The sequence below is a fragment of the Equus przewalskii genome, chromosome 4 (genome assembly GCF_037783145.1).
Source record: "Equus przewalskii isolate Varuska chromosome 4, EquPr2, whole genome shotgun sequence".
In the NCBI taxonomy this organism is placed as follows: Eukaryota; Metazoa; Chordata; class Mammalia; order Perissodactyla; family Equidae; genus Equus; species Equus przewalskii.
This window is the reverse complement of record NC_091834.1, coordinates 97,603,574-97,675,662: the sequence shown is the minus strand read 5'-3', so window position 1 is coordinate 97,675,662 and position 72,089 is coordinate 97,603,574. Positions and strand designations below refer to the sequence as shown.

Below are 72,089 nucleotides of genomic sequence, written 5' to 3'. Positions count from 1 at the left end.
ACAGCGTAGTCATCCTGTACAACTGCCACTTTGTGCCCTTTGACCAACACCCCCCAATTCCCCCACCTTCCTGCCCCCGGTAACCACCGTTCCACCCTCTGCTTCTGTGAATTTGACTCTTTTAGATTCCATGTATAAGTGAGAACATGAGTATTTTTCTTTCCGTCTGGCTTACTTGTCTTAGCATAATGTCCTCCAAGTTCATCCATGTTGTCACAAACGGCAGTATTATACATATTTACATATTTATTTCTTTTTCTATTTGTGTATATATATATTTCAGCCTTAAAAAAAGATTTTCTTAATGCAAAAAGGACTGTACACATAAGCCTCACAAGAATTACCGTTCTTATATATGAGAAATAAATCAATCTAAAATATTGCCTGGATGTTTCCTCCCTTCCGGAAAAGTTTGCCATTCCTTAGCCTCACATTTGTGGATGCAAATGTGAAAATATGAGAGTGAAAGGACTTGGAACCATTGAATCGTTCTTCTCAAAACATAAAAAATCAGAGTGACATATCAGATGACATCCTCACTACTGCCAGACAGTACTGAATATACTCCACATCCATCCAGAGGTAGTTTTTTAGTCTATTGGTCATACTTCACGCAAACTAAAGTCATCTTTGCTATCTAACACACTTTCCCATCTGAATAAGTTTTAATTATCTGCAACTTTAAAATCAGAAATTTTTCATAGTGTTTAACTTGAATGCTTTGTATGCTTTCCCTGTCCTAAGGGAACCAAGGAAAATACCTTCCTAATTCACTCATGTATTTTAATTTCCTATATGCAAATTCTTTCTGCCAACCCCCTTCCCCCCACAAATAGACATACAAAATCATTTACTTTCTCTGAATTTAAGTAGGTTTTTTCCCCACGTTTGGGCTTTCCTATAAGCCTATAATCATAATTTCTATTTTTCTTTGTCACTTCTCAAGATAGTAATTGATGCTGAAAGTGGCACCAGAATGCGTTAATTTTACCAGCTGGAAATTAGATTGCCTCATTTAAAGTAATTCAAGAAAGAAGAAACTGCATGGTAAAGTGGAAAAGTACTGAGCTTGGAGGAAGATCCTAGCATTTGAGAGTTACCTGTAGGACTTAGAGTAAATTTCTTTGCCTCTCTGGAACTATGTCTGCTTCAGTAAAATGTGGGAGCATTGAAAAGTGTTGTAGAAACTCCAAGAACTCTGTAGTGTCCATGTAGCACCTAAGGTATGCCTAAACGTATCCAACATGCTATGAAAATAAAAAGAAAACATAATGATGGTATTTTTTCAGTCTTCTTAGATCTTGTTTTTTGTGGTAAAAGATACACAACATGAAAGCTACCCCCTTAAATTTTGAAGTATACAGTATTGTTTTATGTGCACAGTGCTGTGCAGCAGACCTCTAGAATGTTTTCATCTTGCATGCCTGAAACTCTCTACCCACTGAAGAGCAACTCCCCATTCCCCCTCCCTCAACCAGTGGCAACCACCATTCTCCTTTCTGCTTCCATGGGTTCGACTACTTTATGTACCTCATATAAGTGGGATGATGCACTATTTGTCTTTCTGTGACTGGCTTATTTCATTTAGCCAAGGCGTCCATGTTTTTGTACCATATGACAGGATTCCCATGTTTTTTAAGGCTAAATAATATTCTGTTGTATGTATATACTACATTTTGTTTACTCATTCATATGTTGATGAATATCTAGGTTGTTTCCACCTCTTGGCTATTGTGAATAATGCTGCAATGAACATGGGAATACAAATATCTCTTGAAGTTCTAATTTCAATTCTTTTGGATAAATTCTCAAAGTGAGATTGCTTGATCAAATGGTAGTTCTGTTTTTAATCATTTTAGTAACCTCAATATTGTTTTCAATAGTGGCTGGGCCGTTTTAGACAACCACCAACAGTGCACATGGGCTCTAATTTCTCCACATCCTCCCCAGTACTTATTTTCTGCTGTTTTTTTTTTTGTAATGACCATCCTAACAAGTGTGAGGTGATATCTCATTCTGTTTTTGATTTGTATTTCCCTGATGATTAGTGACGTTGAACATTTTTGCATCTACCTGTTGGCCATTAGTATGTTTTCTTTGGAAAAATGTTTATTCAGATCCTTTGAACATTGTTTAATCAGCTTATTTATTTATTTTTGCTATTGAGTTGTAGCAGTTACTTATGAATTTTGGATATTAGCCCTTTATCAGATATATGCCTTGCAAATATTTTCTCCCATTCCATCGATCACCTTTTCACTCTGTCAATTATTTCCTTGCTAAGCAGAAGCTTTTTAATTTCATCTAGTCTCTCTTGTCTATTTTTGCTTTTGTTGCCTGTACTTTTGGTGACATATCCAAGAAATCATCACCAAGACCAATGTTATGAAGTTTTCCCTCTGTTTTTTCAGAGATTTTATAGTTTCAGGTCTTATGTTTAAGTATTTAATCTATTTTGAGTTGATTTTTGTGTACAGTGTAAGAAAAGGGTCTAATTTTATTCTTTTGCATGTTGATATCCAGTTTCCCCAACAATATTTGTTAAAGAGACTATCCTTTCCCTATTATTTGGTCTTGACATACTTGTCAAAGGTCGTTGACGATATACGTGTGGGTTTATTTCTGGACTCTCTATTCTGTTCCATTGGTCTATATGTCTGGCTGGATGCCAGTACCACATTGTTTTGATTATTGTAAGTTTGTAATATGTTTTGAAGTCAGAAATCAGTGTTCTTAGATCTTAATTGGTAACATGTTTACACACGTTCAAAATGATAGATCAACACTATTTAAATAATTAATGATTAAAATGAGAGGAAAAGAAAAATGCCGCAGAGACCAATAGATGTTAATTATATTACTTGGAAAAATATTATAGAAAACATGGATCCAACAGTATGTAGAGAGCTGTGCAAATAAAAACCACTGGAGTTTGGGAGTTGAAACCGTTACAGATGTTCAGAGGTGCGTGCAAGAACTGCGGAGATAAGAGACAAAGGCAGGCATGTCAAGAGAGGCATGGCCCCCATTCATTGCTCACTTTGGAACTCCCTATTTGTCATTAACACAGTCCATTGAATACTTGTCATCTCTAAATGGTCACTTCACCAATTCCATGAGTTGAAACCTCACTCTTCCTCGTGAGCACAGCTTCAACTGCAACACTCAAATTGAGACAGTTTCTCTTACATTCCAAATCACTCACAAAGAAGCGATGCTGAATCCCTCATTGCTCACTATTTGCTTCTTGTGTTCCCTTTTCCTTCAAAATCTAAACTCTTCTAAAGTTCATGCCGCCTAGCTACATCCCTTGACAAGTCTCATAGTTTTTGTCATTGTGTTAGTCTGCCATAACAAAATATCACAGACTGGGTGGTTTAAACAACAGACATTTATTTTTCTGGAGACTGGAAGGCCAAGATCAAGGTGTTGGCAGGGTTGATTCTCCTGAGGCTGCTCTCCTTGACTTGCAGATGGAAGCTTCTCACTGCGTCCTCACATGGCCTTTTCTCTGTGAGCACCATCCCTGGTATCTCTTCCTTTTCTCATAAGGACACCAGTCATGAATTAGGGCCCCACCCTATGACCTCATTGAAACTTAATTACCTCAGTAAAGGCCCTATCTCCAATTGCAGTCACACTGGGGACTAGGGTTTCAATGTATGAATTTTGGGGGAACATAATTCAGTACATAACCATCATGTGCTGTATTTTAGTCAGTTTCTGTCATTTAAAGATGATTTTCTCTCCATGTTTCTTGTCTTTCTCTCCTCCCCAATTCTTGTAACCATTCTTGGTGTTTTATATTTGCACTCACATGACCCATCCACCCTCGCTTCTCTCAGATCCTTGCCCATCTCACCTCCAATAATGTTTTCCTCCACCCCATCTGTTCCCAGTATATGTCACAATCACAGTAAGTCCATACCCTCTGAAACCTCAATTTAAGCATCCAGTTCTTTGATCAATACTTCCTAGATTTCAAATTCTTTGTTCTCACTCTCAGATCTCTAAAGCCATTCTCCCTGCCTCTCACCACAATCTCACCTTCCTCTTAACACAGGTTAGACACTATGCTTCAACAGCCCATCACCGTATTCTTACCCTTGGCAAACACTCTCAAATTTTGTTTCTATTTCTTTCCCTTCTTGTTACTTATTTGTTTAAAAATGGGTTATTTATAATTATCTCTTTCTCCAGACTTCTAAATAAAAACCAGAAAATTTATTGAGAAATAAAATAACTGTATTTCCTTTTTCCACTTCAAATTCATAAGTATCAAGGTCAATTAGATATTCCATCACCTATATATCATACTTCATGTTAGTAAGATATCCCTCACATTTGTAATAATTGGCTATACACTAAGTCATAAGGCAAATTATTTGCCCCAAGGTAATTAAACTAGAAATAATAACGAAAACACAAAGTAGATAAAACTTCTATTTCAAAATTTCTAAACATATTTCTAAATAACTCATTAAACCATGAAATTAATATAAATTTAATTTAAAAGTACAGCTAAATAATATTTTTAAATACTCTACCTTATATTTCATAGAGTACGACGAAGCTGGTGTTTAAGGAGAACTCTATAGAAGGACTTACTACATGATTCCACTTATATGAGGTATATAAAATAGTCATACTCATAGAAGCAGAGAATACAATAGCAGTTTCCAGGGGCTGGGGATGGAGGAAATAGGGAGCTGTGGTTCACTGTGTCTGAAGCTTCATTTGTGCTGGATGAATAAGCTCTAAAGATGTGCTGTATACATGGTGTCTATAGTTAACACAGCATTGTGCACTTCAAAATTCGTTAAGAGGGTAGATCTCTGGTTAAGTGTCCCTACGGCAAAAAAGGAGCAGGGGACACAAGGAAACTCAGGAGGCACTGGATGTATCTTTCGCTTTGATTGTGGTGATGGTCTCACGGTGTCTGCATATGCCCACACCTATCAAAGTGTACACATTAAATACTTGCAGTTCTTTGTATACCAATTCTACCTCAACAAAGCTGCTTTGTTAAAAAAGAGAACTTTATAGTTTAAACGCTTGTATTTTTAGATAAACAGGGCTTAAAATTAATTAGCTAAACTTCTCATTTTAGACATTTTTACAATTTAGGGAAAACCAATAAAAAATGATATAATGATTAAATAATAAATATAAGCTCAGAAATTAAAGAAATAAAACATAAAGATTCAATTGAGAAATAAGGTCAAACTTAGTTCTTTTAAACAGTTAATAAAATAGCAAACAGCTTACACGTTTCATTAAGAAAATATCAGAAATACATAAAATCTCTAGTTAAAAAGTAGACAAAACTACAGATACGGCAGAAGTTAAGGAGACAAGACAGAAATTTTGCTTTTGCTGTAGTGGTGTATGCCTCCTATGGTCCATTTATTCTCCTGATTTCAGCTATAAATTCTAGAGAAAATCCGAAATGAACTACCTGAAAACTCTGAAAAGGAAAGGAAAGTAGTCAGGCTGTTCAAGGGAGTCAAAACTTGGAGAAGCAAATTGCCTGGGGATGAATTTTCTAGGGTGTTACCCTTAAGTGGCTTTCCCCCCAGGGCAGGGGAGAGCTGTGGGAAGTGCTGCTCAGTCAGCTAGGACACCAATAGGACCCCACCACCATTCTCATCAGTGGAATCAGGGAAAGCCTCCTAGTGCCAGACAGAGAAGAGGAAATAGCTAGGGAGATAGAGCCAGAGAAGAACATCACCTAGTTTTATACATAAACTTGCACAAGGATCAGCCTAACTCTTGAAATACACATGTATGAGACAGACCCAAACAAGAAAAGTAAAAGCTTACCTGAGGTTTGAATACTACCCACAGAATGAGAGGCAGAACTCACTGTAAAACCTGTGTTTGATTGACTGCTAAAGCAATATCATCCAGAACAATATAAGTAAACCCAGAGCCTATACAACAAAACATTAAAAACATCCAATATAAAATCTGAAATTACTCAACATGCAAGTAATCAGGAAAATGTAGACCATTCTCAAGGAAAAAGACAATCTACACATGGCAATCCCATAATGATCAAAATGTTAGAATTATCAGGCAAAAACTTTTATAAAGCTACTGTAAATGTGCACCATAAAAAGAAGGGAAATGAAAAGTTGAAAATAGAAAATATAAAAGAGAACCAAATGGAAATTTTAGAACATAAAAAATCTGAAATTGAAAGCTTACTGTATGTACCCATTAACAAAGTGAACATGTCAGGAAAGATAAGCAGTAAACATGAAGATAAAACAAGAAAAAGTATTCACTTGGAAGAAGTGAAAGGAAATATATTAAGAAAATAAATGGACAAAGTCTGAGGGAGCTGTAGGACAATATCACTGGTCTCATATCCATGTAATTGGAGTTCCAGAAAAAGAAGGGAAGAGATTAGTATCCCCCAAAATGTGAAGAAATAATGGATGAAAACTTCCACAATTTGGTGAAAACCTTTTATTCACAGATTCAAAAAAATTAGGGAATCCTAATCAGGATAAAATCAAAATGCCTAAAGACATCATAATCAAACAGCTGAAATTAAAATTTTTTAAATATTGAAAGTGGCAAGTAAATAACACATTACACATGGGGATTACAGGAAGGGGCAATATGAATTATTGTGGATTGCGCATCAGAAATCATGGAGGCCAGAAGACAGTGGAATAACATTTTTAAAATGGTGAAAGAAAAAAAGGAAACGAAAAGGAAAACATTCTCAACCTAGAATTCTATATTCAGCAAAAATATTCCTTAGAAATAAAGGCAAAGTAAAGACATTTTCCAGTGAAAGAAAACCAAGAGAATTTGTCACCAACAGTTAAATATAAAAGACTATTTTTCCCTCTTCATGATATGTATGGCTTTAAAAAAAAACATTATCTGGTAGGTAATGTTTGTCGCACGCTCTGCTTCGGTGGCCCAGCATTTCGCCGGTTCGGATCCTGGGCACAGACCTACCACCTCTCATCAAGCCAACTGAGGTGGCATCCCACATAGCACAACTAGAAGGACCCACAACTAAAATATGTTCTATCAAACATTCAAGGAAAAGTTTTACACAAACTTTTGCAGAAAATTTTTAAAAAGAGGGAGGAACATAAACTTAATATCAAAACCTGTCAACTATTATAAAAACTTCAGAATATTATGTATAAGGTCAATGGTGTAATGAATAATATGGATACCCTATAAAACATGACTCTGATAATATATCTGAAAAAGAGGTTAAAATGAGGGGAATATAGGATTTGAATTGTAGAAAATCAGAAATGAGAGTCTTGAACATTCTCATGAGAATGTTCCCAACATAAGAGAGGTGTTGAAAAGAAACTGAGTAGCAAAAAGCATGACAAATGTCCATTAAAGTGGGAAGTTATTAGATATTTTTCCAGTTATCTGTAGTTCTGTAAAATTTATTCCATGTTAGGTGTCATATTGTTTCTAATCTATAGTTTGGAATTAGTCCATTATTCTATATTATTTCAAAAAAGATACTACTGTAGGGGCCGGCCCAGTGGTGCAGTGGTTAAGTTAACATGTTCTACTTCAGTGGCCCAGGGTTTGCAGGTTTGGATCCTGGATGCGGACATACACACTGCTCATCAAGCCATGCTGTGACAGCATCCCACATACAAAGTAGAAGAAGATTAGCACAGATGTTAGCTTGGCAACGATCTTCCTCAAGCAAAAAGAGGAAGATAGGCAATGCATGTTAGCTCAGGGTGAATCTTCCTCACCAAAAAATTAATTAATTAATTAAAAGATATTACCGTAAATATATATTTATTCTCTTTTATTTACAGTAGTCCCCCTTTATCCACAGGGAATATGGTCCAACACCCCCTGGATGCCTGAAACCTCAAATTGTACCAAACCTCATATACTCTATCTTTTTCCTATACATACATAGCTATGATAAAGTTTGTTATAAATTAGGCACGGTAAGAGATTAACAACAATAACTAATAGTAAAATAGAACAATTGTAAAAATATACTGTAATAAAAGTCACCACAGATCTTAGCAACCTCAGCATGTGATTTTTTTCTTTCCTTATTAAGTCCAGAACTTTCACCTTTTCACTTAAAGGAGCACTTTAGTTTCTCTTTGGCATATCCGAATCACCAGCATCACTACTCTTGTACTTTGGGGCTATTATCAAGTAAAATAAGGACTACTCGAACACAAGCACTGCAATACTGCAACAGTTGATCTGACAGTCGAGAGGGTTACTAAGTAACTAAGAAGTGGGTAGCATATACAGTGTGGATCTGCTGGACAAAGGATGACTCAGTCCTGTGTAGGTCAGAGTGGTACCGCGCAAGATTTCATCATGCTACTCAGAACGGTGGGCAATTTAAAGCTTATGAATTGTTTATTTCTGGAATTTTCCATTTAATATTTTCCAACAGTGGTTGACCGCAGATAACTGAAAGCTCAGAAAGCGAAACCATGGATAAGGGGGAACTACTGTATTTATACCATTGATTCAGTCAGTCAAAAGCATTTTTGGAGCATTTACTATGTGCCTGGCTCTCTCTGAGGCATTGAGATACATAGGGAATAAAATAGACAATAATCTCTGCCCTCTAGGAGCTTATATTCCATGAGAAACTAGTCATTGGAGCATAGTCCGTTATTCAGAAATCACACTGTTTCAATAATAGTGCCAAACAGGAAATAGAAATCAACGATAGTCAAATTTAAGCATATGACATGTCAGTAATTGTCAATAGGATGTTGACAGAAATATGGATAATTATTGTAGCCCATAACCAAAGAGATTGAGTGTGCAAAATTCTGCTGTCAGTAAGTGCCTAGTTAGGGGAAAAAAATTAACCTCCACAAGTCAGGATAAGAGCTGTGGTATTTACTGAACTACAGCCCGAATGTAACAGTTATTTAAGGACAATCTTGCAGTGCTGGATGCAGCAATCCCTATATTTGTCAAGTGGCAGTATAAAATGGGTTCATTGCACCCGGGAAATGCTTCATAATAAAAGATGCCATACAAATATAAGTCGTTTGCTGGGATGGTAATTTATATTCATGAAGAGGATGCATCCAGCAATGATCATTTAATTAACAAATATAGAGGATTCTAAAGAGAAATGATCCTTCCCTTATGCCAAATGTGTCATCCAATATCAGTGTCACTGCTGAGGTATCAGGGATGTCAGATAAATCTTCAGATGCCTCGTACTCTATGCAGTGGAAGTAATTTCACTGGGGAATAAAACTGCCATTTGGCTCAATTACCTTCATACAGTCTAATTCTAGAAGGCAGGCAGGATTTTTTCAACACTCTTTTAAGCATCGAGGGGTTTCATCACCAGAATGATTTCCCTGGACGTGGAATATGTTTCAATTCAGCATTAAATACAATTTAAAACCAAACAATCTTTGGGAAAGATTTTAGCAGGCAATTTCTACCTTCCTGTTAGTGCGTTTTTTTAAAGCACACACAGCAGTGAGGAAATGTAGTCATTGCACTGTGTCCCCATTCAGGTTTTAAAAACAACCTGTGGAGGAGGGCTGATATTTTATCAATGGATTGTGGGATGAATAATTCACATAAGCTCAACACAGGTTTATAGTGAGCAGAAGACAACATTCAAAACCCTGTAGTACTTGTTTGTGTTTACTGTTCATTTCTCCATGAATTTTGGGTGTTCCTTGTAACTTTTATACATTAAGCTTTCCATTTATAGAAAGCACCTTATAATAAGAGGGAAATTTAAGCTCATATTCAAATTTGTTTTTCTGCTTATGGGTAAATGATACCTTGTCTAAAAAAATAGAGCAATGTTATTTCAGTATATGCACAATGCAATGTAAGTTCCATTTTTAAAAGAACATTAAGTAATATTTTGGACAAAATAGTTGAATTTTGATGGGCTGAAGAAAGTATTCTTCTATAGGGTACCCAAAAAAATATGATTACTTAATCAAAATTATTAATTTTATTTTTAAATAGTTTTGACCTAAATATTAAAACTAAATTTAGGGGCCGGCCCAGTGGCGCAGTGGTTAAGTCTGCACGTTCCACTTCTCAGCAGCCCAGGGTTCACCAGTTCAGATCCCTCATGCGGACATGGCACTGCTTAGCAAAAGCCACACTGTGGTAGGCGTCCCACGTGTAAAGTAGAGGAAGATGGGCACGGGTGTTAGCTCAGGGCCAGTCTTCCTCAGCAAAAAAGAGGAGGATTGGCAGCAGTTAGCTCAGGGCTAATCTTCCTAAAAAAAAAAAGCAAAAAACCTAAATTTAGAAGTTCTTTCTCAATACAACTGTTTTTGCATCTCTTACTACTTTGCTGAATTAAATAATATATTACATATATGTATACACACACACATATATATATAAAATATTTAGGGAGTGAAAAAGGAAAATGTATGAATGAAGTTTAGCTGTGTCTGGGTGTTTCTGATTTTTAATTTCTCACTGAGTACTTCATGATACTGTGTTAAAAATGTCTTTCATAGAACACATAAGTTTGGTCACCTTTAAGAACATATATTTCATTTTCCATGATATGCTCAATTTCAAATTGTGTTCAACCTCCATTTCTATTATTAGCAATGGAATTTGTTCTTTTGACCTGTTTAAAATAATAACTATCCTTTGCATTGAATAATTACTTAATTACTAGAAATTTCTTAAATATTAGGTGATGATATAGTTTCACCTATTTCTAGGGAGAAATAAATCTTAATTTTGTACTGACCATCCTCCTGTGTCTTTTCTCATTATGCTTTGTCTTCCTGAGTATTTTGCAACAGTAAGTCCAGAGCAATATTCTCATTCCCTCTGTAATCCAAAAGAATAGGGAAGTGAGGAAAGAAAAGCACAATTACCTAGAAGACAACTCATTCCAGCTATTTAATTTAGGAAAATAAAAAATTGTCTAGAGGCCAGCCTGGTAGCATAGTAGTTAAGTTCATGCATGGCACTTCAGTGGACCAGGGTTCATGGGTTCAGATTCTGGGCATGGACATACACACTGCTCATCAAGCCATGCTGTGGCCGGATCCCACATACAAAATGGAGGAAGATTGGCACAGAGCTCAGCAACAATCTTCTTCAAGCAAAAAGAGAAGATTAGCAACAGATGTTAGGTCAGGGCCAATCTTCCTCACCAAAAAAAAAAAAATAAAGTCTACCTTTCTTCAATCTGATCTCAAATGGAAAACTAAATAAAAGACAAGAGTCACTTTGATGAGCTGACAAAGAAAAGACATCATAGGCAAGTAAAGTTTTAAATGTTTTCACCTAAGTTTTTTTTATCAAATAAATTCAAATTCAATGATCATTTTATTTTTGCTTCTTTTATATACAAGGTTGACAATGTGTTACTGCAAAGATTCTTATTTTTGCAAAGTTTATTCAAGTATAGAATAACCAATAATGGACCACATGTAGACGTTGCATTGTTTCTGGGAACCCTTATAAATTATTAACGGCAACTCATAATTTATACATAAGAACTTTTATTATTCATAAATTATAAGAACTTACCACCCTCTCCTAATTGTACTTATTGAAATGATAGTCACTTTTCAACTCTCAGTTGAAAGAAATTTTTTCACAAAGATTTTGCATATCACCTGCGTATCATATCATCCTAATCCTTCATCATGCCTCTTTCCTTTAACTTCATCGCTTCTTTATTACTTTCTCATTTCCCTGGATTTCTCAATGCTCCTGGAAAAGCATACCCTCCATAGAGTCTTCACAAGCCGTGAGAATTAGGTCTGTATCCATTGGTTTAGTTAATTGTTCTGAGATCACTGGAAAGGAGAATGAAACTTCTCTTATAGCCTGGATTAGGTCCCTAAATTAAGCTCCCAAGATGTGAGGGAGACTCAGGTACTATCTCCCTAGGCACTGACATTTCAAAAGGTGTGGAATCCAGACCTTGGAGATATCTCTAGATCATAAAAGTCAGAGATACCCAGCGTTTCTCTGGCCCTTGGAAAGACATATGTACATTTAAACAACTTTGGGGTGAGAATTCAGGATCCCTTCCATCTCTTCTCAAACGAACAATTTTCTTCTCTCCTTTCAGGAGGGAGGGGAATAGCTGTCTCAGAGTCCATTGGTAATTCACTGTCCTCTGTTCCTCACCCACGGAGTGTCCAGTCAACCATGTTTGAAGAATTTCCATTGGCCTTCATTGCATGGTCCAGGAGTAAGGTGTTGAGCAGGAGGCGGGGGCACTTGTTATTTACCATCTCTGAGCCACACCACCTCTTGTACAAATTCAGGATAAAATTAGTAAAAGCAAATATTAAATATATTAAAACAACTTTTGAACATTTTCTGGTAATTTCCACCTGTCTTCTGATTTGGTCATTACATGTGGACATGTCCTTGTTTCCTTAACACTTTATTCCTTCATATGCAGTGAGTTGGACATATAAGAAAGCAAGTGTTTGTCCTGGGCAAAAAAGCAGTTCGTAAGTATTCAGTGAATAAGGATAACCAGGAAACGAGCCATTGTTATCCCAGTTTGGATGTGGCAGGAGAGCTCCAAAAAGTGTTGAGACTAGATCTTGAATTTTATAAACGAGTATAATGTTGTATGACCTTAGATAACGTAATGTTATACTGCACGTAATGTAATCTGTATAATGTAAGGTATATTGTAATGTAATGAACATTAGGTTGCAATGCTGTATGTAACGTAATGTTTTGGGTAACATAATGTAATGTGTGCAGTGTAATGTATGTAATATAAATATAATGTATGCAATGCAATGTAATGTTGTATGTAATGCAATGCAATATAACGTTGTGTGCAATGAAATGCAACATTGCATGACCCTGTTCTTCCCGGTAAACTTGTGGCTAGAAGAGCCCTGAGGAGGCACTTCCAAAGAGAGCCCACTCCATTCCAAGAGTGGACCTGGCATTATCCAAAGTCTGGTGCTGCAGAAAATATCCTCAGTATTCTCCTAAAATCACTTCTCTGTTCTTATCATTAAAGTAAGCTTTCACCATAAACATTCTATATAGAAAAATGCAAATCTTTAGTTGGGAAAACAGCTGTTCCTTATATTAGTTATTTATTCCTAAGTCAGGAATTTAAATTTTTTAAATGCACTTAAAATTTTATTCAGTCTTTTAATGTATTATTAATTTTTGTCTTGTATAGTGCATTAATGGTTGAAAGTGTTTTGTTGTATTCTTTTCTGTTTTATCTTTCTTTGGTATCACTGCCATCAAACAAGAAGGGGCCAAGAGTGTCCCCGGCAGGGAGATCAGCCTGCGTGAAGGCTCTGAGGAGGAGCAGCACAGCTGGGGCCGTGGTGAGAAAGGGGAAGAGGAAAGCAGATGCCAGGAAGAGGTAGCCAGAGCCGCATCCCACAGAGCTGGCAGGTCATGTTAAGCCTTCTATAGGAGGAACAAGGAGGATGTCACTTAGTACTTTTCAAAAACTTTTTATTTGGAAATGACTTCAGGCAAAGAAAAGTCGAAGAATGGTACTGTAGGGGAGGAAGACATTTCCTCTACGTGCTGTAGGTTCTTCTGGCCGGAGAACGAATTAAATTCACATGAGACAGAATAACAGGAGAAAATTGAACAAAGCTTTATAACATGTATACATGGGAAAGGCCCTGGCAACCTAAGCAACTCGCCAAAATGGCTGAAGCCACCACCTTAAATATCATCTTCAGCTAAAGGTAAAGGAGGATGTTGGGGTTGAGGGGGAGTTGATTATGGGAGATTACCAGACAAGTACAGTAAACAAATGCAGATTTAACTCCTTGCCTTTGGCATTGATTAAGAGTCTCTAGAGATAAGGTCATCTGCCCCAATTCTTCCTGGTACAGAGAGGAAGACACCTTTACAGATGGAGATTTCCTTTACAACGTAAATCTCTCTTAACAAAGGGTAAGTAAATTCTACTTTTCAGTTGCTTTCCTGTCTACAGTTTATTAAAAGTAACCAGCCCCAAATAATCCTCATGCCAAAGAGACATATCTTGGGGCGGCCACTTGCAGGCCCCCACAGTACCCTTTACTCAGATTTCACCAATTATTAACATTTAGTCACATTTGTCATTTTCCCCCTGAACCATGTGAGTGTAAGTTGCATATTTAATTCCCAATTTCCTAAGTACCTCTGACCATTTCCTAAGAACAAAAGGATTATCTTGCACAACCAGAGTACAGGCTCAAATTCTGGGACTAGTAAGTGTTACAATATCACCGCCCATGTTCCAATTTAGCCAGTTAACTCATTGTGGGCTAAATTCATTTTTTCTCACTGCTGTAACAAGTTACCAAATTAGTGGCTTAAACCAATACAAATTTATTTCTTACAGTTCTGTAGATCGTAAATCAGGTATGAATCCCACTAAACCACAGTCAGGGCATTGGCAGACTGAGCTCTCTTCTGGAGGCTCGAGGACGGAATTCCTACCTCACTCATTTAGGTTGTTGGCAGAATTCAGTTCCTTGATCCCTGTTTCCTTGCTGGCTGTAGGATGACAGCCATTCCCAGATTCTGGAGACCACATCTATTGGCTTGTGGCCCTCTTCCTTCATCCTCAAGGCCAGCAATGGTGGGTCGAGAATTGTCATCTCTATCTAACCACAGGAAGGTCGTCCGCTTTTAAAGACTCAGTTGATGGGGTTGAGCCTACTCAGGTAATCTAGGATAATCTCCCGCCATCAAGATCTGTAACCTTAATCACATCTGAAAAATCTCTTAGCCACGTAAGTAATATATTTCTAGCTTTTGGGATTAGGATGTAGACATCATTAGGGGGCGGGGCATCATTCTGTCTGCAACACAAAGCAATAGTTCTGCCACATGGCACGCTAACGTCTTGCGTGTCTCCACATAGTCCATGTAGGAAAGGCTTGACCACAGTCTGACCTGTCTCCTGGCAGACATACTAGATTCCTCCTGCATGGAGGGGAGATACGCGGCTTTGGGGGGAGCTGCCGTGAAGCTGTCTCTCATCCCTTTCCCTAGTTTCAACACAAGACTTTCTACTCCCCACCCTCCTTACAAGACAGCACAGGCCTCTGAGTCTATAGAACTACTTACTTCTAGCTTACAGTTAGCTCCTCAGGGACCCACCGCTTATGCCACCTGGCCCCTCCAGTTGGTGTCATCGTGTGAGATGAGGGACATAGGGAGCTGACACCATAATGACCTTGTTTATGCTGTGTAAATAATGAACTGCTTGAATCCATTTGTGCTTGCTGTCTCCTTACTTACCCAGTCCTTGAAAACATGGCAAGTCAACTCGACAGATGCAGGAGGGATCCTTTTGATGCTGGCCGCCACTGTGCTGTTGCTTAGAGCCTGCTGGACCACTTGGCATCCGAGAATGTCCTAAGTAGCCTTGTTTTTTCCTCTCTAGGATCCAAGCATCATGCATTGTACTTATTTATCACATCTTTTTAATCTCATTTAGTCTGAAATAATTCCTTCATCTTTCATTTTTTCCACAACATTGACATTTTTAGAGGACACTTCTTCAATTTGAGTTTATCTAATCTTTCCTCATGATTAGAGTCAGGTTATGCATTTAGGGCTGGAGTACTGAATAACTGATACTGTGTTCCTCCCATTGCATCACATGAGGATACATGTGATGTCAACATAACCGTTGTTAGGGATGTTCACTTTGATCACGAGGTTAAAGTAGTACCCACTGGGTTTCTCCACCACAATGTTACTACTTTTCCTTTTGTAATAAATACACCTCTATATAGCAATATCTTGATTCTGTGCAAAAAGACTGATCCTCATCAAAATTCCACCCACCAGTTTTAGCACCTGTTGAAAATTCTTACCTGAATTATAACTATGATGATTGCAAAACTGCAATTTTCTAACTTCATCATTCAATATATATCCATTATTTGGCATTCGACTAAAAGGAAGAGCTTTTCCTTCCTAATTAGTTATATAGTTGGTTCCTCACTTATATTTAGTTACAGTAAAAATCATGAGATGCTTATTTAATGCTATTTAATCAGCTTAGAGAGTTGCATTACTGTTTCTTTCTGCTTTGTGGTTGGGTTGTGTGGGGGAAATTTTCAACAGCTGTAGTGGTTTTGATTTTCATTTTCTCTTTTCTTCTCACGGTAACTTTGTATGGAAGTGATCTGCTTTTTCTTGTTCCAGTTCCTTTTCTGGACAGAACACCTTGTTCAGACGTGCCCTCTTCTACTAGAGAGAAGTGCAGCTTCCTTCTTAGATAACATGGTTAGTGGTAGGGCGAGCGGCTTTGTCTTGTGGTTCTCTATATTTCTGTGGTATGCTTGATTTCCTCCTTAAATTTCTCTCTCCACTACGTGTTTATAAAGCATGCCTCCCGCTTTCTGTTTACCTTCTCCTCTCGAAGCACTGCTTTTCTGAAGCGGTGATTCATGTCCACATACTTTGAGGCCCTTCCGTGTTGCCAGAGCTGTGCCTAGTAGTGGAACACTTAGTGTTGGGCCTTTTCTGCGGTGATTTTGACTGTGCTCAGTCTGTGTCCTCAGCTCCCCAGTCTTCTATTTGCAGTTGTTCAACTCATCCTCCTGTGCTGTCCATGCACTCAGGCTGGCAGTGGCATCAGTGGCTCCAATGCCGGTTCTGTTGTTTATGCAGTGGACTTTTTGTGTGCTCCTTGTTAACTTAAATGGTTCTTAGGATAATAGGCAAAGAAATTTGCATATAGACAGCCAATTAACCTAAGAACAACCAGAAATTCACATAAGAACTTTAAATAGAGAGTAGACATGATTCGATTCGCATTTTGAAAAGATCCTTACTTCTCTGAAGTTAATACATTATAACAGTCAAGAATGGATACAAGAGACGGTTTCAGAGATGGTTATAGTATTCCATATAAAAGATTGTTGTGTTTTGATCAGAGGTTCTGGAAGTGAAGATGGAGAGAAATTGACAGAATCAAGAAATGTTTAGAAGTTTTAATTGAAAAGACAGTGATTGATTAGACGTGAGACACCCAGGTTCCTCACATGAGCCCCAAGCATGCTCCTAACTCAAAGCTTTGACATGTATTCTCCCACTGCACGGAATGCATATTATTGTGTGTGGCAAACAGAAGAACGCCCCCCCGAAAGATGTCTACATTCTAATCCCCTAAACCAGTGAATATCTAATGGGGAAAATGGTACTTTATAAGTTGTGAATAAATTTACAAAATGGATGAACTCTTGAATGGTAATGCCATTTTCTAATATAAATAACATTGGATGAAGAGAAGATCTGGGGGAAAATAAGTTTACTCTTGGATTTGATGAATCTGAGATGCTTATGAGACACTGTTTTGAACTAAAAAGGTCAATTTGTCCTGGATATGTAAATATGTGGTCTTAATCATATAGGTGGTAACTGAAATCGTGGAAGTAGATGGGCTTTTGCAGAAAGAAAGGGTAGTCCCTTACTGGGCATCATCATATGGGTTGCCTCCCTTGTACCTCAACATCTCCCAGTAAGACTCATTTTTTCTCCTCACTTCCAAATATGGCTTTCCCTTTGTCATCTTTGTCTTAGTTAATGGCACTGCTACCAGTCATCAGAATAGAAACTTTGGCTCTTCCCTCTCCCCTACTTTAGTATTGAATTATTGAGATGGGGCAACATCAGGATAAGAGTCCTTATAAAAGAGAGCCGGTAGAGTCAGAGTCAATTAACTAGACACATTCTGTTGATTCTGTTTCATATGTATCTCAGAATTCCATCCATCATCCTCCATTCACACTGCTCCTGCTGTAGTTCATATGTCTTCTTGACTTGGCTTATTATACTAACCTTCTAACCAAGCTCCTAGCTCCAACCCTCTTCTCCAATTTATCTTCCTCTCAATCATAAAGCTAAAGTTTAAGTCTGTCATTTCCTGACAAGAAAAGAACTTCTTAATATGCTATACAAGATCTGTCACAATCAATTTCTAACCTCCCTTGCCATACTTATTTTAAATGTCATATTTGTCCCCTCACTAGACATCACCCCAAAAATGCTGCTTCAGTCCCTCCATCATGAACATGGCACACTTTGTTCTGTGCTTTTGCAAATGTTGTGGGTACTTCTCCATCTCCCCGGGCTCAACTCATCCTTTGAAATCCACCTCAAACTTTAAGTCCTTCATGAAACCTTCTTTCTACGTTTTTATCCAATATTTGTTCCTCCTTCCTCTCTAATCCCAGAGTACGGTGCATATTTATATAATAGAACTTCTCTCACTGTTCTGAAATAGTTTATTTCCATGCCTACTTCTCGCTTTTTATTATATTTGTCTTTGTTCTCTCATGTACCTGGCATAGTGCCTGGCTTATATTAGGTTCACAATAAAAATGTGATGAATGAATAAAGTCAGGCTCACTAAATTATAGCTTTGGAAATAATAGCACAAGGGAGCTCTAAATATGTTTCCTAAAGAGCTTCTGATGCCAACTTGTATATGTTAATTTTTATTAGCTCTCTTTTTATTATCAAGAGGTACTGTGCAATCCTGGTTAAAAATACTTTGCAATAATCAGAGAGTAGGAAATGGGAGCTAAATATTTCAGAGTAAGGCAGTTACAGATGAAGGCAATGCCCAGTTTGTGGCCATGGTCTCAAGAAACGGAAATGGAGGAGAAACCAAAGATGGGTAAGGTTGAGATCATGTTTTGGACGCTCACTGTGCCCATCACACATCCTCTCCTTTTACCATGTGCTCCAGCCACTAATACTGCCCCCATTCTCAAGATAGGTAATTGGACAGCACTGTCTCAACTGCACTGAACTCTCACTTATTCCTGAGTCTGGAACCCTGCTGCTTATGAAGCCTGGTGAATGGCTCTAGGACTGGGCAAGTCTAATCCATGGGAGTGGCTGAGGGTGACTGATTCTGTGTTCTGTCCCTCAAGTGGAAACCTTGAAGCCCATTATACACAGCTCCTTAGAAAATCCCAGGATAGTCTAGCCTCAGTTTCCCACAGCGGTGACACACACAAAACATACTCTGTGTTGGCTTTCTCTACTTCTCTAGCTTGCTCTTCCCAGTCACCCACTCCAGTTCCCTGAAAACACTTCCCCCAAGGTAAATTACGCGCCTTCAAGCCCTTGTCTTAGTTTATGCTTTCTGACAGAAACCCTAAGAAAACTCACATCAAATTGGCCCTAGAAAGCAGACCCTTGAGGTGGAATTCTGGACCTGGTCAGATGGTAGTAACTGCGTGGTGACAACCCCTGGCACATGGTAGCCAGTACTAAGTACTAAGATTCTTACAGGTGGTGAATTGGGATGAGGTCTGAGTGGAAAGTGAATGCAGTAGCTGTGACAGTGAGCAATATGGGGCAAAGGTAATTTTAAGAGTGTAGAGTTGGCTGCTTTTGTTGACTTTTGTTGACTTCAGAAGCATTGAAAAAAATGATAGGCTCAAAGTTAGTCTACTTACAACTCAAGGCATGCTGTGAAAGTCAGAAAACTTCAGTGGTGGTGTAAAAAGAAACCTTTATCTTGTGGAGTCATGAGACAGACTATACTGAAAATCAGGCCCAGGACATAATTGTAGGGGTAACAGAGCTACAAAGAAGACTGTGTGCAGAAACTCAACAGCTGAGAGGGCAGTAGTAGGTCCCTGAGATGAGGCCTTTGGGTAGATGAACTTAAGATTCGTGAACCCCCTAGGGTTCTCTGAATTCTTCAGGCCAAAAGAATTAACTGTCTCCCGATTGCTAGGAGAGGAAGTGTCCCTTGTCTGGATGCTGAAAATACCTCAGCTGAGGCAGATGTCCCGCTGCATAATATTTGTCCTTCTCTAGAGCTCCCTAGGTGGGACCCCATTGCCTCCAGACCAATAATTGGGGCTGGATCCTAGCAAAGCCTGCACAAGGAGATATAGTGCTTACTCTAAGAGAAAAGAGCCGACATCCCCCCAAATTATAAGACATGGCTAAATAGGTACTAGCAGCTAACAGAGGAACAGGGCGGCAGTGGCTCTTGAGGATATCAGACCAGGAAGGACTGAAATCTGGATAGGCAATAATGTATTGACATGGGAAATTCTCATGATTCAGAGTTCAATGTCATGGCAAGGACGCTTAGTGCCACCCCAAATATGTCTCTGAGATGGCTCCTTGAAGTTAGGATGTAACATCAGCTACAACAAATGTTGTAGAATTGCCTTAGCAGAGTACCAAGGAATAACTCGGGGATTTGGGAATGTTCAAATGGATTTATTATGCAAGGTTGGAGAACCTGCCATCTGACCACTTTTCGAGGGAGGGCCCAGAGAACAAGTCCTTCACTAACACAGTAAAGAATGCACAGGCATAGATGGCCTGTCCATTTTAATGGTTTGATTATGGCTGTCCTAAAACTGAGATCTTTAGTACCAGGGAGTAATAGGATTTTGGAATGCCAGAGACTAGCTGGAAGTCCTTAACCAACAAAGATAAGAATGTAATTACTGTGATGGGCAGCAAGACTTAAGCAGCAACCAGGGTACCTTGATCCACAAAGATCAAGGGTAACAGGCCATGGTGTTCCTGGGGATTAAAAAGATGAGAAGCCAATTGTTTGCCTTGTATAATAAGAAACTGAGAGTTGTTCAGCAGAATGTTAACGGCAGCTACCACACTGAAAAGTTGTGATCTCTCGTTCTGTTTCTAAGTCTAAGCAAGTTCCCAGACCCAGAGCCCATTAATCCATGAGGAGGCAATGTTCCTTTAAGCAAAGACCCTGTAATGTTCCTAGAGGTATGTAAAGTATGTAACATCAATATTGCCTCCAATCCTTCCCCCATAGGTGCCTTTGGCAATCCCCCAGTGTAACCTGAGGAAGAGGAATATTCAAACATTTTGAGAGTTATTGGACACAACATCTGATCTGACACAACACCTGGGAATCGCAAAGGCCATCATGCTGCCCATTAAAGTAGGGACATACGGAGGCCAGAGGGGAAATGAAACCCTGGCCCAAGAAGGTGTAACAGTGGGTCAATGAGTCTGCAGATCTATTCTGTGGTCCATTCCCCAGTCTCCCAGTGTATAAATGGAATGGATATACTTAGGATGTGGCCAAGCCCAGGGCTGTAAAGTAGGAGCCATTAAGGAAAAAGGAGCCACTGGCAGGGCCTGACATGCACCCTCTCTTCTTCTGTCTTCGTCTGCTGCAGTGTGTTGTTTTAGTTGAAGTAAAGAATATCCTGCTTCACACAGATATGTAATTGGAAAAGTCAGAAGTATTTTTATAGCCTTTTCAGGTAATTCTGGTGGTTTCAGGTAATTCTTTGATACTACACCAAAATTCCACAAGTCGTAGCTTTTTAAATGTTAGTTGCAATGTGGAATCTGAATTTTATTAATTCAGAATTAATGAACTTTTCATACTTAGTTACTTAAAAATCCATTTGTCTATCCTGCACTTTGAATGGATCTTTTCACCCATGCTTGATTTTATAACATCTTCCAAATACTGACACGCTCCGTTATACAATATTAAAAGATCACATTCATTACTATCAACACCAATCTCCTCAGAAAGGCCTTTAAGTATTGAGAAGCTGTCAAGCTCACAGTGCAGTTAAACGCTTTCCTGAATTCTAATTGTATCTTAAAACCTTGAATTTTGTCATTGGCAACAAATTCTGTCCATTGTTTTCCTTAAGGTGACAGGCTGACTTCATTCATTTTCAAAAATGGCTCCCAATACCCAAGTCTGAATAACCGTAGTTTATCTATCAGTTGTTCTTTTAAGTAAAAATGATACTCTATGGAAAAGTGACCAGAGTCACTTGTCTCACAGGTCCTTCTCCTGGAGATAATCTTCATGCTTTGAGGGGCAGAAGAAGTACTTTATACATCCCATTTTATCACACAGAATATTGAAAGAACTCAGCAAATATTAACACAAATAACGTCTTATGGAAAATAACTATGTTTTCAAACCATGGTGAAAGAGGGAAACTTTTACCAGATCAAAAATGAACACACTTACTTTCAGCAGGACATTCTTAAGTCCTTAAACTATTTCATCAAGACTTTTTTTTTTCCTCTGAGTGCCTGGCGGTGAAGAATACAATGGTGACAAATACAGGTTGGTGCCACCGCTTTGATTAGGGCTAAGGCAACAGCAGTGTTGCAGTCCACCGGTTTGTGCATCACTGGTGCAAATAGCAGAGTGAGAAAAGCAAATAACACCTTACATTATTATGAAAATAGTATGCACGTGGGGAACCCGTAAAAGGGCCCCAGAGACCCCCAGTGTTCTACAAACCACACTTGAAGAACGGCTGTCTTAGGGCTGATGAAGCCTGGGGCACTGGGTAGAAGTAGCTAAAGTGTGATCTTTATCAAGTACCACACAGAAGAATGATCAAAAATTGCAGCAACACTTTTTAAGAATCCCAAGTGTGCAAGTAAAGGAGATTCATTTCCCAGGAATTCTTTTCACTCATGATGCAAACAGCCACATGTCCTAGTGGACAGAGGGCAAAGCACCTTTGAGAGGAAGTCAGTCACAGCTCTTCAAGGGATCTTCAACTCAGATGATCAGAGGGCCTGGGAAATTCACATAGACGTTTTCCCATCCTCTTTGGGGCAAGGAACAATTGTGTACATAGACTTTCAGGAGCAGCTGAATTGTCACAAAGTTTTCAAAGGTTGATATGCAGAATAAGATCTAACCTGAGGCTAGTAATGGCTCTTTCTTCTCCCAACAGGCTTGTAATTTCCTTAGCAACGAAATGCGTCATTTAACTTTCTAAAATGCCCTCACATTCTCTAGCACGGTGCCGGCCTTGTAATAAGCCTTAGATAAATGCCCAATTCACTGATTTATCGTAATAAGAAGCCAAGTTAATATGTGCATGGGTTGATGGAGAAGAGCATAACTGAGCAAATATGCCCCAGGCAGAGATATTTCATGCGAACTTCCGCATAACGAAGATATGCACTTATGATAAAATTCTCTTAATTCCATGTCCTCCCATGTTATTTTTATTTGCAGATTGAATGTTATTCCCTTTTTAAATCTATTTTCATAGGCACTGTACACAGTTTGTCCTGTTTGGTAAACAGCACTCTAGCTGCTTGCTCTCAGCTCAGCCTCACTCCAAGCCTTTCAACCAACTCATGTCCCAAAGCGCGCAGACAGGAGGGGGCTCGTGGCGTCTCTCAGGCAATGGCGGGGGTTCTGAAGTCATTGAAGGGCTGCGGAGAAGAAACAGTTGAAAGAGTCTAGTGCTTCTTGTGTAATACAGCAAGGACTTGAGATCTGTTTCCCAAGCACTGAGTGCTTCAAGAGTGCCTTCCTCAAAGCACCATTTTGCTACCATGAGATTTAAGACACATTTCAAACTTGAGAATACACTCAGCAGTTTAATCTACAGGAGTATATGCTGACATTGAACACACCACTCAAAATCTGGTGCCAAATGAACATCAGACAGTTCCTCATCTAAGCCTCTTGCCTCTGCAGACCACCGGGATAGACTTCTATGACCCAAAGAAACTAAATAACTTATTAAAGTTAATCTTCTGTACAAACCCTCTACAAGGTCAGCTATTCATTGCATGTATATGTGTACCTATGTGTGTATATAGGCACACATATATGTAATATGCATATATATACATATACACGCATATATACATATGTTATATATATATTAAAGTATTCTCTGATATTTCCTTGTTTCTTTTATTTTCAGGAAATAAAAAGTCCCATTGCAGCCTTCATGGTTGCCAGAACAAGCTCTCTTTGAGGTGGTTTTAGGTGCAAATGGAAGCGCCCTCCATCTTCTGAAAGACTCTGCTCACAGGTGAGTGAAAGCTCTTTAACAGAAGCAAATATTTTATTCACAAAAACATATGTCTTAAAATACAGAGTTCAGAGTGATTTTTTTTTTAACTCTGATACAAAAGTGTAAATGACTGCTGTAAATGAATTCCCTGCTTGGAGGGAGGGCAGAATTGCAAAGGACTGAGATCTTGAGGGCCCCGGGTGCCATAACACAGTGGAGGAGGATGGAATATCCCCAAGGGGACAAGGGAACTCTACAGAAAGGAAAGATCAGAGCTGCTGAACACCAACTGCATGGATTTCACAATTTTGTTCGCCCATTTAGAAAACGTAACTTCTCTGAAATAGACAATACTGTACAATACAGCCTTATTTAAATAATTTTCCTGAAATGTGTTTGCTTTCTACTAATTGCCTATTACACAGAACTGTCCTGATACGGTGGTTATATAGTTGTTTCCTTATTCACTGTTCTCAGAAAAAAATGTTTTAGGGATTTTTTTAAAATTTCCATATACAGACTAAATATTTAGATTTTGGTCACTTCTTTACAACAAGTTGTGTTAATGAACTGAAAAATCCTAACTCCCTGGTCGTACCACCAGAAAATTCATCCATTTGTTGGTTTGAATTGAGAAACCAGGGCTTCTTCCCTCCCTCTCAGCCACCTTCTCAACAAATCTCAGTCCCTGTCTTTGTAAGTAACTGCTGCTAAGGGCCAGAAGGCTCTAAGGACAAAACGCAGAGCAAGAAAGTAAGGACATAAAACTCCTGGGAGGCCTCTGGTCTTTCTGCTTCAACAGACGTCTCAGCTCGCACACGTCAGATGCACCCAAAGAACTTGGTTATAAAATCTTGACCCGACTCTGTCTCCAGATCTTATTGTTCTCTCTTTCCTCGTCTCTTGCCTCCTAACACTTCACCTCTCTCTTTGCTTCTCTCTCTTTCCACATCTCCGTCAGACCGTTACTGAACCCAAACACAGGTTCGTTTACTCATCACGCAAGAGGGCATATAAAGAAAAAAAACCCCTGAAACACCAGGCTTGTGGCAAGGAAAGAGGTTTACTATTATGGAAAGGCAGCCAGATGAGTAGATGGGAGTTGGAACTCAGATCCACCTTCTTGAAGGGAAAAAGGTAAGGGTTTTTATCCAGGGTCTTAGGTAGGGGAGGGGGAGCATGTGGCCTTGTTGGTTGGCACCTTCCCATCAGCCCGCTTTTGGCCTTGAAGACAGTCTTGACATCTGGACCTTGAATTTCTGGGAAAGACAGCTCACTCACTTACTAAGGAGGGAGAGAATGGCTGGTTAGTTTTGAACAATAGTTGACTATGTTGAATATGCATAGCTGCAGTTAGCAAAGCTGACCTCAAAGTTTTTGCCCTAAGGAAGATTTTTTAACCCCTCAGCTCTGTTTCAAGACCTCCCGTCTCTGTCTGTCTCACTGTGGCTTTCTTAGTCTGCATCTCTTCTTCAAACTCAGCTTATTCCGTAGAAAACTATTAAACATGGTGACTGGAATTGACTTCCTCTGTCTTAGTGATACCTCTGGAGTTTAGAGAACAACTCCAAAAGGGCACAAAAATAGAAAAACAGGCATGAGTGAGCCCAAATATGTTCTGGATATGTTCTTTACATTATTTTCATTTTTATTTCCATGGTATCAACTAAGAAATGGAATGCAGATATAATATATGAAGAAATGGACTGGAATATATATTTGCATTAAAATCAGAATTTAATGACCCACTAAAACATAAAACCAATCAAGAATTATCACAAAGTCTGCCTTTCCAGCTAGCCTCCAGGATGTCCCCTCTATTCTCTGTGTGGCTCCACATGGATCCCCCAACCTTGACTGCACAGATTGGGTTGGGACACCATGACATCTGTGACCTGCATTCACAATCCAGTGACTCACACCATCTGTGAGCAAATCACCCTTCTGTTACTGAACTGTGACATTTTTAAAAGGCTGATGATTTTGCAATTCCTTGTAGAATTACTCCATTTTGAAGAATAATCTTGGAGGTAGCATGCCCAACTGATTTAATTTCTATTATATTTTACATATTTTCACAATCTTTTTTCCCTTTAAGTTTCTCGTTTATTACTTTTGTATTTTTAGCTCTTGATTCTTCCTTATCCTTCCTTATCCTTTTCATCTAGAATAACAGTTTAAGGTTTCCATCTCATTGGTTTTTATCATTTTGCTGAAAATTTTTACTGCTTCTATACTAATGTTTTTAGAATTTGGCTTTAGCCTTTATTATGAATTTAACCTATTTTATCTGAAATTTTAGATCTTAGCTTTAATGTTTAACTTTCTTGTTAGATCTCAACTCTGCTATACTATGGGAATATAAAAGTTAATAAAATACTCTCATTTGTTTAACTTTTCTCTTAACATTTTGTTATATATATTTTTTTTAATTTCCGATAAGTAGTAGTAAGGGCAGAGTTTCCTTTGTAGAAATTTCACTGAATAGACAGGAAACATACTACAGATTAGGAGCTTATAAAAGGGGGACAGGAATCTGTAACAACAGTGTTGCTTCTTAACAAGAAATCCCTTGGCAATTTCCCATTGGGAAGACACTAGGCTCAAGTATTAGTAATAATCCCTTCGTTTTTTAAATAGCTTATAATGTAATGAATTAAAAAAAGCCTCAATGTGCTAGAATATTGACCCAAACGAAAATAAACTTCAGCTTTACTGGAATGCAGAAAAAGTAGTTTTGCAAACATTCAGTGGGCCAGTTCCTACAAATAGTAGTTTATACATAAGCACAGAATTCTGCTGAATTAATAAAACTGATCTTTCAAAACCATAACAATGACCTCAGAGTTACTCTCATTTCCATAGGAACACACACCCTAATAGAACATCCCCAATCCATGAACAGTATTGCCATGTATGCTGATTCATTGATACTCTTCCTTTTCATGCCCCCTGAAATAACTGGCTGGGCATAGAAAGAGATGCAAAGTGACCCACACATGAATTCAATCTAGTTCTTTGGCCTAATGCTTCAAACCAACTTGGTTTTTTCCTCTAAAGACAAAATGTATTAAAATGTTTCCTAATGACCTGAGAGAACTTCCGCTTGTATTCACAGTAACTAATTTATTTAAGACAGTACCAAAATCACTGAAAAGAATCATGTTTCCTAAATAATTAACTTTAAAGGAAATCGCAATTTATTATTTACCAAGAAATTGTCACATTACAAAGAGAGAGGATTTTATGATGCATGAATATTTCTGCACAACTGAGACAAATGCATATTCTTTCAGTTTTATAGAAGTGAGTTGCTGCAATGCTTTCTAATTTTATAAAATTTTATTTGAAAACCTGAAAAAAAAACACCTGGGGAAGATTCCCAACCCAAGAACTGATCAAAGAGTTCTTTGAACCTCGGGCTTTGATTGTTGGCTGGTCATTTCTTGTTATCCACAGTTGGCATGGTTCCAGCTACCTAGATGCATAGGGTCATCTAGCCCAAGTTTTAAAAGGGCAACTCATTCCTTCCTTCAGCCAAAATTGTAGACTCATTAATTTATGATACAATCTGTCTCAAATACATGCCACCGTTCTTCTTGACAAATGGCACACGGGGCCTTCTCAGGCCTAGGGGTCATTAGAACCACACGTTGACTTTGGACATGATTTTTCCTCAAATAACCCCAATTCTACTTTTTTTGTTTAAATATGTTTTTATTTTTATCAAAATTATATATGCCTGTGTTTTAAAGATAAATATTTCCATAATGTTGTCATATGAAATAGTAATTTCCCTGACCAATTCCCCTTTGCCCTATGCTCTCCTCTCCTACCCTTCTTTTAAGGCTGACATTTAAAAAAATTACTTGTATATCACTAAATAACGTGCTTACTAATTCTTGATTATTCAATTTTAGTTTTTTTTAAAAACATACCTATTACAGAAGATAAGGACGAAGCTCCATTTTCTCTCCTACCCTTCTGTACTTGCCTCTTCTTTATCTCCCTATCCTCCCAATATAGTTATATCATAATTTAAAATAGATCAATATTTATGTTTATAGCACTATGTAAACACTATTCTCAACCGAGCTATGCAGTAAACTATGACTGATTGAGTTTGTAACTCTTTGCTTTTCCTGAAGTTAATAATTGTATAATTGTTTAATTTTCTAGGTAATTATCGCTAATTCAACCCTAAACTTTCTGCAATCTTATGTCTCCCCTCGATAAATACCAAATGCATCAGGTAGTCTATTAATTTAATCTTCTTTAAGAACTATATCCTGTAATCATCTGAGCTATTTCCATATGGACTGGTTGCTTGCTGAGCCTTCATTCTTTCCTAGAGATTCCCTTTTTTCTCCTCTCCTAATTTTTTCTATCCTGTACCTTCCCCGTTCTTGGGTTACTTCCTTATTTTGGTAGAGGATGTTTTCCAGAATCTTCCAAGACAGGACGCATCGGAAGCAAATATTTGAGAACTTCCATCTCTAAGAGTATCTTTACTTGTTTTTATACTGAATTGGTAATTTGCCTGAGTATAGAATTATAAACAGAAAATTGTTTTCCTTAAGAATTTTGTTTTCTAGCTTCCAGCATGACAGAGAACTCATACGATTCCTGATCCTTTGTGGTTTGTTTTTTTCGAGGGAGATTAGCCCTGAGCTAACTGCTGCCAATCCTCCTCTTTTTGCTGAGGAAGTCTGGCCCTGAGCTAACATCCATGCCCATCTTCCTCTACTTTATATGTGGGATGCCTGCCACAGCATGGCTTTTGCCAAGCTGTGCCATGCCCGCACCCGGGATCCCAACTGGGGAATCCCGGGCCGATGAGAAGCAAAACCTATGAACCCAACCGCTGCACCACCGGGCTGGCCCTGTGATTTTTATTTTTAGTTTTTCTAGGATAGCACAGTGCAATAGAAATTTAATGTGTTTGTATGGTGACAGATGGAAACTGGACTTTTGGCAGTGAACACGATGTAGTGTAGAAAAAAGTCAAATAATAATGTGCACTTGAAATCTATATAATGTCTTAAACCAATATTCCTTCAATTAAAAGAAAAGAAACTTAATGTGATCCACAAATGTTAGCCACACATGTAATTTTAAATATTTAGTAGCTGCATTTAAAATATTTTTAAAAAGTTAAATTAATTTTAGTATTTTATTTAATTAAATATATCCAGAATGTATATTACTATTTAACAAGTAATAATATGCAACATTTTAATAATGTATTCCACAATCTTTTTTTTTTAATCTAAGTCTTCTAAATCTGCAAAATCTGCACTGATAGCCTGTCTCAATTTGGACTAGCTACATGTCAAGTGCTCAACTGCCACATGTTGGCAGTGGCTACTTGTTAGACAGTGTCTACTCAAGTAAATTCAAGAAAATTCAAGAAAGATTTAGGATATTTTCTTTGCTTCCAGTGTTCTGATAGGACTTGAAAATCTGCCTTGGTGAGGGCCAAATTTTGCCCATTTTTCTAGACACTCATTAGGCCTGATTGTTTGACAACTCCCGTGTCTCAGTTCTGGAAATTTCTTTAAATCGTTGCCTGGATAATTCTTCTTTCCCTCCATTTTCTGTGTTATCTCTTTCTGAAACTTCTGTTATTCAGATAATATATCTTCTGTGCTGGTCCTCTATTTATTTTTCCTATTTTCCTTTTCTTTTCTTAATTCTGCTTTCCGGGAAATTTCTTTAATTTTATTTTCCGAAACTTTCTGTTGAGTTATTCTTTTTTGCTATTACATTTTTACTTTGGAGAAGTTGTCTGCTGCATGACCGTTTTTAACTGCATCTGTTCTTGTTTCGTGATTGTAGTATCTTCTTTAGCTCTCTGAGGATATTCATGATGGTATTTTTTCATCATCTCCTCTCTGTATAGTCTCCGTTTCCTCTAAGTTTCTTTTTTCCCCTCTTCATTAAATCTCTATTTTTTTTTAACATATGTAAGAGGGTTTTCTCAGTTATCTGGCAACTCTCAGTTGTCTCTTCTTATTGAAGAGTAAGAAATTAAGAGTCGCCTCATTGAGTACACGGGTTAAGCCTCTCAAGCATTAACTTTATTGTAGGGTGAGCAGACTACATCATTTCATTGGACAACCAGTGATGTCCATACCTTTAGAGCTTTCCTCTTGGATTGCTCAGATTTTCCAGAGAAGATTCTTTTATTCTCCTGTTCTAAGGAGAATAGAAGAAAAAAAAGGAGAATAGAAAAAAAACATTGGATATTAAATTCCAGGAGCAAAATAAGAGAATAATGCTAGAGATTATCTGTATCATATACACCTCTGTTCACTTAATTGAACTTTGTTCCGTATAGTGTCTCCATTTTCAGTTATAACTGATGTCCTCCATTTCAGAAACCATCTATTTCACACACTAAAGAAAATAAACCTTTAATATTCTGTTGGGGTAGGGAAAGCTGTATTATTTTTGCACTCTTTAGAAGTTCTTTTACTTCGTTATACTTTGGCATGGAGCCATAAACATATGTTAAGAGATGCTGTATAAAAGAACAATGTTGTTAGTTCTGCTTTAATTAATCAATTACACCAGTATATAAAAGTTTGGAATTTAGATAGCTATTATAGGCTAGCCTAGTTTTCAAAAATTTTTCTGTATGAAAGTACACTGTCTCCAACATCTTTTGTCTACTCACAGATAGAAACAACCTAGCCAACCACAACCAACTAGTGTGAAGCATGTAACAACTCCAAACTTTAAGTTCAGCAGATTTAGATTTCACAGAGCTGCACACTCCCTCCTACCCTACCCTCAAAACCTACCCACTTGAAGTATGCAGTCAGGACATACTGCCATCAGGTGGTAGATCTTGGCATCATTCCTGATGTCTCAACTATAAATTGCATGTTTTGAAGGAGAATCAAGGTTTATCCACTAATGTTTTTATTCATATTATTTATGAAAAGAAATGTTTTTTAAAAATTCCAAATATTAAATGTCTTGGTAAGGAATACAGTTCACATTAGGTAAGGGTTTTTCTTTGAAAAGTAATTTCTAAGGGAAAGTCCTCACTAATCTTTGATTGTTATCAAAAACCCCGTAATCTAACCCTGTTCTTTATACTTACATTATATAGAACACTCCTAACACTTCTTGAATTCTAAATTTCAAACCAAGATTGGTTTTAAATATTTACGTATGACTTTTTATCCTCCAAATACCTCCTAAGTCTGAAAGATTTTGAAGCACGTCTCCACTTCCCCTAGTGTTTCATGTCTGCTGGCTACTGTACTCCTACAATGTGTTAGTGATACCTAGATAAATTTTTCTACGCCTCGTTAGAGCAAGAAAGACCACGCCAGGAACTAAAATCTAGATCAGTCAAAAGCGAGAATAAGTCTCTACTCAGCAATAAAAGTGAGCAAATTACTGATACATGCAACATAGATGGATCTCAAGGACATTATGCTGAGTGAAAAAAGCCACACCAAAAAGGTCATATACTGTATGATTCCATTTATATAACAGTCCCAAAATGAGAAAATTATAGAGATGAAAAATAATGGGTAATTGTCAGAGGCTAGGGATGGTGGGGACAGGGAGGCGGGTGTGACTATAAAGGGATAGTAAAAGGGAGATCTTTGTCGTGATGGAATAGTTTTACATTCTGATTGCGGTTGTGTTTACATGAATCTACATATGAGATAAAATGACATGAAACTACACACTCACAGTGTACCAATTTCAAATGCCTGGTTTTGCTATTGTACTATAATTATGTAAGACGGAACTGTTGGGGAAACCGGGTGAAGGGTACCAGGAACGCTCTGTACTGTCCTTGTAATTTCTGATGACTTTATATAATTTCAAAATAAAAATATTTTTAAAAAGAATAAATCAATTTCTTCTAGTAATTAAAACTTAAGTACCTGGAATTTAGAGGTTTGAAAGTCTTTTGAAATGTTCCGTCAGTTGTGGGCAAATTGTGTTCTGTCGTATCTAGAAATGAAGAGAGGTAACAAAACTCCAAGATTCCACATTGGAACAAATATTTTTCATCTCACTACATCACATTCCCTATTCACATGGCGCCATTCCTTTATATGATTTGAGGATCTATGTACTGTCAGCATTATATTGAATTTGAAATTTAGTTTGATAAGTCCTAATTTGTGCCTCTTCATGGTTTCTTTTCTTCCTGCTGATATGGTGGGGTTTTTTAAGGCTTTAAACTTGAATATCTGTTCTTAATAAGATGGCATCTTAGAATTTTGCACATTTTTCTTTATTACTTGTCATATAGTTTTATTACTTCTTGAAAGATTGTTTTCTTATTATTTTGGGCTGAGACTGTTGAAAAGGTGGCAGCAGCCATTCAGCATAATAACAACACTTTATGGAGAAGTTTGGAACCTTTATTTCATGAAGAAAAGTCAGTCTGATGTTTTAATGATGCCCCTATCAATCATTACAATTATATTATTGTTTGAACCTGCAGCGCTGGAAAACAGTGCATGGCATTCCCCAAATCAAATCTTAATGAATAACAGCTTGATATTTATTACGTTGTTAATGTGTTCTGGCAGCTTTGATTTAAACTTGAACCCTATCAACCATATATTTAATTGATAACTGAAGGTATTCCCTAGCCTAAAAACTGAATATATTCTGGTTACAAATTGATGATTTTTAACCATAAAACTTATTTTCTCATAGTAACACTGTCACTTATAGTTGATTCGCAGATTAATCCACAAAGTCAGATTTAAACCTAGAGGTAGATGTGTCACCACCACACTGCCATGGACCTTCCACTATGATTAAGGCATTTTGTTGATGTTGTTTCAAAAAATCAAAGAAAGGTACAGTTTTATCACTAAGACGTATTCAAACAACAAAGCAAAATGTCTCTCATTTTCTCGTATTCTGTTCTCTGTCTAACTCTCAGATTTCCTCCACTCTTGCTCACGCTTTGTCCAATTCTGGCCTCGCACTGACCTCCTAGCTTCAGCGGGAGGCAAGGCCTCTCGCAGAAAGAACTGACTCGGTACAAGGTCACACTGCACTGTGCCAGAGGTCGACTTGCATCCATTTCTAACTCATCGTCCCTGCCAGTTATTACATCATTGGCTCAGCTCGAAATGTTCCGTTCAGTATCTGCTCTGTGATAAATGATGGGATCTCTTGGAGCATTTCTCCTTTAGCGGGAGCACAGTGTTCCAAAGGCACCAGAGGGACACTGCAGGAGGAAGGAGCTCTCCTGTGGTCTCTGGCAGCCGCTTGGGGTCTTCCAGGAGAACACAGAACAGAGCTGTGCCAGAGACACCCACCCAGAGCGCTGCCTTGGCCACCTTGAAGCCTCTGCCTCGCATCACCTTTGCACAGAAACCCATGCCCCTTGAAGGCTTCCCGCCAGCACCAGCACTGCAGAAGGAGGGAGCTCCCATTCCCTCTGCAGCCCCTCCACCTTCTATGCTTGTCTCATGCCCCAGGTGTTCCTACTGAGCCTCTGGAACCCCACCGCTCTGCAGCCAGGGCCACCGCTTGCTAATCGCCTGTTCCCTGCCTGTGCTCCAGAGGTTGCAGCCTGCTGGCCCAGCTCCTGCAGACCTGTTCCTGCTGAGTCAAAGCTGTGAGCTTCTCTACTGTCCCAGGATAGAGAAGGGGACAATTAGAAAGTGCAAAATGAAGAAGACCAAAAACCTGAAGGGGAGGTTAATCCTAAAAGTAGGGTAATGCTCAGGCATATTTGAACATCCATTATTCCATTTTTTCTGCTCAAGAACAAAAATGCAGGAGGAGACTCAACCATGGAGAGCTGCATGGGCTGAGATGAGAGAGCTCCACTGGGCTGCCCAGCAGACATGCGAGTAACTCCTCTGGCTGCCAGTGAAGAGGTGGCAGGTACTGTGTGTAGGAAGAGAGACCAAAAGCCCTCCAGGAAGCGTGAATGGTGCCCTGGTCTTTGGCAGCTGTCTTTGAATTGAGTCAATTCTATTGTCCTTTAATGGAGCAGATATTTATTTGTAAATTATGTTCTAATGTCCAAACTGCCTGTATATTTTGGGGGAAGGAAGCTGTGTTTGGTCAAATCTGTTGGCCATCTCTTAACATTATTTATACTATATAATGTTGAATATATATGTATCTCCTAACCTAGAAGTCCAAGATTTCTTTTTGTTGTATTTCGTTTCGGCCCCAGGGAAAAAAATGGACCTCTGATGTGCCTCAGGGATTACACAAACTCCCAGTTAGACAGCTAATTGGTCAATGATTTGAAAAGTAAAAGAAGAAATTTCTGCTCCATACAAAAAAGAAATTTCTAAAATGCAAATTGTCAAAGGAGGGAAGGGCCTGCTTTAGGAAATCCTCAGTTCACCTTCACTAAATGTGTCCAAGCAGAAGCTGGACAACTAATCTGAAAGATTATAAAAAGAATGCAAACCACAGAGGTCTTGTCAGTGCACGTGTTCAATGATTCATTTTTTCTTTTTAAAGACTGGCCCTGAGCTAACATCTGTTGCCAATCTTCTTTTTGTTCTTCTTCTTCTCCCCAAAGCCCCCAGCACATAGTTGTATATTCTAGTTGCAGGTCCTTCTAGTTGTGCTATGTGGGACGCCGCCTCAGCATGGCCTGATGAGCAGTGCTGTGTCTGTGCCCAGGATCTGAACTGGTGAAACCCTGGGCCTCCGAAGCGGAGTGCACGAACTTAACCACTCAGCCACGGGGCTGGCCCTGGTATGATTCTAAAATAATCAAAATAAAGTTCTTTGAGTTCTATTTTAGTCTATAATTCTAGTTTACTGCTTGTGTAGCACAAATGCATTTCATTCATTTCCTGATAAGAGTCAGCCTAAGTCCTTTAAACAAAGTTTAATTCACGTGCACAGAGGAGACATTCAGAAAATATCAGGTGATTTGAGAAGGCAATGCCATAAAAATGTTAAACCAGAAAGGAATAACTACCCCTAAATTTTGACATTGGCCTCTGAGTCTTATTCTATTTCCTCCCTGTCTAATGGGCTGAAGGTGTAGGATGCCATGTGGAAGCATGAATTAAGCTCTGAGGAAGACACTACTGTTGGTTATAACCATATGAAGAATTAAAAGCAAGGTTTGGTTTTGTTTTGAGTTTTAAAGTAACAGTCAATGTGTGCAATAGACTGCAAAAGAAAGACAAACATTTTACTTCCAACGTGTTGTCTATTGTTTAAGATTTTGTTTTTTAATAAAAAATATTTAAACATACCCCATGAAACAAACCGCTAGAACTCACATCTTCTTATACGAGTTCAGAGAGTTAAACAGGAACTAGTTATAAATTATTTACATTTTAACTTGATTGTCTATTTCGTCAATACATATTTCACAGTTCACCAGTGACCCACCTTAGCGTTTACAAAGTTTAGCACCAGCATATGTTTAGAATTTGAGATTGCTGCAAGAGAAGATGTGGTCACGGATTCAGAAGGGAGTTTTTAATCCGCTTTCCTTTGTAACACTTTCCCCTCTACTGCTATCGGCCTCAAGCTTCCTGCTCTCCAAATTGTTCGGCTGACATTTCATCTCTTCGTCTGTTCAAGTGTAGCACGTCTGCATCCAATTCTACATGAAATTAAAATGTGTCACCACTCTCCTAAAGCCATCTTCTATTGCTTTTATAAATATGTCCATCTTCTGTCATGAGTAGCGAGCACTAGTTCATCCCTGAATAGATGGTATTGATTCACTAAACCCTACAGATTTTTGACCTTTTTAAAAAGTGATTCCCACTGCACAAGATATTTTACAAAGTGACAAGGACTTCTGTGCATTGAGATGAAATCAGTACCATTCAAACTGAGCATATTTCCTAGGGAGATTGTTGACTACATCGCATTCAAAATTGTATCATGTTAAATAAGGGATATTTTGAATAATTTCAGTTGTGAGTCTTCTGAAAAGGAGGGAAATAATATAAAAAATAAAACACCATGCCATAAATTGAATCTAAAATCAGCAAAGGGATTAATAAGTTGATATTGATATAAATTAACTGTGAAGCTGAATAATACTTTTGGGGATAAAGGAAGGATTAAATCAGAAAGTAATTAGGCAGTGAATGATCCAAATTACCATGTAGAATTAAGACATGAAGTGTATGTGATTTAGAATCAAAAAACCTGAATTGTATTCCTGCCTCTGCCATCTGGTGAAATTTGTTTCCCCTCCCAGGACATGGTTTCTTCACAAATAAAAAGAGTGGATTAAATTAGATGATTGCTATGGTCTTCTCTAGATTTGACAATCTATGATTAACCAGGTCTACATAGCATTAAATAATAACCTATAGTATAAGCAGATTAATTTAAATAAAATTTCTACATTAATTTATTCAAGAAATATTTACTCAGCAAGTATTATGGGAAAAGTATTGTAGCAGACATTTGAAATGCAAAGTTTGTAGAAGGAAATTTTAGTTTGACATACCTGCACAACATCCCAGTAGAGGTATCCTGAAGACCTGTGGAAATGCAGGTACAGAGTTTAGGAGAAAGATTGGAGCTGTGGCTTGGTAAGCGACCATCAAGTACTTCTCTTTTGTAATCCAAACGCTTTAAAATGTGTGAATAATTAGTACTACAGGTAAGCATCAAAGGTCACATTTAGTGAAGTAACTCGTAGACCCATGGTCTCTCCATAGAGCTATTGAATTGCTAGCATACGGTATTGCCATTGATTCTTCATTCTCAAATACAAATGACCTTTCTTCTACTCTTTCCTGTATTTTCCGTAGCTATAATCCTTATGTCTCTTATTTAAAATGTCTTGCAGTTATTAAAATGGTTTCTCAAGAGTATATCATTTCAAAACGAAACAATCATTTTAGTAACCTAAAGGGATTAACTGACAGCTGTAGAATGTCTGGCATCAGTGATAAGCTCTTGGAGGGATATTTTTAAGAGGGGATACTGCCAAGTCCTTAAAATTATATCACCCAGGTGAACATCAACTCTGTCAATGTGAAGACCATTCTTGATTTTGCATTTGCAAGCCATAGTAAATCATTCCATTCTTGAGATTAACCTGGTACTCTGCTACTTGCTTCCACTTTTAATACAACATACGCAGGTAAATCACGTAGGCATTTGCTAAGTCGCTCAAGAACTTCTCTTTTTCATAAAGTTTTATGTGCTCATATAACCAAAAAATATTTTTATACCTAGAAGTACCAAAACTGTTTTTTTGTTATGGATAGACTCTTTATATTCAAATTAATATATCATATATTAGACTCTAATTATTCCCCTATCTCATTAAATCAATCTCTATCTCACTGAGCGTTCAGTTACATATTCTTGATACAGTTTACAAGATATGTGAGATTAGGGAATTCATTCATTCATTTACTAAACATGTGTAAGTTGAAGTCCTACGATATACTAGGTACAGTTTAACTTTTTTAAGAATATAAAAGTAGATACATCAAGAACACAGTGCTCCAACTGTCAAGTGGGGAAGAAAGACAAGTAAACCAAAATGGTTGCCACATTGTTCATAATATAAAAATCACAATGAAAAGCTAAATACAACCTAAAGAGGTGAGTTAAATAATGATATATTCATGAAGTAGAATTCTATGTCATAAATAAAATTGATGATGCATATTTAATAACTTGGAAAACTTCCATGATAAACTGTTTTGGAAATGTATCATAATACTTATGAGAGTGTATGTAAATAGTCACATATATGTTTTGTGAACTCAAAAATATATAAATATAAGTGGATATAGATAACACACTATAATAATAGACTAATGTTCTGAATTACAACATGATATATTCTTCCTTCTCCATAACTCAAATTTTTTCCCTCCCCATGTGGCTACTCCATCATTAAAACTAGGATATGAGGTTGCTGTAGGGAAAGGGGAGGGCTGAATTACCAGATGCATTAAATCACAGCACAGTTTTAGTTGAATTCTTTTAATTTCAGACAGAGACAATAATCTAGAAAGTCAGACTTTAGGGATAGAAAAGATTTTTCTGGGATTTACATGGCTGGGGCTTTATATCACAAGAATCAAAGCTTGGGAAATTAACCATAGAGTAAACAATAGATAAGCAAGAAACTTATAATATGATTTATGGCAAGTTTCCATTCCACAGGAAGAAAGAAAGCCTTTCCAATCCCTGAATATTGGGTAAGGGGAACGACTTAGGGGTAAGAAAAAGAGAGATAAAGAGGTCAAAGAAATAGGAAGAAAATTCTTTGCTTTTCCTATGTCAGGATAAAACCTTAAAAAGAGGACAAAGCATAAGGTATAAACACCCAGGTAAAATGGAAATACAACATACCAAAACTTACCAGATGCAGCAAAAGCAGTTCTAACAAGGAAGTTTGTATCAGTATATGCCTTCATTAAGAAAAACAAAATGATCTCAAATAAACAACCTAATTTTACACCTCAAGGAACTGGAAAAAGAAGAACAAACTAAGCCCAAAGTTAGGAGAAGGAAAAAAATAACAAAGATCAGAGCAGAAATAAATGAAATAGAGACTAAAAAGAAAATAGAATAATAGGTAAAATGAAGAGTTGACTCTTTGAAAAGATAAACAAAATTGACAAATATTTACAGGACTAACCAAGAGAAACAACAGAAGACTCCAGTAAATCAAATCAGAAATGAAAGAGGAGACATTACAGCTGCTACCACAGAATCACAAAGAATTATAAGACACTACTATGAAAAATTTTACACCAGCAATCTGGACAACCTAAAAGAAATGGCTAAATTTCTAAAAACACCAACCTACCAAGACTGAATTATGAAAAAATAGAAAATCTGAACAAACTGATTACTAGTAAGGAGATTGAATGAGTAATCAAAAACCTCCCAAGAAAGAAAGATCCAGAACTAGATGGCTTCGTTGCTGAATTCTACCAAACATTTCGAGAACTAATGCCAATCCTTCTCAACTCTTCAAAAAATAGATCAGGAGAGAACACTTCCAAACTCATTTTGTGAGACCAAAATTAACCTGATACCAAAACCAGACAAGGACGCTACAACAAAATAAAATTACAGACCAATATCCCTGATGAACATAGATGCAAAAATCCTCAACAAAATATTAGCAAACTGAATTCAGTAGGACAATAAAAGGATCAAGTGGGATTTATTCTAGTGAGGCAAGGATGGCTCAACATCCACAAATGATTCTATGTGATACACCACATTGACTGAAGGATAAAAATCATACCATCATCTCAGTAGATGTAGAAGAAGCATTTGACGCAATTCAACATCCACTTATCACTAAAAAAAAAGACTCTCAACAAAGTGGGTATAAAGGGAAGAAAACATAGGGGAAAAGCTCCTTGACATTAGCCAGTGATGATTTTTTTGGATGTGAAACCAAAAGCATAAGCAGCAAAAGGAAAAAATTGCCAAGTGGGAGTACATTATATTCAAAAGCTTCTGTGAAGCAAAAGAAACAGTCAACAAAATAAAAAGGCAACCTATAGACTAGGAGAAAATATTTGCAAACCATATATCTGATAAGGGGTTAATATCTGTAATATGTAAGACTCATACAACTTTAGTCAGAAAAACAATTCAATTGAAAAATGGGCAAAAGAGCTGAATAGACATTTTTCCAAAGAAGATGTATAGATGGCCAACAAGTACATGAAAAGTACATGCTCAACATCACTAACTATCAGGGGAATGCAAATCAGAACCACAATGAGATATCACCTCACACCTGTTAGAATGGCTATTATCAAAAAGATGAGAGATAACCAGTGCTGGCAAGGATATGGAGAAAAGGGAACCTCTGTGCACCATTGGCAGAAATGCAAGTTCATGTAGCCACTGTGAGAAACAGTATGGATGTTCTTTAAAAAGTTAACAAGAGGGGGCCTACCTGGTAGCATAGTGGTTGGGTTCACATGCTCCACTTCAGTGGCCCAAGGCTCACAGGTTTGGATCCCTGGCATGGACCTAGCACCACTTGTCAAGCCATGCTGGGGTGGTGTCCTACATAAAATGAAGATTGTCACAGATGTTAGCTCAGCAACAATGTTCCTCAAGCAAAAGAGGAAGATTGGCAGCAGATGTTAGCTCAGGGCCAATCTTCCTCACACACACACAAAAAACGTTAAAAAATAGAACTGCCGTATGATCCAGCAACTCCACTTCTGGATATATATCCAAAGGAATTAAATCAGTATTTCAAAGAGAGACTTGCACCTTATGTTCATTGCAGCATTATTTACAACAGCCAAGACTTGGAAACAACCTAAGTGTACATAGACAGAGGAATAGATACAGAAATAAAGATTTTACATATATATATAATGGAATATTATTCAGCCATAAATAGGAAGGAAATCCCGCCATTTGCGACAACACATGAAACTTGAGGGCATTATGCTAAGTAAAATAAGACAAATACTGTGCAATCTCACTTGTATTTGGAATCTAAAAAAGCTGAACTCGTAGAAACAAAGAATAGATTGGTGTCACCAGGGACTGGAGGGTGGAGGAAATGGCGAGAGGTTGGTCAAAGTGTACAACCTGCCAGTTATAAGGTGAATAAGTTCTGAGATCTAAGGTACAGAATGATGACTATAGCTAACAATACTGTCTTCTATGTTTGAATGTTACCAAGAGAGTAGATCTTAAATATTGTCACCACACAAAAAATATTGTTTTGAGATGATGGATGTGTTAACTAAGTTTGTTGTAGCAATCATTTCAGAATATATACATCTATCAAATCACTATGTTGTACACCTTAAACTTACACAATGTTATATGATAATTGTATCTCAATAAAACTGAAAAAAAAGACTAACCTCATTGATTTTCATTGAGGTAAAACTGTCAGTGATTTCTCATAGTCACCAAACACCATATAGCCCCTCTGAAAATTATGTAAAATAATATCGTCTAATATTAAATGTAAAATCATGTTACGTGTTTTAATTTGGGCAAAGAAATTAGAAAATATATTGTAATTAATTCATGTGAAGATCTTTTTTGAAGATTCTGACTTGAAGAATATTGCATGAAATAAATAGAACAAGGTAAGAAACTGGCACTACGAATTGAAAGTAATAATTCAGGGCTCATAATCAAAGAAAAGACCTATATTTGATTAAAATGCCAGAGGCAAGTTTCTCTAAACTGTAGTAGTAAATAGAAATCCATATGTCTGGAAATAAAATAAGGAATTATGAAAAAACTTTGTTTTTAAAATGTATGGTATGTTTCTCATTTAGTGATTTCTAATTTGTCTAGCTACAGAAAATATGTTTATGTGAATGGTGTTTTGTTTCTCAAATTTCTATCAGTTGATAGTTTTGTAATCTCCTGCTGCCTGCTCTTTTGTTGTTGTTGTTAAACATTGGCACCTGAGCTCACATCTGTTGCCAATCTTTTTTATTTTCCTTCTTCTTCTCCCCAAAGCCCCCCAGTACATAGTTGTATATTCTAGTCCTGAGAGCCTCTGCTTGTGCTATGTGGGACGCCGCCTCAGCATGGCCTGATGAGAGGTGCCATGTCCGCGCCCCGGCTCTGAACCAGCAAAACCCTGGGTCCCTGAAGCAGAATGCGTGAACTTAACCACTTGGCCATGGGGCTGCCCCTGCCTGCTCTTAGCATATGTATTACACAGGAGAATTCTGCATATATGAATTTGTCTCTATAGAAACTTCAATCTCAATGATTGTTTTTCCTCATAGTCTATAAAGCCCTAAGGATTGTTTAATGGTCAACGTAGATTTTTAAAAATATCATGTGTGAATATATCATTGATCTGCTGTTTGATTTTGCAAATTAAATGGCTCACATTTGAAGAGAGGATTTTTGTGCTTGGGTTAACACTGAGTGGTGAAAGTCACTCCGGGCCCTCAGGAATGGCAAAGACAAAACTATGGTGTTACTCCCAGCCTTTTCTCCATGGAGATCAAAGTACTTAAAAATACTTTATGAAAACAGCTAAAATGTTATCCCAGAGGTCTCTTAAGCTATCTTCATTCTTTTTATTCTTTTTTTCCTTCACATTGGGTATTTTTCAATACTCTATCTTCTAGATCACTGATCCATTCTTCTGCATCGTCTAATCTGCTGTTGATTCCCTCTTGGATATTTTTCATTCAAGTTATTGTATTCTTCAGCTCTGATTCTTTTTATATTTTCAACCTCTTTGTTGAAGTTCACACTGTGTTCATTCACTCTTCTTCTGAGTTCAGTGAGCATCTTTGACCTTTAATTTGGACTTTTTATCTGGTAGATTGCTTATCTACATTTCATTTAGTTCTTTTTGTGAGATTTTGTCTTATTCTTTTCCTTGGAACATATTCCTCTATCTCCTCATTTCCCTAACTCTCTGTATTTGTTTCTATGGTTAGATCTCCTCGTCTTGAATGGCTGGCTTTATGTAAAACATGTCCTGTGGAGCCTAGTATCACAGTCTTCCCTGGTCACCAGAGCAAGGCACTTCAAGTATGTCCCCTGTGTAGGCTGCATGTATCCTCCTGTTGTGCCTGGGCTGCAATTGCTACAGGTGTTCTGCCATGTGGGGCTGTCACCCCAGGACTGGAGCTGCTTTGGAAGGGCTCCAGTGCTGGCCAGGGCTGCCCACCAGATGGGGCAGGACAGGAGCCACTTTAAAGGGGTGTCAGCTGGGGCAGGTCCACAGGGGAATGCTGGGCAGGGTGAGTGGTACTAGCAAGATAGACGGAGAGTGTCAAAAATGGTTCCCACCAGAGCTGGACAAACTGGGCAGAAGGAGAGAAAAAACATGTTGCCTATCAGTGCATCCATCCCTGGAGAAAGTTCCAACACATCCATGCTCCTCCAGCACACCCCCTAAATTTAGTCACTGAATCCCTTCACTTATAACCCAGGCATTTTTCAAACTGCTGGCTCTGTGCTGTGACTCAGAGCTAGTGGGCTTGGGCACACACCATTTAAGAGTGGCGTCCTGGTTTCCTATTGCCCTCTAGCTCTCCTGGATGTAAGCCTTGCTTGTTTTCAAAGCCAGACATTAGGGGGACTCATCTTCCCAGTGCAGGTCCCCTGGGCTGGGAAGCCTGATGTAGGCCTTGCACCCCTCACTTGTCCAGGAGGACCTCCATGGTTGTGACGTCCCTCACACTTGTAGGTTACTGCACAGGGGGTGGGGGTCCTGACTAGACAGTGTCTCCACCTCTCCTATTCATCTCACTGTGGCTTTTTCTTTATATCCTTAGTTATGGAAAATATGTTCTGCTAGTCTTCAGATCATTCTCAGCACTAGTTGCTCTATATGTAGTTGTAGCTCAGTATCTTCCTACTCTGACATCTTGATCTGAGGATTTCCCTCAGGTTCCCACATTCCTTCTTGTATCCTTTTCAATTTCCCTTTCTGATTCCTGTGGACCTGGGAGCTTTAGGTAACGTTATGATATCGATCCTTGAAGCCTAAACAGTTGCCTATGTATTAATCTACGCTGCTTTACCTTTGCAGTTACCTTGAGAGCCTTGATCTGAAATTAAACATTTCTAGGGAATTTTGTGACAAAATTAATCCAGATCCTGCTCCACTGACAACCTTGGCATAAATTTTATCAAAATTGTGCCATGAGTTGTTTGGGTTGATATCATAATTTTTTTAATTTATTTTACTATTCTCAGAAAATGTCTGACAAATTTAAATACCATTTCTTTAACTTTCTTTCTCATTTCTGACAAGACTTTAAACTGTAGGACCTAAGGAAGTGGTAATATATCAGTTTCGTTAGGTATGTTTGCATATAATAGGAACCCCAAGATACAAATGGCCCAGATAATATAGATTATTTCTCTCCCATGTAAAAGATATCCAGAGATAGGCATCTCAGAGCTGGTATAGCAGCTCCATTGTAATAAAGAACACAGGGTGCTTGAACCATCCTGTTACATCATTCTAGCAGGTGGCTTTTATTTGTGAGATTATCTCATTGTTATACTATGATCATTGGAGGTCCACAATTGCATAAGCATTTCTGTTACCTGGAAAGATAAGGAGGGGAAGCAAGAGAAGTGTTTCTCCCAGATGAACCCACTCTCTTTAGGTGGCCTTAAGAAAGTCACTCACAACAGTTGTACTTAGTTACCAGGCCAACATACTGCAAGAGAAGTTGGGCAGTGTGGTCATTTAGCTGGGTGCATTGCCACCTAGAATAGGATTGGAATTATTTTACTAAGGATAAGAGGATGATAGATATTAGACAGTAAATAGCAGTCTCTGCCACAGATTGCTATCAATAAAATACTGTTAATTATCCCATCACAGTGGGATTCCCAACCCAGCTATTCAATTTATTCTCTTTAATGTAAACCTGACCATTAAAATGGATGCCATAGAGAGGGAGTTACTGATGGTGACTTTCCCTGAAGCCTCATCCAAGAAATTGTTGAAAATAAACCAGGGAGACAGAATAAATATATGTCTTAATAATAATTGCTATTATTTACTTACAATTTCCTGTGTCAGGAGAATTACCTAGATTACTTTATTGAATACCTACAACTAAATCAAGGTACTATCATGCCCATTTTACAGACACAGAGACTAAAATTTAGAGAGGTTAAGTAGCTAAAGCTGTGCTCTTAACCCCAAAGCTGCACTGCTATTGCTGGGAACAACTGTTCCATGTCTTGCTTTAGGGTTAGGAGTCACTCTGAGGCTGAAAGGAATATGCAAGTTTATAAGTTAAGAAATATTACTGAACGCCTGACAGTTTGAGGATTTCTTCTTGGAATTTGGGCATATAGAGAAATATCATGTAATCTCCACTTTCCAGAGCGGCATTTTCAGCAGCATGCTCTTCAATTGGATATTAAATGTTATTTGATTAAAAACAATAAAGATGCTATAGTGAAATAAATTTGAGAAGTGTTGGGTTAAATCAAGTTAACTTGGAGTTTTCAATGTGCAAAAGATCTCAGAACTTTAAACATGCTAATTTTCTTTCTCCGTTTATTCATTTTAGACCTTCCAGTCTTCGTTCGTATGCACGTAAGGGAGTAACGTCGTAGGTAATTTTCACTTCTGAATATTGTGCCATTCTTTTCATTTGGCTAAAGCATTTTTCCTTTCTCCACCCTCCCCTGCCTTTTCCTGGGCCCATCCCAAACTGTGTCTAGTTTTCTTTTTATCTTTTATTTTAACCATAATAAGATCATATAATACTCATTTTTTCCATTACTTGCTTTTCCCACCCAAAAACATGTTATAGGCATCACTTCAGGTCGACAGATACAAATCAAACTCATTTTATGATAGCTATTTAACATCCCATGGGATTACTGATGACATTCAAAATACTTAACAATTATTATATATCAATTATATCTCAATAAATCTGGAAAAAAACACAATTGGTATGGCCTGGATGTTGATCAATTAGAATGGTCTTCTGCTCTTAAAAGAAAAAAATGGTTTATTCCAACTGACTCTCAAACTTGCTGAGCAATTTTCTAATCATTCCCATGTGAATGGATACTAAGGTGTTTCCAGTTTTTTCATCACAAAAATAATGCAATAAATATTATTGTATGGCAATATCCTTACATAGCCGAGCTTTCATTTCTACAAGAAAGATTACCAGAAAGGGGATTGCTCTATTGAAGGGTATGTATATATTTTATTACTAATTTTCATCATTATTACCTGACAACCTCCAGCTATCAGTGATACATGAGTGCCATTTGCCCAACTTCTTGACAGCATTCAGTTTTATCATTGTTTATTTTTTGACAATCTAATGGGCAAAAAGTAGAATCGGTATTTTTCAATTTACATGTTCCTGCTGCAATGAAGATAAAGCATCTTTTCACTGATTTACTGGGATTTGGATGTCCTCTTAGCTGCGTTGCCTATACATAGGCTTCGCCTCCATTGACTTACATCTCTTTTTCTTATTATTGCATAGGAGCTCTTTGTAAATTCTGTATATTAACTGTTATCTGATGTAAACACTGTAAATATTTCCCTCAGGCTATTGTTTTTAACTTTGCTTATACTTTCTTTGGATTTACACAAATTTTAATTTTTATGTAGTCAAATATGCCTCTCATTTTAAAGTTTTTGAGTTTGCTTTCTTGCTTGACAAGCTATCCTTCACTAAGATTTTTAAATATTTTTCTTCCAAACTTTTAATTTTTTTTTAAAGTTTAAGTTATCTATGCTATATTTCATCTTCTCGGTAAGAGAAGAAGTCTATGCTAGTATTCTTCCAAATGGAAAGCCATTTTTTTCCATACCACTTCTTAAACGTCACCCTCTTCTATAACTGAATTGAAATACCACGTTTGTTACACATTACACTTTTGTATATACTAGATACATTTCTGGGTATTATTCTTTTCTGCTGATCTACTTATCTATTCCTTTGCTGTTATCATTTTCTGTATTATAGTGACTTTGTAGTCAGACTGAATATCTGACTGGTCAAGAATCTTTTCACTATTTTATTGTTTCTTAATTTTGGAGCTATTCTCCAATATTTATTAGTCCATTTGAATTTTAGATTCAGTATCCTGTTTCAAAAAGAAAGAAAACATATGAAGTGGTACTTTGTTAAATGTGTATGTTTACTTGGTGATAGAAAATTAATTTTTTACATCCTAGAACATGATACTATTTGAACTTTATTCAGATGTTTTTGTAACCCTTAATACAATGTATAGATTTCTGTGTGGAGATAGGCACTGTCTTTTTAAGCTTATTGCAGAGTATTTTATAGTTTTGTCACTGTTTTATTTTTTTCATTTTCAACACAAACTATTTCCAGTGTAGATAAAACCTAATGAATTTTGTAAGGTTTTTTTTTATCCAGCTAATTTACTATCTTCTAGTATTAATCTTAGTAGATTTATACCAGGGTGTATATAAATAATGTCAAAAGACAAAACAACCTAGAAAAAAAAAATTTGTAACAAAAATGACAGATAAAAATACATTTCTTAACACATAAAAAACTCTTCCAAACAATGCGAGAAAACAAAAATGCAGTAGGAAATCTTATAAAGAATATGAAAAGGTAACCACAAAAGACAAATACAGAGAAGATAAATAGCCCATAAACATTCGAAAAAATGTTAAAACTCATAACATTAAAGAAACACAAATTTAAGTGAATTACTATTAGATTGGTAAGCATTTTACAGTTTGCAATTTAATAGCTTTAAAATGTCAATAAAACTGAGATATTCTCCTGGGCACTCTTACTGGTAAATTCAATTTAAATCAGACTTAATCTCCATTGGAACTACCTATTTGGTTGCCAATCAGCTTGACCAGAACATGAACATTCCTACAGGGCAGGAGTAAAAACAAGATTGAAGACATAGACAGGAATGAGATTGTATAATGGAAGAACAGAGTTCTATTCCATTTTCAGATCCAAAATGTCTGGAAGGACCTGCAGTGCCATGCGTTAACAGAGGAACAAACACCTTTGCTATTAGATAGTCATGGAACGGAGAGCAATGAGAACACTCAGATATCTCCTTCAGTCCATGCAAATGCACCTCTGATGCCTAAATAGTATCTACTTTAATCCAATCGTTCTCCATCTTCTCTCCTTCCTTCATATTCCTTAAGCCTTTTCTACCATTGTCCTTGACCCTAGAACTCCAGGCTCCATCTTGAAGGAGTTACAAAGGGGCTCTGCTACGGATCCATTCAATGAATCACTGGATAGAATGAGATCTTCTGACTTAAGGGTAGAGCATCTGTAAGATGTAAGATCTTTATTGACTGGCTTTCACAGCATAAATCAACTGCATTATTCTACTAAAAATCTTTGCATATTTATTCCAAAGGTGCTCCTCACTTCAGGAATGAGTTGGAGGCAGGAAAGAAGTGAAAGTAAACTTTGTCTGCCACACCATACTCTGTGAAATAAAGTAAGATATATTAGAGACCAGAATCTTATTGTTCTTCTCTGGCTGCTTCTATATAGTTCAGCTCTTGCTGTTTAAAAACAAATCATGTGGGCCCGGGAGAGCTCAGTCATGTTCTTCCTTTTAGTAGCAGAGCCAGGTATTGACCAAGAAAAATCTGGGAATAAAGTTAATTCCGGAATGCTATTGCCCTCAGTGGAAGAGCAAGAGCTTGGACATTCCAAGAGCTAGATTACTGCTGACTATTGAAGAGTCACCACCATTCCTTCTTGTCTGGGAACAACAGCTCAACAGATAAGAAATGGAAAGTCAGGTAGGAATACGGTAGAGGGCCCAGTTCACAAAAGGCACAGAGCTCACTCTTTGAGGCAAATGACCCCCATAGAAGAACTTCAAGCTTCAACAATGAGGACAATAGTGGAGTAAATTGAAAAGTTATTTCATTTTAAAATGAGTGGTTTTCTACAGGTACTGAAGGGAAACAAGATATTTCAAAGCTTGAAGATTAGATCTACAGAGGCCATGAACGGAAAATACCTGTGTAGGTTTTTGTTTTCGTTTTCACTCCTGTAGATACAAAATGCACTCATCTTTCACCTCACTAGGGTCACCTGATTTATTTCCTGGATTTTGTGCCTTATGAGAACCCATTACTCAGGTTCAGGCCAGCACTTCCATGTAATGAATGACTGGAGCTTTTTTTCTTTTAAAGCCATTTTTTCAGTGCTCTGTCTACATTCCCAGGAACATAATAATTCAGATTAAGGATAATAAGAATTAGCAGATAGAAAAGAACAGAGTCACTAAATCATTACGTCAAACTCTGGGTCTTTGCTTTTCTATCCAACAGTCTGTAGAATTCTCTTCCCAAATTCCCAGTCTGTCCAACTGATAAATGCTGCTCGTCGTTTAAAACTCAGCTAACCTGAGTGAAGTCCTGCCCATCTGCCAGCCCTCACTCATGTTAAATTAACAAGACCCCTTTTTCTGTCTTCTGTATGCAGGACAAGCCCTTAATCACAGTATGTATTGTTTGAGGCTTTTTGATTGCAGTGTCAGAAAACAACTCCAGCAAATTTTAAAGGGTAATTAGAAAATAGAAAGAGCATGAACATAGCCATCTTCAGAATAGAACTTGAACTGAAAAAAACATTTTGGAGTGTCTTTCTCATCTTGGCTTCATTTTCATTTTTGTTTGATTATTTTTTATCTCTGCAGACCAGTCTTATCTTTTTCTCTGCCCACATACTGCAATCTGACTGCCACACAGTTCTAGTGGCTACTTTTACAGTCCAGCCACATGCAGAGATTCACTGACATTTAGAGTTCAATGCCACATAGAAGGAAAATGATTAAACCAGATAGTATTAGGTGAACCCCAGGAGCAAGCGATCATAGCTCAACAGCAAAGTCACCTGAGTGCCAGTGCCCAAACCCTGTGGATAAAGGAAACTTTTCAGACAAATGGGTAACATTTTAAGCAGGAAAGACACCCCAAAATTGTTTACTCTGGTCTGTAATATCTTCTTGAACTTATTTACCTAACTAACCTAAATAGAACAGAAGTTCTTTGAGAGCTGGTACCACCTTTTATCATTAATTTTTCAGCATAGAATGCTCAGTTTGTGCCACACAATATGAGCCTAATGTTGTTTTTTAAACAAATCCCTTTTTATTAACATTTTGAATGAAATGTTCATCAGAGTGCAAGTGGATAGTCATTTTATTTTCTCAGTCTTAAGAAACGAGTCTAAATCATAACCTTACGTGGAATATTTGTGGGAGATGGGGCAAGACAGTATACATTAGTGCCCACATGAAAGCATCTTTGACCATGTATTGGGACAGCACAGTGAAGCGATTTGTTTTAAATGGGCTTTGGATTCAAGCAAACCGGGGTTTGAATAGCAACTCTGCCACTTTCTATTTATATGACGTGGGCTCAGTTATTTAACTTCTAAACCTCAATTTTCTCATCTATAAAATAAAGATGATAATAACGTTCCATAAGTATATTTTAATGTTGAAATGAAATACTGTATGTAAAGTGCTTTACAAATAAGTAAACAATCAGATGGGGAGGGGAGTCCCTCTTTTTACCTCCAGTATAGCTTTCCTAAGTAAAATTGCCCACTGTGATGCTATGAAATGCTTAGAAAGAAAAGATAGTGAGACAGAAGAAATAAATCAAACCAAGGATTCTATTAAAACTCATTATTGAAGTATTGAGAAATTAAAGAGCAATAAGGAGATTACTGAAGTTGAAAAAAGTTTAAGCATAAAGAATTTAAACACAACATGACGACACTACAAAGCAGAGGGTTTAACTTACTCACTTAAAAGGAGGTATGTGACATTTATAGAATGGAAGTTCACAAAAATGCATAACAGCTAGCGGTGGAGCTGGGTTTCCTAATGACCAGTTAAATGTTCTTTCTAAGAATAAGGACGTGAACTGAACCTATAGAGGATGACTGACAGCTGGTTCATCCTATTAAAATATATTACCAAAAGTCAGGGTTCATTGGCTGACTCAACCTAATACCCACCATTCTTAATTTTCTCAACTGAACTGATTTCACTTTGCACTATACTTCAGTCATCCATTCCATTGGCTACACAGTTGACCTTGCCGTCACTCAGAACAGCTCTGAAGCCTTTAATCCTTTGCCCAACTCAACGATCACAACTTCCAATCCCTATAGAGCTCTAATTCCCTTATCTCCACTTCACATGTTCTTAGAGTCATTGACATCTCCAGTTCTCTAATTCCTTCCATTTTTTTCCTCAATCAGCATATTTCCAATGTTTTGCCTTCTTTCTCTTTTTGCCTAGGTTCCATGAAGCTCCGTAGGATTAATGTTTGCCGATAATCTCAAATCCCTGTAACTGAGTCCTTCCACAATACTAAAAACAACACAAAAATAGAAACTCAGTAATATTTCTTCTTTATCCCCAATACTGGATGCTGAGTTTTGCTGGATAAAAACTCAAAACTAGGCAAATTAGTTCCACTCTAAATGTGTGGATGATAGCCTCAACTGGCCCCTCCATGTTTCCTTACAACAATTATTTCAAAGTCTCACACTCAACTCTCTTTTTTCCATCCTCAGAGAAGCATCAAGCTTCCTGTATAACAGAGAAATAGAGGCCATCAGGCTACAAACATCTCAATTTCCTGCCCTTTTGTTTCTCTCCCACCCACACCTTCTTCTCTCCCTCTCACAAGATGAAGTATTTTCTCATCTGCTCAAGGATAATTACCCCAACTATACTTTGCATCACATCTCTTCTGACTCTTTGAAAGCCCCAGACCATCACATTTTCCTTCAACTCCAAAAAGAAAATATGTAATATATAAGCATAGCCAATACATCTCATCTTAGAAATGAGATTATAGGGGCCAGTCCTTGGAATAGTGGTTAAATTCGGTATATTCCACTTTGGCGGCCCAGGTTCAAGGCCTGGATCCTGAGTGTGGACCTACACCACTCAATAGCCATGCTGTGGTGGTGACACACATACAAAATAGAGGAGGACTGGCACAGGTGTTATCTCAGAGCTAATCTTCCTTAGCAAAAAAAAAAAAGAAAAGAAATGAGATTATAGTTTCTTTAAAATCCTCCCTTAGAACCTTGTTAATTCCATGTAATAGAATACCATTTGGCCATAAAGAGGAATGAAGTACTAATCCATGCCTCAACATAGATGAACCTTGAAAACATTATGCCAAGTGAAAGAAGCCAGATACAAAAGGCCATATATTCGTATATATGATTTCATTTATACGAAATTTCAAGAATAGGCAAATCCATAGACACAGAAAGTGATTGCCAGGGGCGGGAGGTGGGGAAGAATGAGAGGTGACTGCTAATGGGCATGAATTTTCTTTTGGGGGTGATAATGTTCTAGAGTTCATAACTTTGTGAATATACTAAAAGTGACAATGATATACTTTAAAAGTATGAATTTTACAGTATGTGAATTATGTCTCAATAAAGCTTTTATTTAAAAAAAGAGTCAATAGAACTGCTAATACGTGTATCTTCTGACCAGCAAAGTAAATGGAACATCATTGTTTCCATCTTTAAGGGATAGATCCTTGACCAAATTACCGCTCCCTAGAGAGTCCAGTCATAATAATGAACTTGCAGTAGAAAATATGACTACAATGAATCACTCAATAACTGCCTAATGAAAAATGAATCCAAGTAATAACAGATAATCAATAAAATGTAAAAAAACATCAAAACCATTTCATTTTATATTTCAAAACTAAAATAGCTACACCATATGTTAATTAAGCTTTGGGGAAAGATTATCATCAGTCACCTACATAATTTTTCCTAGAAAAAAATTAAAGTGATTATTTTAAACATAATACAGTTTTAAATGATAGTTTCCAAATAAGGTGAAATGTCTAATAAAGTCCTCGGGATATTACATTGGACTTTATGTAACCTAACAATTTTTTTATGAACCTAAATAAAAAGATAAAGTTTCTGGATGATGAACATGATAATTAACTCAAAGAAATGAACTCGTGTTTTATTAGCATTCATTTGCATATTTATTCATTTGCGAAACCTTTGAATGCCACTATACAGCAGGAAACTGTACTGGGTTGTGTTCATTGCTAGTGATGTTTCTACAGTGCGTTATTGCTTCAAGAAAAAAAAATAACGGAGCACTCATTTATGCCTCTTCCACACGCAGAATTTCATAACTAATGGAGATAGACTGCCCTTTGTTCTTTTTGATTTGGAAGATAAGGACCACGTGTCAATAAAATGGACCTGAAAACTTCAAGGAATATGAGGCTGAGTCCAAATGAATCCATTTGCCCTAACAGAGAACTGTAATGGAAAAACTGTTTCATATTTTACTCAAGTCCAAATATCTTGAAAAAGATTTTTTTTTTTTGAGTTGCAGTATTCTCAATTCTGCCAGTAGGTTAAAATGAAGAGCTACCTTTTGATCAGCAAAGCTCATGAAGTATTCATTCGTATAACCTCCCTGTTCAACACTCGTCCCTTTTCCATATCTGTTCATTTGTTCAACATGGGATTTAAAACAGAGTTCTTTTTAGTTTACAACATCTTCCCCTCCCTCAAGTCTTTTTTCAAACTATAACTCTCAGCTCTCTTTCTTAGGCAAAGATTACATTTTCTTTTTCTCTCAGTCATTGATAGAATAGCAGAGTCCCTTAACCCAAGCTGATCAAATGTTCTTTTTTTCTGCGCTGAAGGTATGTTTTCCTCTGGGGTTTCTGTAACCAGGCTAGAGCCCACAAAGCAGGTGATACTGTGAGGAAGAAAGGAGATTCATTTGGCCATCAAATGTTGAATCTGTACCCAAAATTCCACTTACGGTTTTTGCCTGTATAGAAACTATATTTTAATCCACATAAAATAGTCATGTACTCATTGACTCAACAACAAAATTTTAAAAAATGATTTGTATATTAGAAAGTGAATACGTTTATTTGTGATGAGAAAAGTCTCTGTCCACTAATCTCAGATCAGTCATCTTCATTCAGCCCTATCTCTTTGCCTAGAAGGGAGAGAAAATATTTTAAAAACAAAGCTAACCAGTGAATAAAAACACAGGGAAAATAAGGAAGATTATTTTAACTCAGTTTTCTGATCATAAAAGTGATACTAGGCTTCTGAGCAAGATAGAATAATAGGGATCAGATTTACCCTTCTTTCCTGCATAATTCCTGCATATCTGTCAAAGCTCTGGTGGGGCATAACCTCCCCAAAGCCTTCTTAGTGAACTCTCTTCTTCTGCCCATATCTAAGTGTTTATGTTTATTTTACCATGTTATAAATCTCCATGCCCTGCCTTTCTCTAACTAGGGATGAGGTCTCTGAAGGTAAAGACTCTATCTATCATTTACGTACCTTCAAATACTGACTTGTAGGTGGCTCTCAATAAATATTAAATAGAGGGAGAGAGGAAGGAAAGAAGGAAGGAAACTACGTATGTACCATAATGCTAAAAAAACATTCATACTCAACAATTACAATTTTTCTAGGTTCTATCATAATTTTTCCTTTTCTTTTTTACCCTTCCATAGCTCTAAAAATTATTAACTTTTCTAATAATGGCCTCCATTTAGGCTAATTCTCACTGACATTTAGGGAAGCGCATTAATCAAGAAATTGTCTTTAAATCTCAGTGTAGAATGGGTTGCTTCTGGAAAGATTCCCTGAGAATGCTGATATAATTTTTATACCTGGATTTTTTTTTAATCCTACTGCAAATAAAAATCTCCCTTGGATTTTTCATTTTTACTCACTTCCTCTTAGTAAGTCTGTCATCATGTATGATAGATTCCCATTTCCAAATTACTGTTGCACATTCAAGCCACATCTCCTTTATGTCAAAAAAACCTCCTCTTACTTTCAAAACATTATTTTTCTAAACTCTGCAGAAATATTTTTGCATTTGAAAAATAGCATTGAGATAAAGGAGTTCATACTAAAATAAATTCCAGAAAAATTGAATGGTTAAACATGAAAATTAAAATTCTAAATCACTAGAAGATAAATTTAATATTTATCTAATATTTTAAAAGATAACTTTCTTAGCTTTGAAGGTAAATGATTGAATACAAAAATATTTAGCATTTAGACAAAAAATCAAAATAAAAAGACAACTTCTTGAGAAAATTTTTATAAATATATCAGATATTTTAATACACACTGCATCAAAATGTAAATAAAAGTATTTAAATCCAAAAAGTTGATTTGATAAAAATTTTAAAACAATAATTACCAAAAAAAATACGTAAAATCAGTGAGTCTACATATAAAAAGTATATATATGAACCAAAACTCATATAAGGCAGGGACAGGTGAAAATTAGCATAACACTTTAGGAGGTAATCTGGAAAGAGTTATTAAAATGGCTATAACCCTTGATCAAATATTTACATTTCTTGATATTCTAAATACATTATCCAAAAGTTAAAAACAAACCACATGCATAAAAACATTCAAAATAACACAACAGAATGCACTATTATTGTATACAATTATTTACAATAGTATAAAGTATAAAGGACCAGAATATCTAAAATAAATTTTTTGTTAAATAGTGTAAATCATAAAACATGGAGTTGTTAAAGTTAAAAAGATAAAAACTCTTTAGCAAAGTGAAAAATGTTTATAATATAATGTTAATTGAAAAAGTGAGATATGACAAGTTCTACAGAATGATTATGTCTATATTGAAATTATGTGTGACCATGGGCAAGATCTACAAGGGAACATGGGAAATCTAAACATTTGATTTCTTGGAACAGCATAGTCATAAATTATTTTTTTTAATTGACATTGATTTAGAGTCTTGGTTTCACAATATAATTTATGCAATAAACATTTTAATGAAATAACAGAAAGCTAAACTTAAAGGATTCTTACTTGATAAGAGTCTTGAAGCCAGGCTAGATGGTGAATATGGCTAGAGTTGCCAGATTTAGCAAAATCTGTAAAAGTACAAGACTCCCAGTTAAAGTTGAGTTTTAGATAAACAATGAATATATTTTGTTTGTTAAAAATTTCTTATTTTGGTTGATTTTTATAACTGTTGGAAAATATTTTACCCCAAAGAGAAATGAACTCTTTCTCTACTTTTTTACTATAAATATTTTTCTCTAAATATTTGGAACATGATTTTACTACAAAAGCATTTGTTGTTTATCTGAGATTCAAATTTACCTGAGTGTTTTGGATTTTATCTGGAAGCCCAACCTGTGCCACTTAGGAGCCCATACCCACCCCAGTCATTAGCCATAAATATTAAACCCTTATGCTCCAGTATGAGAAGTGGGGTGGGGCAGGGCACAAGTGAAACAATCATTGGAAGAAGCAACCTTGGCTCTTACCAAATATAAAAATGTTCAGTTTTATTGCCGTAATACATCCTCTGGGAAATCTTGATTTTATCCAGGAGGGTCAAGAATAAGAACAGATCCTGAAACAAAATAGAGATAAGAAAGATGAGTGCGATCACTGTATAAAACAGGGACTATTATTTTCCCAAATTTTCAAGCCCAGGTCAACTGTCCGAAACTAGTCTGCAGAATGCATTCTGATTAAGCCCCAGTAACAGTCTCTTGTATTACACAGTTTACTCTATCTTCAAAACAGCCCCACTAAATAAAGCAGTTGGAGAAGATCCAGAATGGTTCAGGAACCACTGTCACTGATGGATCTAATTGATTCTTGCCAGATTGTTTACTTTCATCAACAATATGTTCATGGTCATCTATAGCTGGATAAAGAATGTTGCCTAAAGGGCAATGCATAATTCTTTCCAGATTATAGCTTTATTAGCTAATGAGATGTTTCATTGAAATTTTATATCCATTTCCTTCCTGATATATTACAAATCTCAGCATCTTTAGTCAGAGTTATAAATGGCCCAGGCAAAAGGATTGGTTACAGCAAGGATTCTGAAGCAATAATCAGCTTGCAGTGTTGAAAGCCTGGGAAGAATGCTAGCGCGACTGGAGCTTAGTGAACAAGAAGAAGAATAACAGAAGATGAGTGCAGAGAGGTAGACAGGGGCTGAAACCCTGGACAGTGTTTGAATCCCATTTGAAATGCCATAGGCAGCCCCTAGGGGGATGCAGAGGAGGAATTGATATAATCCTATTTGGGACAGGTGCCATGGTTTTATTTTCATTAATTAGGAGTGATTCTAACAGACTCTTTTGTAATTATTGCTGTGAATAAGAGCTGCAGATCAACTATTCTAAAAATGAAATCATGTTTTTTGGCAGATGTCCCTCAACATTCAACTAGCTTGTATTTAACAGTCCTATGCAGTATTTTAACTCAGTTTCAGAAATAGGCCAACATTCTGCAGATAATATGTTGCTGAGCCCAAACCATGGTCATTTGTCCCCTTAACTACTACAATAGTCTCTTAAATTAATTGGTGCTCCTATTTCTACTTTTGACCTCCTCCGATCCAGCCAACACTCAGGAGTCAGTATAATTTTTATAATAGCAATCAATCAAATCATGTAATTTCTCTGCTTAAAACATTCCAACATGGACTTTGGGTTTCTTTTCAGGATGTGAATACCTGGAAAGAGCATCACTCTCATGCATATAACACAAAAATGCTAAGCAAACTTCAAGTTCATGATTTTGAACCCTTCAGATGTGGAAGGAAAGGCATAGCTATTACTAGGCGTAAAACCTATTTATCTCAGTCTCTATGGTCCTATACAAAATATCCAGCTTTCAACCAAAATTATGAGGCATATAAAAAGGCAACAGGGAGCAACATATTGCCAAAAGACAGAGCAATCAATACAACCATACCCAGATACGACACAGATGCTGGAACTATCTGACAGGGAATTTAAAATAACTATGACTAATACATTAATATCTCCAAAATACTTTCATTAAATGAAGATCAGATGGGAAATGTCACCAGAGAGTGAACTGAAGGAAGGAAGGAAAGAAAGGAGGGAAGGAGGAAGGGTGTGAGAGAGAGAGAAAGAAAGAAGAAAAAATGCTGGAAGTGAAAAACAGTAACAGCAATGAAGAATGCCTTTGTAGACAAGATATAATTGAAAGTAAAATCAATAAACTTGAAGACAAGTCAATGAAAGTCTTTAAAACTTAAAAATCTCTCAAAACTCAACAATAAGAAGACAAACAATCCAATAAAAAATGTGCCAAAAATTTGGACATTTCCCCAAAGAAGATCTCTTGATGGCAAATAAGCATATAAAAAGATGCTCGATATTGTTAACATAAGTTAAAACCACAATGCGGATACCACCAACCACTTTTTAGAGTGGCTAATTTTTATTTTAATTGGAAATGCCATGTACTTGGAAGGATGAAGAGCAACTGTAACTTTCATACATTGCTGGTGGGAATGCAAAATGCTACATCTACTTTGGAAAATAGTTTGACCTTTTCTTAAAAGTTAAACATATACTTACCATATGACCCAGCAATCCCATTTCTAGATATTTACCTAGAAATGAAAACTATGTTCATACAAATACCTTTACCTGAATATTCATAGTTTTTAAACTCCAAAAACTGGAGATAACTCACATATTCTTCAAATGGTAAACTGATAAACTCCAGCATCCATTCAAGCAACATTACTCAGCAATCAAAAGGAATGGACTAGATTCCCTCAACATGGATGAATTTCAAATGCATTATGCCAAGTAAAAGAAGCCGTATTCCAAAGGCTTCATATTGTATGACTCCATTTATATGGTATTCTGGAAAAGGCAAAACTATAGGTGGGGAAACATCAGTGGTTACCAGAGGGAAAGAGAAGGAAGAAGTTGACTGCACATGGGCAGTGTGAGCTATTTGGGGGATGAGGAAAGTGTTCTGTTTCATGACTATGGTGATCAATACATGACTTCATTCACTTGCCAAAATCCACAGGACTGTACACAGAAAGAGTATATTTTGCAGTACCTATTTTTTTAAAAAAAAACTTTCCAGTGGCCTCTATAACACTTAAGATAAAATTTAAGTTCATTTCCATGTCTTATAAGACTTTGCATGATATTTCTTCTGCTTCTGTGTCCAAGCTCATCTCATTACTCACTGAGTATAGCCACACAGTTCTTAGTACACCACATTCTCTCCCATTTCATGCTGCTGCACTTGCCATCAAATTCCGGGAGCTTCTTTTTTCCCAGGTCTTTATTTGGTTGGTTTCTTCTTCTAATTCACATCTCAGCTTTAACGTCAGCTCTTGGAGATCCATTCTTAACCTCCAATCCAAAGCAGATTTCTCCCTCAGTTCTCCTTCCCTCTACCATATTACCTTGCTTAGTTACTTCACACAATTATCAGAATCTGAAACTAACTCTGTTTGCTTATTTATGTTTTTCCTTATTTGTTAATTTACCCCCACCTCTAGGATACAAGCTCCATGGAGACAGGGATTATTTGTCTTTTTCACAAATAGAAAAGTCCCTGCAATGAACCAGGCACTTGGTAAGTATTTGTTAAATGAATGACTAAATTTGAAAACTTTTACATTAAACCTTCTGAATCAGTTCCTCCAAAGGTCTCCCAGGCTACACTAGACTTTTATAAAAAGGAAGAAAAAGAATTGGCTTATATGTAACTACAGTATTTCTGGAATAAGGTGGGTTATTAATTAACTCATCAAATGATTTTTAAAAGAGACTATTGAGCAAGATCAAAAATCTCTACAGTAGCCTCAAGGCACAGGGTTCTGTTATAGTTTTGTCTGAACATGGATTCATTCATTATTGGACTGTGGGAGTGGCTGCTTGAGAACAAATACACTCAGATAGAGATTACTTCTTTCTGAAGAAAATAATACTATAAATCTCATCGTGAAAAACATGAGAGCTGAAACTATTTTGTTTTCCCAATCTTGGTATTTCAGATGTTTACCACAGACTCTTGCACATGGTCATAACATAATACATGTTTGATGCATGCATTAAACAATTAATTAACATAGTTCCTCTATAGACAATCCCAATGTACAAATATCCAGCATGTTATAAAGAAACCACATTAGAAGAAATGGGTTCTACTGCCGGCTCTGCCACTAATTAGTGATGTGACCTTAACCTTTCTAATCCCCAATTTCTGTAGAATGAGGGAGCTGGGTTAGATGACTTCTCATGTCCTTTCCTCTCCTCTCAGGGTTTTTTCCTATTTTGTGTTCAGAAATTCACTATAAGACAGTTTTTAGAACTAGAACGGTTTTTTCCTGGAGAGTCAATGTTTTCAATTGAAGCAAAATCTCTCAATTTCCCCCAAGAAAACCTGGTTTATCCTGAATTTAATGTATTCAAACAAACCAAAATGTCTATGTCGGTGTGTACGTGTTGGGGTGTGTGTGTGAAAAACCAAGCACTACAACTCTGAAATTGAATAAAACTGAAAAATAATAGAATTGAATATAGCTTATCTAATCAAACATAGTTCATCCTGAAAGCAGCTCCTCGAGGCAAAGTAATTTTAATTAGTGGAGAATGAGCTGGTAGATGGGAACCATTTTAGGAATTCTTAAAATGTTCTGAACATTTTCAAGACCTTTTATATCCTGATGACACTCTTTTGCTTATAACCATTATTACATCTAACATTTCAAAATGTATGACTTTTCTTTTTCTTGTTATAATGTAGCTCTCTGTCATAATTTTTACGTTCAACAATCGTGTTAAGTTATTCTCTGACCTTCTCAACTGAAAAGAAAGATAAAGGTGATTCTAGATTTTCCTGAGGCCTGAAGCAGAGTGTAAAGGAGGCAGGGAAGTAGGGGATTAAAGACAACAGTCACAGTGTGTTGGTGGGATGAGAAAGTAGCTGTTACACGTGGAATTAACTAAGCTTTGGGCTATAAAAGGAAAAGCAATGGAATCGGTGGGATTCGTGAGGACAAAGAAAATAGAAAGTAGGATGGAGATACTGAGTCCAATCATTCACCACCCCAGTCTCCGTTAGTCCAAGATGCCATGGGTGGTTTCTGAAGGAACCAGAAGGGAAGAGAGAGTTGCTTCAAGGCAGACGATTGGAAACAATTTTCCCTTTCACATTCTTTAAGCATTTCTACTGGCTCACTACAAAACTGGACTTCCCTTCTCCCTGAGCTGTTATTTTGGTCTATTTACCACCTCATGAAATTGTAATAGTGCTATCTATTATTTACTTTGATATCATACATGGGCAACTTCCAGAATCACATAGCATTTTTGTTAACATTTGAAAACTTTAAATTTTTGAGTTATCTCGCTGTAAGTGGACAGTATCTATTTATATCATATAATTATGGCTATACAACTGGAAGGCTACTATAAATTCTGGAGAAAAAAAGCCCTAAATAGTCTAAATGACAACCTCTTTGTTGACAAAGTAGCTTCTGATGATATAGAAATAAAAGCCATAATCCAAATATCACAGACTTTGATTGGAAATATATTCCACATGAAAAATATATGAAAATAAAAACAGTTCTACAGGTTCTAGTAAAAACCACAAGGAATCTAAATTTTGTCAGCTTAATCCCTCTTTGGTGAGTGGGTCTCATGTGATGTCCCTCAAAGTGTGTTCCACGGATCACTTTCATCCAGATCAGCCGGGCGCTTGTTACAAGGCAGCTTCCTGAAATCCACCCTCGGCTGGTGAATCAGAATCTTTGAAAATGAGCCTGATGTTCTGAATTTCATCAAGCTTTCTACATTGCATTGATGTTTGCTCAAATCTCAGCATCTCTAGTTTAATGCGGGATCCTGTGGTGTCAGAGCAGACACCACGCCAGCACTCGGCATAGAGGAGTTTACCAACCACAAAGTAAACTGTCCTTCCTGTCTCTCCTCAACCCCCCACAGTGCTTCCAGGCTTTGCTTGCCGATGACACAGATTAGATGCTGCCACGTCCTCAAAAGCCCAAAGGTTAATGAGGCATCTCATTCATATTTCATGATTGCTGTTTGCCCTTCTCTGCCTTTGGGACACACAATGGAAAAGTGCAATCAATAGAATAATATCAGAAGCACCAGACAATTAAAAGTTACCGGAAATAATCTATAGACTCCTACTGTATTCAAAGCAAATGCCCTGAATTAATAAATTATCAACAGAGATCATTATTTCATCAGAATTTGTCAATGTGTGAAACAAAACAAAACGAATATACCAAACCCTAGGAATAAATAGCACCTACCAATTCGTTTTTTCAATATCCCATTCTCCACATGCCTGTTTTCATAATGTCTGCCCTGCTGCTTGTCGTTGAGGCCATCATTCTAATACTTTGTTTTTTGTGCTTACAGACTATTTACAGCTCTTTACTCTCAGGCTGATGTGCTCACACATGGGACCATGATGGAAAAGACAGGAGAAATTCAATGTGTCTGTGTTGAAAACTAATACTTCTGGCATTCACTTTCTAAACTCTCTAACTCTTTGCTACATTTTAAAGCATATTTATTGGGTAAGGTTCCTCCTAAAACTTTTTGGGAGAGGGGTTCTTTAGTAAGTATTTTTCTTTGCATTTCCTCTTCTCTGAAGACCTTTAGCTCTCCTTTCTTGCCCTTTGTTTTATATTTTAAAAGTTGATTTATAATTGTAATAGAAACCATTGAGTATCTATTATATTCCAGAAATTTTCTATGCATTATTTTTAAATCTTAAACAGGTATTTCCCCAAAATAGGTTATTTGTAGCTCAAGTCCTCTAAAATGTTCCTTTCAAAAAACAGGATTTAGCAATTAGATAATTCAGGTACTGCTTCAAACTCTTTCGTGATTTTCAGATTCCCAAAACATATTCACATATTAAATCATCCAAGGAAATCTAGAGTGAAAATAAGAAACTGCAAAACTCTTTACCCCAGAGTTCTTATATTAACTTGACCTTGGAACATTTTTTTTCAAGGTTTAAGTGAAATCACTTTGGAGAATGCTGCCTGAGACCAAATTAGAAAGCCATTTAATATTATTATTGTTATCGTTGTGATTATTACTCTTACTTTAAATACAGTAAAATTAAGACGATTCCTCCAAAGCCAAAAACCAATGGATGGCAGAGCTAAAATTCAAACAAATCTGACTCAAAAATCTACTTCGTTTCCATTACTTCCACTATGTTCTTTCTCTTTAATTTCCAAATCATTTCCAAAATTCTGTGAATTCAAAGAAACTTACATCTACAATGGATATTGTACACCCAAGGGAAAATCCTCATTTTTAAATTCTCCATAATGCCCGTAAGATAAAACAAATTAAAACATTTTTTTTGGTTGGATCTTGTTCATATAATAATGAATTGTAAGCCATTAACACACAACACTGTTTTGCTCTATAGTCAGTTTTTAACGTTAAATTTTAGGATAAAATTTCCGAAGTAACAATTTATCCCAAGCAATTTTTAAAGAGTTGGAGACATTGAGGCAGAAATTAGCAAGAAAGCATACCTCAGAGAAAAACCTTCACGAAGAAAAGAAGGAAGGTTGAGAGGAAGGGAGGGAGGGAGGAAAGAGAACAGGAAAATTAAATAATTAAATTCAGAATGAGTGAGAACAGAATTTGCTGCAGTTCATGAGATCTAAGGACACAGCACCTCCCATCCAGGAAACTGTCCTACAGCAATATTTGCAAGGGACGCCAAAATGACAAATACAAAAATGTTCATTACAGCATTGTTTATAAGAAAAAGTTGCAAACAACTTTGTCCAAAAATAAGGAAACGCTTAAATAAATTATGGCATAGAATATTGAGATAGGTTTATACAAACAGATAGGAAATAACCACAAGATATTTTTCTCCCTTTAAAAACAGTCACAGAATATAAGTAGCATAATCCCAAATTGTGAAGGAAGAAGATGGGAATGCCGAGGTGAAAGAGGTTAGGAAGGGGTACCTTGCTTTCACTCTTATATTTGCTATAGTTCATATGTAATAGCAATAAGCATGTAATCTCAGATTACTTTTCTTATTTAAAAATAAGTTTAAGAGATCAAGTAGAGAGCGTTGTGTAATACAGGCGGTGTACTTCAGTGTTTCCAGAGAACCTGAATTAAACTATAGCTCTGCATCCTGTTATCTGGCTAACTTTAATATTGTCCTAGATTTATCTTAGCCTTTGTTTTATCAACATAAAATAGGGATAATTTATACTTGTTTATCAGTATTCTAAGACTTAGAAGCGATATAGATAAAGGTACCCAATATATGGCATTTAATAATAGAAAATCTCTTTGAAGAATTAACGGTATATCGCATATTTTATTGTGTTGTTCAGTATCTTTTGTGTCATTTATCTGTTCCTAAATGCAAGTTCTTTTAAAAAAGATTTTGTGCTCATACTCTTAAATTTCTGTCTCGTCTGCCATGTTTACTTACCACTATCTGGTAATATCTTAGAATGTTGCAGAGTGGCGAAATAAAGTAGAATTATGCAAATTTTAGAGCTGGAAAAGATCTTAGAATTTACCTGGTCCAATTTCCAATTTTACTACTAAGAGAACAATTGCTTGGCATGCTAACTAGTTCATTAAACTCATCAGATTCATAGTGTGTATCCCAAGGTGTCCTGTCTCATATACACTGTATACAATCCTTATACAATGCTGAGTTCTGTTCTCCTGGGAAATCTTCCACTTAACTCACACCATTGAGCTTCAGTTCCTGGCAAGAGGGTGATAATTTTAGAAGATGGAGTATTTGGAAGTGTACAAGTCTGAAGACTATCACTGCTTAAACTTTAAGAAGGAAGAGTTTGACGGGGGTAGGGAAAACATAAGAATACTGGTACAAGAGACAAACTTCATCTGTTTGGCTATTCTCTAAATTCATTTGTATCATGTCACTCAAAAATAATTTCTTACGTCTGCTTTGGTACATATGTGTGCTAGACTGCTATGCCGTCCCCAGAAATAAAGCTAAGGAAGGGTAAAGTGATGAAAAGACACACCCTCTTTGCATTCCTAGTAGCCACATTGATGGGAGATCATTGGAATACTATGAAATATTTTTCAGTAGTGGTATTTCAGTTACATTACTACCTTTTCAAGTTTTGTGCATTTCACGCAAATAAAAATGACTACTGAGGTAAATAAACTAACAAAGTAGGTTTTTCATATTTAAGGCCCAGAGGATTAACTCCCTATCAAGTGAATAGTTTTACTTTGGGCAAGAAGTACTATAGAAATAATAACCTAAAAGAGATTTTTTTTTCTATTATGAAATATTTTCAGTTGTACAAAATGGATAGTAAATAACACCATGAACTTGGTATACCAAAAAATAAAGAGAACATTCCAGACATAAATGGTGTACCTCTCTCCTTCCCAATGGTCATCATTACCCTGAATTGGCATTATTCATTCCTTTCATGTTTTCATAGTTTGACCGTAAAGTGTGTATCCTTAAACTATACAGTATTGTTTGCAAGTTTCCAATCTACAGGTACATTGTATCATTCTTTATGTAACTTTATACAATTTGCTTTTTTTTCACTTAAAGTTTTGTTTTTTAGATTTATACATATTGACACAGAGCTCTGGTTTATTCACTTTAACTGCTATTTGTATTATTAACTTGTAAAAATATGTGTTCTCCTATCGAAGGGTATTTATGTTATTTTCTGTTTAATTACAAACAACATGGTAAGGAATGTTCTCATATATTATCTCCTTCAACTCATGGGCATAGGGCATGTGCGTCTTCAGCCTTGCTAGATATTGCCAAATTATCCTTCAAGTTCATTTACCGATTTACACTCGTACCATATACGTAGAGATTTTCTACTGTGCTAACATCTTCACCAATACTACCTGGTAAGGCCTAACTTCATCATTTTAAAAGAGCTAGTTTTCCTTTTCTTTAAGTATTTATCATGCTAATGAATTTAGTTTGTTTTTTACAGTATATTTTGCAGATAATATCAGGTAAGAGTGATATGAAAAAGGAAATTGGACCTAATTAGGATAAAATAAAAAATATTAACGATTAAACTTTGAAAGATATCTAAATAAATATAAAAATATGAGGAAATATTAAGCATCCATTTTAAGGACTTTGACATACTTAGAATTATAAATGCTCTTTGCAGATTCAAACCGAAAGGACTCTCCGAGAAAAATCCCTTAATGCACGTGAGTGCTTTGTAAATACACACTTCTGTGACAATTACAGGTCTCTTATGATAGCACATAAAACGGACTAATTAAATATAGTGAAAGTAATTTATTCTTGTGCTTACTATTTAGAAAATATGCATTAGAATTTAATATTTTGGTATGTTTGGAGTTTTGTTCTAAAGATTTTTTGTTGCTAACTTTCAATAGCTTTTTAGGGGGCCCTTTAATTTCTCATTTTGATCTTTCCTTTTTTGGTCATAGTTACAAAACACTTCTAATGGTCTATGATCTAAAGAAGGTCAAGAATTGGTATTTCCTTTCACTGGACAATTAGAAGTCTATAACAGGGAACGTTCTATTGAATGCCAGACTTCATTCAAGATGTTTTCACTTGGGTTTTTCACAGACAGATATTGATTTCCTTCTCCAATGCAATATATCTTTTCATGTAATAATGCCTTAAGCAGAGCAGAGATTCAAGAAGAATTTGAATTTTTATCTGTTGAATACTTATTTTCAAAACTTTGACATACATTGTCTCCTTCCTTCATATCAATTGAGCAGGGCTAAATCATTTTCGCTCAGAATTATATTTTCATGTTGTAGGTTTAGAATTTCAAATAGGTAAAGGATTGTGTCAAACATCACAATAATTTAGAGGGAAAGGGATTGAATAAGCTAAGGAAAGCCCCTTCCTAATTCCCAAGTGGCTTCATAGAGTGGCCAACATTTAATTAAGTGGCCACAGTCCAAGGCATTACATGTTGGTGGCGGTGATTTGTCAACACAAAGATGGGGGCAGTCACATTAACCAAGCTCACAAAACTAACATGCAAAATCAGAATATCAATTTAGTGATTTACAGTGAGAAAAATGACTGCAGAGGGGACCGATCTCTTAAATCCTTTGATCGTTGTACTTTTCCCTGCAAACATGCAGCTAGAGAAGTCAAGTTGTAAGGTTGTTTGGCAAACTGGAAACTTATCCTTAAAGCAATTATAATAAGTGCAGAAATTCAAAAGAGATGAAAGCTCATGCTTGACCATCACAAAAATGTCATGGCTAAGAAGAAATCATCTAAGAATCCCAATCATCTTCCAACAGGACTTGCAAAATGCTACAGCTATTGAAGAAATTAGGGTTAAATTCCTTCCCATAAATAAAACTGCAGGCCCAGAGAGTTTCACTGATGAATTGTAACAGACATTTAAGGAAGACATAATGCCAGTACTTACACACACTCTTCCAGAAAATTGAGGAGGGTACACTTCCCAATTCATTTTATGAGGTCAGCATTATCAGGATACCAAAACTATACAAAGACATTATAAGAAAGGAAAACTACAGACTAATATCCCTCATGGTATAGATGAAAAAGACTAAACAAATTTTAGCAAATTGAATCCAACAACATAAAAAAAGAATAATACCTCCTGACCAAGTTGGGTTTATCCCAGGAATGCAAACCTGGTTTATGTTCAAATGTCAATCAATGTATCAACTGATGAATGGGAAATAAAACATGGTATATCCATATGATGGAAAATTTTTCAGCAAGAAAAAGAAACTAAGTATATGCTAGAACATGGATGAAACTTGAAAATGTTATCCTAAGTGAAATAGTTCAATCACAAAAGACCACGTGAGATTCCATTTATATAAAACATCCACAAGAGGCAAAGACATAGACACAGAAAATAGACCAGTTGTAGCCTAGGACTGGGAACTCGAGGTGGAGGGAATTGGGAGGAAATGGGGAGTGACTGCTAACGGGTACAAGATTTCTTTTTGGAGGATAAAAATGATCTAAAGTCAGTAATGCTCCTACAACTCTGAATGTACTGAAACCCATTAAATTGTACACTTTAAATAGGTGAATTGTGTGCTATATAAGTTTTATCTTGGTAAAGCTATTAAAAATTAATCAATGTAACTTACCATATTAACAAACTAAAAAAGAAAATCATATGGTCATCTCAATAGATGCAGACAAAGTATTTTTCAAAATCCAAAATCCATTCCTCATAAAATCTTCAGCAAACTAGGTATAGAAGGGAATTTCCTCATTTGATAAAGGGCCTCTAGGAAAAACCCTCAGTCAACATCATACTTCATACTTTCCCTCTAAGATCACAGATGTATCAATCATATACGTCAGCGATAGGAAAGCTCATTCAAGAGCTATAGTTTGTCTGCTTAGAATCTTGACCCAATTGACGCAATTTCATAATGAATTTTGAAAAGATGGCATTCAATTTCTACTGCAAAAATATACTCTGATATTAACATTTTAGGAATAACAAATATTTACAACCTGGTAATTGATATTCTTCTATTGAATAAGTGAAGTGATCTAAGTTGCCCAAACAAGTATACGTTTTTCCTATTATACATAATGAAACTATTTTCAATTTGAATGAAAAAAGGTACATTTCATAAAAATTTATAGCTTTTCAAAAATCTATGTTGGGGGTGGAAAGGAATGAGAATGCTCACAACTGCTATATCAACATGTTCCATTACTTTCAGGTAAAATTTGATATGTGATTTAGAAATAAATGATTTTTAGTAAAGCAGAAGGAGAGTCGTTAGTGAACACTTTTTTTTGTGAGGGAGATTGGCCCTGAGCTAACAACTGTTGCCAATCTTCTTCTTTTTGCTCGAGGAAGATTAAGCTAACATCTGTGCCAATCTTCCCATATTTTATGTGGGATGCTGCTACAGCGAGGTCTGACGAGTTGTGCTAGATCCACACCCAGGATCCAAACCCTTGAACCCCAGGACACTGCAGAAGTGGAGCTCGAGAACTTAGCTACTATGCCACCTGGCTGGCCCTGGCAACACCTTTTTTTACCCTTTTGTTGTTTTTACCCTTTTTGCTTTTGTTTTCTAATATTTTTTTGTGCCACCAGGAAAAGCTGTAATTTTCCTGAGCAGTTGGGGATCTTTTGGTTTGCCTTTTTTTTCCCCTTAATCTCATAGAGACTATGAATTGTATGATCCAACGTATTCCCTATTTAGGCTGGTTACTTTTAGTATAAATGCATAATCTTGCTTCTGGAATTTGTGTAGTAAATACACTCATCCTCATTTCATTTTATTTTTTCCACTCCAATTTTCACTCTACCCCTATTTCCTCAACAATTTATTTTTGATGTTTTATCTTGTCAAAGTGTATATTTTTAAGTTGATGACAGCTGACATCATACTGTCTTGTGAGTTTCAAAAGCTACTATTTCAGAATCCAACCCAGCCTGCTGCGGGAACCAATTCCCTCCACTCTTTCCAGATGCTGGAGGAAAGGGAAAAAGAAGTGGAGATGTACACAAGACCTTTCATTTCTTTAAGGCAAGAATGCTTCTCAATTTCTGTTTTTAGCCAATTAATTCAACTTACAGATCACCTTGCTTTCTTGTAGTGCTAACAGTTTCTGTACAGCAATACTGAAGGTGGGCACCACTCTGATTTATTCCTTCAAACTACCACTGACATAAGGCTATTATTGTAGTAGATGATTAATTCTCTGGAGAAAGGGGTGCTCCCTGTGGAGGCAGATTAGGTCAAAGTAAATACTTCTCTATTTCATGACATTTTGTAAATTGCTTTAATTCCTCTTCAAAATAAAGCAAGTATATGAACATGCAGTTAAAAATCTATCTCTGTTTCTATTGCTAATGTACAAATCTGTACAAAAGTAAAAAGGAGAAAGAGCTTCTCCTCAATTTCTTTCTGGAGAAAAAACATAGGGCCAAAAATAAAGATGTCACCATACTGGCAAAAATTTGATAATATGGGAATACAAAGTATTGGTGAGAAAGTGGAGCCACAAGAACTCAAACATTGCTGTTGGGAGTGTAAATTGGTACATACAGTTCAGAAAACAATTAAGAATTATCTCGTAAAATTGAGCTTTCACATATCCTGTGACTTAGTAAGTCTATTCCTAAGAAGGTTGCCTGTAGCTATAATGTCCAATACAGAAGCCACTAGGCATAAGGGGCTATAAATTTTTTTTTAATTTTTAATTTTAGTTAATTAGAATTAAATAATGTTACCCAGTCATGAGCAGACCTAGTACCCAGATGTTGGTCTCTAATGCCATTTTCTAGTAAAAAGAATCAGACCCCTTAGAGAAATGTCTGATTCTAGAATGGGGGCAGGAAATATACAAGATGAGCCTGGAGCATCTTGTAGTGCCATTAAGGACAGAAGTGCTAAACACCCACACACACATACACACACACACACTATTGGGGTATGTTAAAGAGACACAGGAAACAACTGAAAAGCTCCCAATAGCCAAAGTAGGAATAAAAAATGAAAAACTAAATTAGATTATAACCCACAGTATAAAATAAATATCCATCAGTCCACACTGATGTAAATTAATTATTGAATAAAAGAGTAAATGGAGGAGAAAAGATAAATTCCCCTTGCAAAAGAATTCCAAAGAATTCCCACTCTTTAAGTGTGGGCTGCACATGGTGACTTTGTTCCTAAAAGTACAATGTGGAAAAGTGGGACAGGGAGGGAGAGTAAAGAGTAAACTTTACAGAGGAGAGAACTGACAAACATGACCTCAATCAGGTGATCAAGGTCAGCATCAACAGTGACAAGTCATGTTGATAGCATTCGTAGGTATACCCTTGATATCATGTGATTAAAACGGCAATCTGCCTCTGTTGTCTTCCTACCCCTAACCCATAACTCCAGTCTAATCATGAGAAGAACAGCAGAAAATCCCAATAGAGTAACACTATACAAAACACATGACCAGTACTCCTCGAAATTGCCAAAGTCCTCAAAAACAAGGAAAGTCCCAGTAACTGTCACATTCAGGAAGCACCTATAGGAACATGATGACTAAATATAGTGTGGTATCCTGGATGGGGTCCTAGAACAGAAAAAGGACAGTAGGTAAAAATAGTGTAAGTAAATTATAATTTAATATAAGTGAATATTAGTAAGATATGGTCTTCAGTTGATAATAATGTATCGGTACTGGTTTATTCGTTGTTAACATGTACGATACTGATGTAAGATGTTGAAAATAGGAGACAGTGAGTGAGGAATATATAGGAACTCTCAATGCCAACTTTACAATTTTTCAGTAAGTCTAAAACTGTTCTAAAAGCTGAAGTTTTTTTTTTTTAAAGACGAGATATAATCAGAGAAACAAAATAGCAGTAAAACTATATGAGGTAAATTTGAATGACATGTAATATCCCCTTTTCCCATTAATCTTTCATCAAAATAAGAAATTTATTTCAACACTCCATGGATTGATTTTTCTTGGAAATTAAGCACATAAAATTTATTTTTTAATTAAATTATATAAAAAATTCAGTTCCTCAGTCGTACTAACCACATTGAAAGTACTCAAAAGCCTCACATGGGGTTTGGCTGTGATATTGAACAGCATAGCCATGGAACATTTCCATCACCGCAGAAAGTTTGGTTAGACAGTGCTCTGGAGAAACTCACAAATGTGCACCAATAGATATGGACAAGAATGTTCATAGGAGAATTGTTCATGATATTTAAACATTGTTAAAACAAAACAAAACAATACCCATCAACCAAGGAATGGATAAATAAATTATGATGTATTCATAAAGCAGAATCCTATACAACAGTGAAAATTAATGGACTATGAGTTCATACATCAACATGGATTAATCGTTAGATTGAGTGAAAGAGGCAAATTCAAAAGTCACATATATTATAAATTCACTATTAAAAATTCAGAAACTACAAAAGCAAGTAATACATTGCTTAGAGATATGTATGTGGCAATATTCCAAGGAGAAGTAAGAGAATGGTATCACAAAATCCAGTTCAGTCCTCTGGAATGGAGGAGAAAGGAGTCGTTTATTGGGAGAAATATTTGGAGCTTCAGTGGTATTGGTAAAAACCTTCTGCTAAGATTGGGTGCTGGTTACAGATATGTTTGTTTTATTATTATGCTTCATAATTTTCTTTTTAATTACATAAGATATTTTGAATATATTGTCTATCTGTCAAAGCTTTATTGGATTCCTCCTTTTGTTACATATCACTTACCACTTTTCTCTATTATGGATTTCTCATTCCCATTATCAATTGTTGTGCCACTAAAGCAGTTGAAGTTAAAACTTGCTGGCTCTCATGGATTTTGCTATTTGTTTCCTGACCCCATAAATGGTTTTCGTGCTTCCAAATTTGTATTACTACATTTTAGTCTGGATTTGTAGCCTAATTTAGCAGTTCAAAACTCAAAATGAATATAAATATATGCTTCTCAATTCAGAGGATAGTATCTTGCAATTCAAATGAGCAAGACCAATACAGACAATCTATTATTTAATCTTGTGTCATCCAAATATTGACTCTTCTTATAACGGAGCATACTTACCTAGAAGAATCAGCAACTTACAGTGCACAAAATGTTTCAGAACTCACTTAGTAGACTTTATTAATATTCTACAAAATACTGTTGATGCTATTTCATTCATATTTCAAAATCCTCTCCTTAAATTAGTTAACTGAATCTCTACCCACTCTTTCCAATTCTTTATGAAATACTAATTTCCTTTTATATCCTGCTAGGGTTTCAAAAATAGTAGTCAATGGGGAAAGCCTATTTGAAACTATTTTTTTACTTATATCCCTTGCTGATTTCCTGAATTACTATATTTTTCATAATCATATTTTAAAACAAATTATGTATTTAACCACAACAGATGGATATTTTGGTTATTTTTAATAATACC

At 36.6% G+C, this 72,089-nt stretch overlaps 1 long non-coding RNA gene across 1 annotated transcript; it reads left to right on the top strand.

Annotated features, from left to right (window-relative positions):
• Positions 1-47,924: 47,924 nt before the first annotated feature.
• On the top strand, positions 47,925-65,442 carry LOC139082928 (uncharacterized). The gene is made up of 4 exons (XR_011539301.1): positions 47,925-48,015; positions 58,632-58,708; positions 61,528-61,688; positions 65,310-65,442. It is a non-coding gene; the product is annotated as an uncharacterized lncRNA (long non-coding RNA).
• Positions 65,443-72,089: the final 6,647 nt, after the last annotated feature.